The sequence below is a fragment of the Balaenoptera ricei genome, chromosome 17 (assembly GCF_028023285.1).
Source record: "Balaenoptera ricei isolate mBalRic1 chromosome 17, mBalRic1.hap2, whole genome shotgun sequence".
Taxonomy (NCBI): domain Eukaryota; kingdom Metazoa; phylum Chordata; class Mammalia; order Artiodactyla; family Balaenopteridae; genus Balaenoptera; species Balaenoptera ricei.
In genome coordinates, this window is record NC_082655.1 from 42275828 (window position 1) to 42342948 (window position 67121).

The 67121-nt window shown below is 42.4% G+C and overlaps 1 protein-coding gene across 1 annotated transcript; it reads left to right on the forward strand.

Moving 5' to 3' along the window:
• The first annotated feature begins 40253 nt into the window (after nucleotides 1-40253).
• On the forward strand, nucleotides 40254-52290 carry GEM (GTP binding protein overexpressed in skeletal muscle). Its single transcript, XM_059901994.1, has 5 exons — nucleotides 40254-40392; nucleotides 41807-42146; nucleotides 48394-48470; nucleotides 49258-49462; nucleotides 50960-52290. The coding sequence occupies exons 2-5, from the start codon at nucleotides 41816-41818 to the stop codon at nucleotides 51235-51237; spliced, it is 891 nt and encodes a 296-aa protein (XP_059757977.1). The 5' UTR covers nucleotides 40254-40392; nucleotides 41807-41815; the 3' UTR covers nucleotides 51238-52290.
• The last annotated feature ends 14831 nt before the right edge of the window (nucleotides 52291-67121 follow it).

The window sequence follows — 67121 nt, forward strand, 5'->3', positions numbered from 1 at the left end:
GACACCGAGGTAAATTTCCAGCTGTCTCTGTTGCCCTCACCACCTAGATCAAAGCAGTGACGAGAATACTAACATGCAGTGCTGTTGTTGGATGAGGAATGCGTTAGAATTTTAAGGAAGGGAAAGATTTTGCATAGTTTCTGGAAGCCACTTGTCCAGCACAGTCTTGGCACAGAGCAGGTTCTGAATAAATATTTGTTGATAGATTCAAGTGGGATTGTAACAAGTAGTCACACTCCAGCGTATAAAGGCAACCTTGAAAGGTGTGTGCAAAATTACCAGGCTGTCACTTCTGCCTTTGGTTTGCAGGTCTCAATGGGTACAGCTCCGGGCATGAATGTCACTCTTCCTTCTCCTGTCCCTTGTACTAGTCTTTGAAGCTTCCCACTAGTGAAGAGACTAAAAATGTCCACCTGCAACAAATCCAGTTGAACTCAATTCCACAATCATGACATTCTGAGAGCTCCCTTCTTATTCTTTCCTGGAGAATGGAAGTCAAAGGGAATAGAAAGGATAGACAGGGAACACTACATCCTGTAGGTCTGATGTCTAGTTTTTGTTTAGCCACAGCAACTAGTAGTAACAGTACTTTACAGCTTGAGGAACAATCTCACATACATTTTCTCATTCAGTTACCTCAATAACCCTGTCAAACCTGGGCTCCTCAGAACAAACATCAGACTGCCCATGCCCAGGTCCATGCCTGGTTTTCTGCTGGCTCTTGAGTTCTTTCAACCCTGGCCACCCAGTGAGGTTTCCATGGCACCCTGCACGATTTATCGCAGCATCTCTGACAGGGCCTTTCCTGGGTGCTTCTTCTGGGTCAGCGCACCCTTGGGCAGAGCTTCCCTTAGGGCGTGGGGGCCCCACAGCCCTCACTTTCCTAGGGAGATGTTCTGTGCCCAGAGACCATGACTCACAAGTGACAGGAAGTTCTTGGCATGCTCCCTGCATGCTGAAAGGAAATTAATGGCTCAGGAGTTGCGTTTGGGGAAGGAGAAGGGCACGGGCAATGACAGTAGAGTTAGTGGCTGGAAAACACCTGCTGGTGCCTGGAGAGGTTGGGCGCTGGTTTGGAAGAACTGGTGAGTCCTATACCGTGCCGTGGACCAGGCAGAGTCTGCATGGGCTTTTCAGATGCTCCTCCACCTCATGTGCTTGCATCTCTCCATCGGAGGCAGGTGCTCTGGACTTTTCTACATCCACTGAGCTTCTCGCCTCAGCCAGCCCTCCTCAAAACGCTATTGTGGATTTGTTTCCTTTCTTCCTCATCATATCATTAACAGCCCTCTTTCCTCCATGAGCCTTGATTCAGCAGCATTGAGGAGGAAAGTAGCTGCTTACACTGAGTCTCATGTAAACTTACAAAGGCCGTTCTCTTAGGAGGTGGTTTCCATCCATTCATTCATTCATTTTCTCAAATGATGAATATTTATTAAGAGCCCTCGTGTGCTAGATCCTGGGATACAATGGCAAGCTTTTTACCCTGATGGAGCTTTCAAGAGGGTCTATCTAGAGGGCAGGACAGGCAATTAAATAAACAATAACAATACAGCATGAAAGGGGAGGGAGAGTGTGCCTTAGAGCATATGGCAGGAATGTCTAATCGCTTATATGCGGATTCAGGGCTTATTAATTCAGAAGAGGAAATTCTGATGGTGGAATCTCAGGCAGTACAACAGACACCGGGGGAAAGGTTAGTGCTCTGAGCTCTGGGTCCCAGTCCCAGCCTTGTTCCCCACTAGCTGAGTGGCATTAGCAAGTCAGTGTACTTCTTGACTTTGTTTTCCTTCAGAGTGCAAGGGCATTGGTCCTGATGGCCTCTAAGGTCCTTTTGAATGGTAAAAAATTTGGTGGGGCCTGGCTGATATTTCTTTAGGAGGCTGATTTTTTAAAAAAAATTTTATCTCATTTTTTAACTTTAATGAGGAATAATTGACAAATATCATTGCATATATTTAAAGTGTGCAACATGATGATTTGATATATATGTTCACTGTGGAATGATTACTAACATCAAGAAAATGGACACATCCATCACCTCATATAGTTAACATTTTTTTGTGGTGAGAATGCTTAAGCTCTACTCTCAGCAACTTTCAAGTATATAATACTGTATTATATTACCTATAGTCACTGTGCTGTATATTAGATCCTCAGAACTTATTCTTTTTATAACTGAAAAGTTGTACCCTTTGACCTGCATCACCCAGTTTCCCCTATACCCCAGCCCCTGGCTATACCACATATTCTCTGTATCTATGAAATTAGTTGGATTTTGTTTCCTTTACATTCCACATGTAAGTGATACCATAAAGTATTTCTTTTCCTGTCTGACTTATTTCACTTAGAATAATACCCTCTAGGCTCATCCCTATTGTAGAAAATGGCAGGAGTTCCTTCTTTTTTATGGCTGAATAATATTCTATCACATACGTATATCACATTTTCTTTATGCATTCATTTGTCCAAGGACATTTAGGTTGTTTCCATATCTTGGCTATTGTGAGTAACGCTGCAATAAACACGGGCGAGAGGAGGCAGATCCTTAACCTTTTTTGTGTCACAGATCTCTTTGAAAACTGTTGAGTTTCTCCAACGAAAACGTCCTTAAGCCACACAACATTTTGCATATGATTTTAGGAAACTCTCTCAGCTTTGGGCAAACCCTGACAAATTTCCAGGGACTTTGACCCAAGGGCAGTGAAAGTCAGTAAATTTGACTGTGTTTATGGAACGTTGACACCAACCCTTAAAGCAGAGAGGGGAATAGAAGCCTCTCTGGGCTGGTTATCGGAGCTGGATGGGATTAACCATGACCTGGTCTCCTCCATCCACCTTCTCAGGGGTCCTTGGACATTGGCTTGTTTGTGAGCCTGTCTTTTCGGGGTCAGAAAATGGCTGCCGCTGCCTTAGGCTCCTAGCGTGGAGGGTCACCTGGCTGAAGAAGAGGACATTTCCTCCCATGGATCTCATTTTATTTGGAAGGAAACACCCTCCCCTGAAGCCCCTCGACTGCTGCTTCCCCCAGCAGACTTCCCCACAGGGTCCTCTGGCCAGAACTGTGTCATGGGCCAGTGCTTGATCTCCAAGGAAGGTAGCGATGGTATCTGGAAACCTCAGCTGCGGCCCTGGGGTCGGAGCAGGGTTGTTTGGGGGCCCTCTGCACCATCTGCCTTACAAACATCAGGTGACCCCGGCCCAGACTTCTCTCACATCAGCATCCCAGCCCCATCCCTCCATGACTCTTCCACAACAAGTCTTTCTTTATAGAGTAACATGTATTAAATTAATACTATGCAGTGAAATTGACGCTTCGGGGACACATGCCTGGTGTAGCCTGTAGCCTTCATGTCAGTAGGTCCAGCTGCCCCAGTTTGAGAGACCCAGAGATAATAAATACATTGCAGCATTCACTGAAAAGCTTTTTGAGAAACAGAGGGGCTCCAACAAAAAACTGTGAACCCCCAGATTTTCGGGTTCCAAGCTCCTTGGATGGAGATGGTGGTGGAAAACGTGGAATGGCGGCAGGCAGGACTTTATCAGGATGGAGAGAGTGATGCGCTTGGTCAGTCCTTGACTGGGATGGGATTTGCAGTGAACCACCATCCCCTGCCCCTGCTCCCTGCCCCAGGTGATGAACAGAGATGATTCCTCTCACATAATCTCTGCGGAAGAAGACTCTGTACTCTGAAGCCAACTGGGTAGCCATCTGGTGATAGTCAGCTGAGGCAGATTTAAAAATCAGTCTCTCACTGAGCCCATACCGTTCCCCAAGCTCTGTACCGACCACTCCTCGTGCACTTGAGCCTCACAACAGCCTTGTAAGATAATATTAATATACTTTCCTCATTTCACATAAGGAGGAAATTTGAAACTAACTGAGGTAAGCAACCTGACCCAGGCCATTCAGCTCATGAGTGGAGAGCTAGATCTGGACCCCAGGTCTGACTTGAGGGCCCTCTGAGACAGAGTGAGGTGTCTCCTCATTAGCTGTGTGAAGTGGGGCCCACACTCCCACCCTCACAGCCTCCCACCTCTTCCTCAGCTTCCCACCGTGGGGTCGTGGTCTCCATGTTGGAATGGCCACCACGTGCTCTCTCCTGATTTGGTTGTCTTTTGCTTCTGTTCCCACCACACCCAACACATACACACTAGGACAGCCTGTGGTATTACTCTGGTTTCACAAAGCAGGCAAGAGGCCTTGTACGAGGTCTTTCCCATTCGGGAGTGTGGGAGGCAGGTGGCATGCCCCTGCTTCCCTGCCCCTACTCCTGCTATGGTGGCCGCCAGTGTGTGTCTCACCCGGCTTTCCCTCTCACTGAACCTCAGTAGAGAAGGGAGGAGAGTGAATGCTCCAAATTTGCAGCTCTTCATGCACAAAACCACAGGCTAGGTCCGCTTCCCATCAAGACATTTTGTAGTATCTAATACTACTGGTTTTGAGACTTCTCTGGTGGTCCAGTGGTGAAGAATACACCTTGCAATGCAAGGGACGCTGGTTTGATCCCTGGTCGGGGAACTAAGATCCCACATGCTGCGGGGCAACTAAGCCCGTGCGCCACAACTACTGAGGTCGTGCGCCTCAATGAGAGAGCCCGCGTTGCCGCAAACTACAGAGCCCACGTGCTCTGGAGCCCTTGCGACCTGGAGCCCGCGTGCCACAACTAGAGAGAGAAAACCCCCACGCCACAACTAGAGAGAAGCCCACAGGCAGCAACGAAGAACCCGCGCACCACAAGGAAAGATCCAGCGTGCCACAACTGAGACCCGATGCAGCCAAAAATAAACAAATGAACAAATAAATAAATAAATAAAATAATACTACTGGTTTTCAGCACCTTGACTTTTAAAAGAAAGGGTGCTTTCCAGGTAGGTGAGAGGTGAAGATTTGTCAGAGTTTTGCAGTAAGCCAGCTTTTCTCCCAAGTGGCCATGGTTAGGTGTGGGCAGGATGAGAGCTGGGATGCAGCCCCCAGATCCTGCCAGAGCTTCAGGGTGACTGCTCAGAGGCCGGCCCTGGGGGAAGAGGCGGGCATGGCTGGGAAAGTCTGTTTGTTCTTTGCTGACCAGAGAAGGCTGCAGTGCACATCTGGATTTAATCAGCTGTCAGGAGGTTACTAAATACGAAAATGCCCACAGAAGATGCTGTTGGTTTGCCAGTTCAGAGCCAGGTTAGAGGTGTGCGTGTTTTGCCACCCTGGGGCATAGCATTTAATCAGAGGGGGTTTGTTTTTCATTCCAGAGGTTGGCTGGAAGTTGGCTTTCCAGGGGATAACATGTTTTGGACTTCGAATCAACTGGCTCTTTTCAAACAAGTTCCTCCTTGTGGCCAGGATTTCTCTCCCAATGCCAAGGGAACAACTCCTCCCAGGGGTCCTGACAGGTCCCTCCTGTAAGTGCTGGATGAGTCACGCAGAGGGAGAGTCTGGCTCCAGCGCTGAGAGTTGGGGGCTGTGGTGCCAGAGCTGGGCTGGCAGCTCTCAGGCAACAGGCCAGGCTTTGCCCTCCATTCTGCCAAGAAGGGCCTCTACTTGTTTTTCTCAACTACACTTTTGTGTAGCAAGAGGGGTCTAATTGCCCAAGAATGTGATATTTTTCAGTTGCCTCGAGCTAGATAACCTTCCTGTCAATGCTTTCTGGAGTGTGTACCAGGTATAATGCTGCCTGCTGTGGGGATACTGAGAGGTAGACTACAGAATCCCTGCCTTCTAGAATGGAATACTCCAGCTGGGAAGACAAGACTTAGACATCTTCAGTGAAAGATAAGACTTAAACAACAGAGCAAGAGTCATCCCTGGTTGGGACACAGCTAACTGAGGAGAGGCCAGCGACTTTAGAAGGAGGTTGAGCTTTCTGTGGTTGGTGAGAAGTAGGAAGGTGGGATGGGGGGGGAGGGGCAGGAGAGCTTCCACAAAGGGATCAACCATGCTGGGCTTTAAAGACTTATGGATTTTGGACAGCTAGTCATAAAAATGATTCCAGCCACTTAGTGAGCTCTGATCAGGTATAAGCACTCTAGTGCTAAGCATTATGCAGATATTATTAATTCAATCTAAACAACTTTATGGTGGATGCTACTATATCTATTTTACAGATGAGAAAACTAGTTCAGAGAAATTAAGAAACATGTCCAAAGTCACACAGCTAGTAAGAAGGGGATCTAGAATTTGAACAGAAGTGAGTCTAGTTCCAAAGTCTCTATTCTGGTGGCTCTTGGGAGACAACTCTCCATGGGCCTCTTGTGTTTCTGTTTGTCTTGTGAGTGAACTGGCTGCTCTTTGTTTGGTATTATCTTTCCCAAGATGTTTTTATAGCGAACTATCTTGGAGGATAGCAATGATGTCTCCTTTCAGAACAAGGGGTAGGCATGCTCACTGCTCATTATAAAAAATTCAGGCTCCCTAAGCCCTGATTCCTCTCCTGTAGTGAAATCCACTGTGTGAGCAAGTGTTCACTGGCCCTATTCATGCTGCTCTGTGGGGGCTGGAGCTTGGGAAACCAGCACCGAATGTGCTGATGCTCAGGCTGCTTGCTGCACCATGAGTGGTAAATCCTTTGTCTTTGACCCAGGAGTCTCATAGCTTCTGTGAGTGACATCCATGAAATTGTGAGTGACTCAGTTGTTAGCTTGCAAGTGGGGCAAAATCTCAGACACTTTATAGTTCTTGACAGGGGTGTGTGTGTGTGTGTGTGTGTGTGTGTGTTCTCCCTGACATGCGGGGAGAGGGAAGGCTCTGGGTGAGGGGTGGAACTTTGAAGGTCAAGCTGCGGAGGCAGGAAATGGAAGCCTTTTGTTGAGGATCGGTGTGTACATGGGTTTGCCCAGTGTAGAGGGTTTGTGTGAAGGAGGAGAGGGAGACAAAGCTGAAGGAATAAATTATAGATACCTTCTGAACTTTCTACAAACTGAAAACACAGGGATTATGAGGAAAGACCACCAGAAATCTGGTTGGCGCCTGGGAATGTTTCTTCAGTATCACCTGGGAATACATTTTAATGTGGCCCAACAGCAGTCGCTGACAGCATACTCAGAGCGCTTAGCTACAAGGACGCCCGTGGTCCACACCCAGTCCTGCCATGTTCCCCTGCCTCATGGTTTATGGACCAGCTGTGACCCTGATTTTCCACCTCCTTTCCCATTTCTCTGTTCCCAGGCAGATCTGGGTTCAGTGGAAAGCACTTGAAGCAGCCTCAGCCCTCCAGTGTCTGGCGCAGAGCTGGTGTTTGAAGTACAGTACTTGGCTCTGTCTGGACTGGTTGGTTTGCCTGAACTGTGGCTGAGGATGGTGGCCAGCCTGGCACCCTTTCCTTTGTCAGCCAGACTGCACCCTGCCCATCTGACTCCAGCTTTTAGCCTTCTCCACCGTCGTTCACAGGCCCAATCAGGCCCCAGCTGTTCTCTTTTCCTGCCCAGTTTGGGCTGTAACCTGCCAAGTTCCACTGACCAATACTGGGATGGATGGTGACAAGGATGGCGGATGGCCATCCTTACACCTAGGACTATGTCTTCTCTTTCCCTTTTTTCCTGGTTTTGTGGAAGCATTCCTTCCTGCCCCTGCCCCTGCCCGCAGCATAATTCTTTCCCTGGGTGTGGAGTTACACGTAAAATCTCAATTGATGGTGAAGTTGGTTCACAAGCCATGTTGGGACCTGAGCCTATGGAAGGGCCAGGTTGAGACCAGAGCAGCTGTTGGTGCTCTGCCTGCATCTTCTTGGACCTCAGCATTTCCATTCATGCCTGTCCTACTTCCAAATGCCAACACTGAATCTCTTTACACGAGGACTTGCTTTGCTGCCAAGACCCTCTTTTTCCATGTGCCAGGCAGGCTAGAAATGCCAGGGCATGAACGTCTTCAGGAAACAGAGAGAAAAGAATGAAAAAATAAACTGAGTCTCAGTGAGTTATTGTACAACTCAAATGGTCTGTAATATACGTGTAATTGGAGTCCCTGAAAGAAGACAGGGCAGAAGAATATTTGAAGAAATTGTTGCATCCTATTTCATTGTATTAGTGACTATACTTTATTTAATCATTCCTTAATGTTGGCATTTAGGTTATTTCCAATTTTATACCATTAGAAATAATATTCTAATGAACATTCTTGTTCATAAATCTTTTTGTGTCTTTCAGTTTCCTTGGGATAAATGCCTACGAGTGTGTATGTTGGTCCAAAGGATATAAACATTTTAAAGACTTTTGATAATTTTTTCAAATGGTTCTTCAGAAACATTGACCCGTTTACCCTCCCACAAGCAGCCTGGAAGGTGCCTGTTACCCTATACCCACACACACATTAGCTGAACTGTGCCCGTTTGATAGGCAGAGTGGTGTTTTTATTGTTGCGAGGTTGCATTTCTTTGGTTATTACTGAAGTTGAACAGTGCTTTTATTTTCCATTTACAGAGCTATCTGCTCATGTCCATTTCCCTCTTGAACATTGTGTTATCCATCTTTTTCTCACTGATATATGAATTTTTCTTTATAGATTAACTTTCATCTGTCATCTTTCAATTTTTCATATTTGTCTTCAGCATTTTGGATCAATTCCCATCATATTTCATTGCTAGTCATCTTTTTGACTGATAGTACCAAAATATATTGATGTTTTCCAGCCCACAGTTCACCTATCTGTTGTCATATGCTATTGCTAGTGTTAAGGGTAATGAGGATAAAAGACCTTTATTCACTAATGACTTGGGCAAGAAGCATGCATACATGGCTGCTGTGTATAGTTGTGCAAGGTGTGCTTGCCCAAGGATGCCAGGAGTCCTCTCTCCCTCCCTCAGTGGGGGTCAGTATCAACCTTGGAATACCTTGTAATTCTCAGAAAGACATATTAGTCAGTGTTCTACAGAGAATATATATATATTGGCATGCATATACATAGCCAAGCATACACATATAGGAGATATATATATTAGGGCCCTCTGTATCTGCTGGTTCTGAATCGGTGCACATGAAGGGTCAACTGTACTACACCATTTTATATAAGGGTATATAAAGGACTTGAGCATCTGTAGTATCCCCAGGGATCTTGGAACCAATCCCCTGCCAATACTGAGGGATGATTGTATATGTGTGTGTGTGTGTGTGTGTGTGTGTGTGTGTGTGTGTATTTATATTTTCTTTCTTTTCTTTTCTTTTTTTTTTCTGTAAAGAATTGGTTTGTGCGATCATGGAGGCTGACAAGTCCAGCCTTCAGGGTGGGCTAGCAGGGTGGACACCCAGGGAGAGCTGATGTTCCAGTTTGAAGACCAGCAGAAAGAGCTGCAAAGAAAGTCTGAAGGTAGTCTGCTGGAAAATTCTCTCTTAGGGGAGGTTTGGTCTTTTGTTTATTCAACTGCCTTCAACTGATTGAATGAGGCCCATTCACATTATGGAGGGCAATCTGCTTTACCCTAGTGATTAAAATTGTAATCTAATCTACTGTTGAAGTTTACCCATCTAAATGTTAATCTCATCCATAAAACACTCTCACAGAAACACCCAAAATAATGTTTTTTCTAAAATATCTGTTTATTTATTTATTTATTTTTAGCTCTGTCGGGTCTTAGTTGCGGCACGTGGGATCTTTTTGTTGCAGTGCACAGCCTCTTTGTCGCAGTGCATGGGCTCTTTGTTGTGGTGCGTGGACTTCTCTCTAGTTGTGGTGTGTGGGCTCCAGAGCACACGGGCTCAGTAGTTGCAGAATGCGGGCTCTGTAGTGGTGGCATGCGGGCTCTCTAGTTGTGGTGTGTGTGCTCCGTAGTTGCGGCGTGTGGGCTTAGTAGCCCTGTGGCATGTGGGATCTTAGTTCCCTGACCGGGGATCGAACCTGTGTCCCCTGCATTGTAAGGCGGATTCTTAACCACTGGACCACCAGGGAAGTCCCCGGAATAGTATTTGACTAAATATCTGGGGAATGCTGCCATCTATATCTCTAATAACTATATCTATCTGATATAGAGATAACCGCTTTTATTCATCTCTATATTTCCAGTACTTAGCATGGTTGGTGAGCAACAGATATTGAATGAATGAATGAATAAATGAATGAAAACTAACTGAAATGCTCAGACACTGTGAGTGCCAGAATTAGGATCAGAATTTACATCCTCTGAAATTCAAGTCCTATGTGTTCTCTTCCCGATTCATCAACATCTGGGTTTCCAGAGGCAATCGTAAAGGTCAGTTCTTCCGGAAGACTCTCCAGCCCTAGGGCTGATTCCTTGCTGAACTGGCTTCTGGTACCAGCCAGACTCTGCATCTACTGTCTCAGGGCTCTTTACAAAGCCAAGCAGAATTATCCCTTAAACAATCGCTTCCTTAAAATCCGCTGAATTATTAACAATGGAGAGGCTACTGCTGGGGAAGAACAAAAATCCCCGCGGGCTGTGCTTTGACTTGCCTGTCCTGAAACCTCATGGAGTAGAGGATGCCAGAAGAATATTGCCAAGACCTGAGACCAAAATCAAGGTAATTAAATAAAATCTCAGACTCTTCCTATGGAACAAACAAAACTTTTCATAAGGACAAATTTTTAGGAAATTTGTAGGTACTTTGCAAGTCCTAGAGGCTGGTTCATATTAGCTGACGCTATTCTCCTTAATTGCTTCCCTTTAAACATATTGACTGTTTTTGCTTTGGTCTCCCCTGCCTCCTACATTTTTCTTCTCTATGGAAGCTACAGTTGATTCAACTCACTAAGGTTTTACCAAGAACAAATACTAGGCCTTTGTGGGAACATGAAATGTAAGTTGTGGCCTCACCCTCAATGTAATGAGGCTAATAGCAGATAACTTGAAATGTTCCAGGCAACATGTTAAGCATTTTACATGCATTTAATTTCCTTCTCACAATGACCCTAGGAAGTAGTAGTCTTATTATTTATTGTTTCCACTTTACAGATGGGGAAACTGGGAACAGAGTTCTAATATCTCGCCTTGGTCAAACAGCCAGGATTCAAACCCACATTCACCTGACCTCAAAGCCTGAGGTCTTAGCTGTTGCATTGTATTTCCTCTCATGATCTACTTGGTGATTTACACAATGGAACTCTTAGCTATGAAATCTTAAGACACAGAGAAACCATATAAAAATTGTTAAAATAAATTAATACTTCAATGTAAAACCATTAATAATGGATAAATCTTTATAATCATGCATAGATATAGGTATAGAAGATTTTCATTTTTATTGTCAATTGTTAGTATTTTTGGAGTAGTTCAGGCCCATTATAACTTTTTCTTTTCAAATAGCCTAGAAGGGTACAAGATGAAAAAGGAAAGTCTTCCATGTATATTGTGTATTTGCTCTATTATTTGAGAATATTCAATTCTGCTATAGAAGAAAAGAAAACAAATAGAATGGATGAAACTTAGAGGGAAGGTTAAGTATGGATAGTGAGTAAACAAGTAGCTTGTGAGATCCCCAGAACTTATTCCTCTTACAACTGGAAATTTGTCCCCTTTAACCAACATCTCTATCTCTCCCAGTTTTCAATCTTTGATCTACCTGGAATTTATTTTATTGTAGGGGGAAAAAAAGGTTCCAGCTTTGTTTTCTCCCAAATGTTTAACCAGTGTTCCCTTTATTGAATAATCTAACTTCCTCTACTGTTTTGAAATGCTAACTTTATCATATATAACAATTCCATATGTATTTGAATCTCTTTTTTTTTTAAAGATTTTTTTTTGATGTGGACCATTTTTAAATTTATTTACTTATTTATTTATGGCTGTGTTGGGTCTTTGTTTCTGTGCGAGGGCTTTCTCTAGTTGTGGCAAGCGGGGGCCACTCTTCATTGTGGCGCGCGGGCCTTTCACTATCGCGGCCTCTCTTGTTGCGGAGCACAGGCTCCAGACACGCAGGCTCAGTAATTGTGGCTCACGGGCCCAGTTGCTCCGCGGCATGTGGGATCTTCCCAGACCAGGGCTCGAACCCCTGTCCCCTGCATTGGCAGGCAGATTCTCAACCACTGTGCCACCAGGGAAGCCCTTGAATCTCTTTTGCACTGATATATCTCTCTGTTCTTGTGCTGGTCCCAAACTCTCAATTACTGTAGGTTTATGTTATTTAAAAATACATGGTAGGGCAATCCTTCCCACTCTACAGCAGTTATTCTTTTTAAAATATTTTTTCATGGAGTATCCTGCATGTTTATAGTCCATATGAAACCCATACTTTTTTCCTTTAGAATCGATTTGTCTAGTCCCACTAATAATCATGTTAGTTTTTAAAACATTGAGATCAGATTAAATTTAGAGATAATTGAACAATTTTGTGATAATTTAAAGTTTAGAGATAATTGAGTTGATATTTTATTACTATTGTCTTGCCTTGTTTAATATTAAAGTATATAATTCTATTTATTTGAGTCTTATTTTGTGTGTCTTCATAGAAATTTAAAGGTTTTTTTCAGGTAGGTCTGCACATTTCTTATATGATTCTCAAACATTTTGTCTATTTTTTGCTTTGATTAACAAGATATTCTCTTTGTTATAGTTTTGAATTGGTGCTGGTTTCTTTCTGAAGCAGTGGTATAATAGCATAGCAACAAAAGCATAGGCTTTGGTGCCTTATTGCCTAATTTAAATATGATCTTTGGCTTTGTGAATTAGGGCAAGTTATTGAATCTCTCTAAGTGCCACAGTTTCCTTTTCTGTAGAATGAGGATAATAATAGTTCCTACCTCAGGGAATTGTTTAGAAGATTAAGCAAATTATTTTTGAAGAGTTCTTTGAAAAGTGCCTGCCACATAGGAAGCACTTGAGATGTTAATTATGTTGCAGAGCTATTGATTTCTATCAGCTAATTTCACAATTAACCACTTTACTGAATTTTCTTATTTTTTTCTAACAGTTCTTCAGAGAATCCTCTGGGTAATCAAGGTGTATTGTCATTTTATGCACCAACTTTAGAAAGTATCTCTTAGTTCCCTCACTGAGTAAGATGAGGAAATTAGTGCTCAATTCACTTCCCTCCATACCTCCTTCCTCTCCCTTTCTCAGCTGCACCCGGCATACTATTATTTTTCGTCATTATACTATGTTCTATAAATGGAATGAAAATGATTTGGTACATTCTTTGGTACATACATATAAATGATTCTTAACCTGGGGCCTTGGAGAAGATGGCAGTGGCAAGGGAAGTAGCCATGAAATAGTATTTCATTTTCTCTGAATTCTCACATAAAAGCAGACAGAACAACTAGATAATAAAGTAAACAACCTATGGACAACATTTATGACACAACTAGGTTGTAAGGAATCTCCAGGAACCCCAAAACACAAGCAGGAGAAGACAAACCACTACTAACCTCAGAAACTGTATTGTATCAGTATCTGCAAAGAATAAACCACAGGGAAGTAACAGACCATCTTACAGGCCTGAGAGCAGGAGAAGCCCAATAGATATTCACTGACAAGCATGGAAAACCGATTTGGGAAAAGAACCAAAAGTGAGAAGTCTTTTACCCTCCACTATTGAATGAATACAAGGAGTTCATGGTAAGATCTGAAGGGGTTGGATCAGCCAGAGCTCCCATCCAGCAGTTTGAGGGCAAACTGTTGGGAGTAGAATAAAAAATGACTGTGATGATAGGGAATATAGAGAGGAAGGAAAGGTAAGGTCCAGGAAAAAATGAGAGAAGAGAATAGACAGAAAGTCTTAGAAATCAAGGCATTATATTTTTGAACAATCTCCACCTTTCAAAAAAAAAAAAGAAAGAGAAAACCCACCATCACCAGCACCCATAACAAAACAACCGTTACTGATGTCTACACTGAATGGAAACTCTATGAGGTTAGAAAAGCTATGTTAATTTTTCTTTCAGGAAAATAAACTTCACATAAAAATAAAGAACAGAAAATTATTGAAGTCAAATTGCATACAAAACTATTATAAGAAAAAAAGAATGAGGAGCAGAATGATATCCCTATAAACAATGAATGCATGCCAGGAAGACCTGCCTACAGATTAAAATGGTACACTTCTATTTCAAAATGAGCTAAAGCATATTAGTAAGATAATACCAGACATGAAAGAACAACATAAATCAGAAATAGAAAATTCAGAAGTGAGGTGACACAGAGAATTAGGCAAAATGAGGAGTCAGAAGAATATGTTTCAAAGATGGAACAAGACAAAACCCTAGAAGGACTAGCAAAGTGGAGATAGTCTACTCAATAAAGAGTTCGAAGTAATGATCATAAAGATGCTCAAAAAACTCAGAAGAATGGATAAACATAGTGATAAGTTTAACAAAGAGTTAGAAAATATAAAGAAGAACCAATCAGAGTGGAAGAATACAATAACTGAAATAAAAAGCACACTAGAAGGAATCAACAGTATATTAAATGATACAGAGGAATGGATAAGTGAACTGGAAGACAGAGTAGTGAAATCACCCTCTCTGAACACAAAAAAGAAAAAAGAATTTTTAAAAATGAGGATAGTTTAAGAGACCTCTGAGACAACATCAAGCATACTAACAATCACATTATAGGGTTTCAGAAGGAAAAGAGAGAGAGGAAAGGGCAGACAACTTATTTGAAGAAATAATGGCTGACAACTGTCCTAACCTAGGGAATGAAACAGACATCCAGATCCAGGAAGCACAAAAAGTCCCAAATAAAATAAACCCAAAGAAGTCCATACCAAGACATACTATAATTAAAATGGCAAAAATTAAAGATAAGAGAGACTATTAAAAGCAGCAAGGGAAAAGCAACTAGTTATGTACAAGGGAACTCCCATAAGACAATCAACTGACTTTTCAGCAGAAATTTTGCAGGCCAGAAGGGACTGGCACAATACATTAAAAGTAATGAAAAGAAAAGACCTAAAGCCAAGAATACTCAACCTAGCAAGGCTCTCATTCAGGTTTGAAGGAGATATAAACAGTTTTACAGATAAGCAAAAGCTAAAAGAATTCAGCATCACCAAAACAGCTTTACAAGAAATGTTAATGGGACTTCTGTAAACAGGAAAGAAAAGACCACAAATAGAAATATGAAAATTACAAAGGGAAAAGTCTCATTGGTAAAGGCAAACTTACAGTAAAGGTGGTAGATAAACCACGTACAAATCTAGTAGGAAAGTTAAAAGACAAAAGTAGTAAAATCATCTATATCACAATAAATAGTTAAGGGATGCACAAAATAAAAAGATGTAAAATGTGAGGTCAAAAAATAAATGTGGGTGCAGGGTGAATATTAGAACACATTTAAACTTAAGAGATCATCAATTTAACATAATTTTACATCTATCTATCTATCTATCTATCTATCTATCATCTATCTATCTATATATGCACACACACACACATATACATATCTACAAACCAAAAACCTATAATAGATACACACACACAAAAAAGAAAGGAATCCAAACATAATACTAAAGATAGTCATCAAATCACAAGGGAAGAGAGCAAAAGAAGATAGGAACAAAAAAAGAAATATAAAAACAACCAGAAAACAATGAACAAAATGGCAATATGTATATACCTATCAATAATTACTTTAAATGCAAATGGACTAAATGCTCCAAACAAAATCATATAGTGGCTGCCTACAGGAGACTTACTTCATATCTAAAGACACACAGACTAAAGCATGGGGATAGAAAAAGGTATTCTATGCAAACTGAAACAAAAAGAAAGCTGGGGTAGTAATACTTATATGACAAAATAGACTTTCAAACAAAGACTGTCACAAGTGAGAAAGAAGAACATTATATTATGATCAAAGGATCAATCCAACAAGAAGATATAACAATGTAAATATATATGCACCCAATATAGGAGCATCTAAATACATAAAACAAATATAATATTTGTTTGTTAAGGGAGGGACTTCCCTGGTGGTCCAGTGGCTAAGAATCTGCCTTCCAACGCAGGGGATGTGGGTTCGATCCCTGGTCAAGGAACTAAGATCCCACAAGCTGTGGGGCAACTAAGCCTACGTACCACAACTACTGAGCCTGCATGACACAACTAGAGAGCCTGTACACTGCAACCAGAGAGAAGCCTGCTTGCCACAGCAAAGAGCCCGTGCACTCTGGAGCCCATGCACCACAACTAGACAGAAGCCTGAACGCTGCAATGAAGAGCCTGCGCCACAACAAAAGACCCTGCATGCCACAACAAAGATCCTGTGTGCCGCAATAAGACCTGATGCAGCCAAAAATAAAATAAAATAAAAAAATAAATAAATGAAAAAAAAATAAAGGGAGAAATTGACAGTAATGCAATAATAGTAGGGGACTTTAACACCCCACTTACATCAATGAACAGATCATTCAAGCAGGAAATCAATAAGGAAATATTAGCCCTAAGTGACACATTATATCAGACAAACTTAATATATATATAGAACATTCTATCTAAAAGCAGAAGAATATACATTCTTTTCAAGTGCACATGGAACATTCTCCAGGACAGGTCACATGCTAGGTTACAAAACAAGTCTCAATAAGTTTTGAGAAGATTAAAATCATCAAGCATCTTTTTTGACCACAATGATATATATGAGACCAGAAGTCAACTATAAGAAAAAACTGCAAAAAACACAAATATGTGAAGGCTAAACAATATGCTAGTAAAGAACCAATGGGTCACTGAAGAGGGAGGAGGAAGGGAGGAAGGAAGGAAGGACACATCGCCACCTATAGTCTTGTTAGAACCTGAGTCTGATCCAGTCTCTGGATCCAGATGCCCATTTGCAGGCAGCACTGCAGCATGAGTATGCATTCAGCAAAGTCCAGACTACATGTTCTTCAGTAGATAAAGTTCAAGAAAAAGAAAGGGATGGAGGGGAAATTTTAAAAAGGCTTAAAATTTTGAAGAATTATCAAGATTAAACCAGAATGTTTAAGGATGCACATTTGGGTGATAAAATGGTTAGCTAAGGAAATGATTACTTATAATCACCAGGAGGGTTGAAATTGGAATATTGAAAATGGAGGAGTTTCTGGGGTGGGCGGCAAAGTTCTATTCCTTGAGCTGAGTGAAGATTAAATGGATATTCTCCACACAGTAATTCACTAAGTTATACTTTTGTTTTGTGGTTTTCCTGAATCTTTATTTTTCAGTAAGAATGGGGCACTAGCAAAGGTGTTTACAATTTTTTGATTCACGTAAATATTATTTCATGTAGAACATTGATGTGCAGTTGGAAAGAAATGTAGTCATATGTCACAAAAACTGAGCTTCATGAAGCAGACTTTTCCAAACATCAAGATCATATGGATTGCCATCTCACATTCACAATGACTCAAAATCATTCTGCATTTTAGTTAGCTTCATATTTGGGTTCTGATTTTCTTATTTTCACCTCCCTCCACTCCTGAATTTCTGTTTGCCTTTTTTCTTGCGGACAAAAGAAGTATATAACTTCACGTTATCACCAAGTCCACCCAGCTGCTTAATCAGACTATCAATGTGAATCCATTCCTTCTTGAAGAGTTGTTCTCAGAGCTCTCCAATTTTTTGTTTTAACTGGACTAATTACTTCCTAAGCTGTTGCATGGCAATTATCCTAGGCTTTTCAAAAAAATTGGGTTACTGGTTTAGGTCCCCTGTTTACTAGGTCTCATGTTTTCCTTTTTCTTGGATTCCTTCATTTTCTTTTTGATTTGCTGGTTACTTTTAAAAGAATTTATTTTCCAAAAAGATTGTGTGAGAGGTCATTTTTTAAATTCTTGTATGGGAGACAATGTCATTATTTTTTCCTCACACTTCATTGAGAGCTTGACTATGTACAGAATATTAGGTTTGAAATAATTTTTCCCTTAGAACTTTGAGAACTATTTTCTAACATATTATTGTTGCTGATGCATGTGACACTGATCTAATTCTTGTCCTTTATAGTTAACTTATTTTTTTTTTTTTTTGGTCTCAGGACAAAAGGATCTTTCCTTTGTCCTTGATGTTCAGAAACTTCACAACGATGTATGCTAGTGTGGGTCTTTTTTATTTCTCTGCTCTGTACTTGCTGAACACTTATAATCTCAAGCTATCTATTTTTCTTTAGCTCTGAGAAATTTTCTTCTGTTATTTATTTCCTATTTTCATCTCCTGTATTTTCACTATTTTCTCTTTCTGAAACTCATATGGGGGATAATTCCTGGATAAGTCCTCTATATGACTCAACATTTTACTTATACTTTCTATTTCTTGGACTTTTGCTCTATATTCCAGGAGATCTCTGTGACTTTGTCTTGTAGCCTCTCTAATAACCTAAAAATATTTATTTATTTAATTTTTTATTGTTCCTTTTTTACAGAAGCCTGTTTTCTAAGCACTGTTTTCTTAAATCTCTCTAGGTATACTGACTAAAATTAGTTTTTAGTTTTTAGTTTTGAGGTCAGATGTTTGGTCATCTAGATCCTTCTAATTTGTACCATTGTTTTTTCATGTTGTATAGGTCTGCAGATCCTTGCAAGGAAGTTGTCATTGTCAGCCTGGAACTAGTGTGTGTGGACTGGTAACCTTTGCTATAGGGTAGATACAAGAGGAGACAAATGCTAACTGAGAAGGGCTTGACTCTGGGTTTATATAATAGTCATGGTTCTTTGGATGTGAAGGAAACTTACAGAAAAGATACGGGGTAGTGTATAAAGTTTAGGGTAAAATAGGTCAGGGTAAGACAGGAGTGGGGACCAACAGTAACCAGAATATCACTGGGGATTTACCTCTAGGCAATAACCAAGGTTTAGGAACCAACAGTTTCTTCAGGGTGGAAGAAAGATCTTGAGCTCTATTTGGTCTTTGTGTTGGTCTGTTAGATGATCTGATTGGCCTCATTTGGGTCAGGTGTTCACCCCTTGGTCAAGAGGTGAAACTTCGGTCTGCAAGTTTCTTGACTGACCAGACTGTAGGCAATGCAAGATGAGTGGTTCCCCAAAGAAAAATTGGGGTTCTAAAAGAAAGGGGGAATGCATGCAGGTCAGGCAAAAGGAGAGGTGCCCACTGCAGTTTTTAGCACATGAACCAGCAATCCTGGTCCTCCCTGAAAAGATCATTCACTCCCTTTAGTAGTTTCTTGGTTTTTTCCAAGGAGAATTCCTTCAGCTGACAGTTGTTCTCAAAATGTAAAGGTGTAGCCAACCCTTCCAGGCACAGGCCTTCAGTTTATGATGAGGATTTCTCGTCTCCTTCCCACTCCCACTCTCTATTTCTGCTGACCTTGATCTCAGAGACCCCCAAAACGGCTTCACCCTTAGTTACAGCTTTCTCTGCTGTACTAAACAGGGATTTTACTCCTTCCTCTCTGCTTTCTAAAATTGAAGTAGAGTTGATTTACAGTATTTTGTTAGTTTCAGGTATCTAGCAAAGTGATTCAGATACATATATATATTCAGATTATTTCCCATTATAGATTATCACAAGATATTGAATATAGTTCCCTGTGCTATACAGTAAATCCTTGTTGCTTATCTGTTCTATGTGTAGAAGTTTGTATTTGTTAATCCCATACTGCTAATTTATCTCTCCACCTCCCTTTCCCCTTTGGTAACCATAAGTTTGTTTTCTTTGTCTGTGAGTCTGTTTCTGTTTTGCATATAAATTTATTTGTATTATTTTTTAGATTCCACATATAAGTGATACCATGTAATACTCATCTCTCTCTGTCTGACTTATTTCACTAAGTATAATACTCTCTGGGTCCAGCCATGTTGCTGCAAATGGCAATATTTTATCCTTCTTTATGGCCAAGTGATATTCCATTCTGTGTGTGTGTGTGTGTGTGTGTGTATCACATCTTCTTAATATAATTGTCTTGATGGGCACTTGGGTTGTTTCCATGTCTTGGCTATTGCAAATAGTGCTGCTATGAGCACTGAGGTGAATGTGTCTCTTAGAATTAGAGTTTTTGTTTTTTCTGGATATATACCCAGGAGTGGGATTGCTGAATCATATGGTAGTTCTGTTTTTAGTTTTTAAAGAAACCTCCGTATTATTTTCCATAGTGGCTGCACCAGTTTACATTTCCACCAACAGTGAATGAGTGTTCCTTTTTCTCCATTCCCTCTCCAGCATTTGTTTTTTGTAGACTTCTTGATGATAGCCGTACTGGCCAGTGTGAGATGATATCTCATTGTGGTTTTGATTTGCATTTCTCTAATAATTAGCATCTTTTCATGTGCCTGTTGGCCATCTGTTTGTCTTCTTTGGAGAAATGTCTGTTTAGTTCTTCTGCCCATTTTTTGATTGGGTTGTTTGCTTTTTCAATATAGAGTTGTATGAGCTGTTTGTACATTTTGGATATTAACCTCTTGTCAGTCACATCATTTGCAAATATTTTCTCCCATTCTGTAGCTTGTCTTTTCATTTTGTTTATGGTTTCCTTTGCTGTGCAAAAGCTTTTAAGTTTGATTAGGTCCCATTTTTGTTTCTATTTCTTTTGCCTTGGGAGACTGATCTAAGAAAATATTGCTATGAATTGTGTCAGAGAATATTTTGCCTATGTTCTCTTCTAGGAGTTTTATGATGTTACGTCTTATATTTAGGTCTTTAAACCATTTTGAGTTTATTTTTGTGTATGGTGTGAGGGAGTGTTCTAACTTCATTGATTTACATGTGACTATCCATTTTGTTCACTACTGTATAAATGAAAGCTATTGTTCAGAAGGGTCAGCACTGCTGAAGCAACACTTAAAATTACCTTAAGCCCATGAGCGCTAGAGAAAGTGTGATTCTGGTACAGAAACTAGATTTTAATGATAAGATATGAACTGTACTATAGGGAGTGTTGACTGTGAGGGTGTATTTATTTCTTCAACAAATGTTCACTGAGCACCTTCTTTGTGTCTGGCAGAGTGTAAGACACTGGGGATACAATGGTGAATAAGTCAGTGTGGTGCCTGCCTGCACTGAGGTTGTAGACTAGAGGGGGAGATGGACATTATCCAAATAACCACCAAACTTAATATAGTAGAATGTATACTGTATGAGAGCAGAAACTGCTTTGTTACTGCTGTGTCCACAGTGCCTAGAATGCTCAATAAGTCCTTAATAAATATTTTTTGGACTTGTGGTAATCCCTGGGAAGGAAAAGTCGAGAAAAGTCTGAGTAAACATCAGGAGATCTAGTGTAGACTTGGGGGTTAAGGGCTTCTCTGAGCAAATGATGTTTGAGCCAAGATCTTAAGGATAAACAAGTTCTTTCCTCCTTCAATCCCTGGGTAGGAAAGGAGTGTTTCAAGCCCAGGGGTTGAGGGAGGAAAGAACTTGGCATGTTCTGGCAAATGAAAAGAGGTAAGAATATTGAAATAGTCTAGAAAGGGGGGCGGCAGGAATATGGTGGGATCCAGGAGTGGAGTGGGAGGTAGGGACTGTTTCTCACAGAGACAAAATTTTAAAAAGATTGTGGAGCCAGTGAAGGGATTTGAGCAGAGGAAGGTCAAGTTGAGATTTGTGTTTTAAAGCAATAACTCAGCAGTCTGTGAATTCAGAGAAACCCATTGGGTGGCAGTTGCTGAAATTTGGACAAGAGAGGACAGTAGTTTGGACTAGCGCCATTATGGGAGAAATGGAGAGAAGTGGATGAAATCAAGAACTATTTTGAAGGTATATCAACAGGACTTTGGGATGGATTGGATGGGAGGAAAGAGAGAGATGAAATAGTCAAGCTTGACTCCTGAATTCCTGTTTGTAGCTGAATAGATTGGGGTACACCCACTGAAAGAGGGAACTCAGTGAAGTGTTTACTAAGGGTAAAAAGTACCTTCTGAAAGCATGAGCCCTTGGATGCCCATAACTGAAGAATTCTGCCTAATTCTCACAAGCTAGTTGTTGGCTCATTGTCTATGTTTAACATCTCCACTAAATTTAACTTAAACTCATTACTTACATTTTGTGAGTTTCAACCTCCACTTATTTCTATTGTCTTTTCTAGCAGAGATAAATATTCTCAATAATAAAACACACATTAATACTCTATTAAAAGTCTTTTGAGTTCTTTAAAACACCTAGCACAGAGTCTAGTACCTTATAGGCATCCAAAAATAAAGAGTAACTATGTAACATGTTCATATCTTATATGTAGGTATGTCCTACTTTAGTCAAAAAAAATATGTAAAAATCTGGGTTGAAAATGTATATTAGGTAATGCTTATTCACTATACAAAGTGTTGTTTCACTTTATAAATGATTCTGCATAGTAAGTTCTCCTGGTATATTTAAAATACGATTCAATTTACAACAATCATAATTATATATATAATCTCGGGTAACTCTTACATAAAGTGAGGTACATTTAGATTACATAGGACGTTGTTTGTTATCTCTACTTCTCAGTGGACTGTTATCTCGTCCTGCCTTATAAACAGCACTTGAAAAAGGCAGGAAATTTAACCACTCAAAACCTTGAAACTGGACAGGAGGATTATATCATTTGGGATGCCAATTTGGTTTTTATTGCAAAGGACAAAATAATAGTGACTTAGACAAGATAGAAGTTTCTTTCTGTGGTAGGCAGAATAATGGCCTCCTCAAAATATCTATGTCCTAATCTCTAGAAACTGTGAATGTTACCTTACGTGAAAACGGGGACTTTGTAGATGTGATTAAGGTTAGAGACCTTGAGACTGGGATATTTTCCTGTATTATCTGGATGAGCTCTTAAAAGCAGAGAACTGTTCCTGGCTATGGTCAGAGAGGGATGTGATGATGAAGGAGGGTCAGAGAGGTTGACATGAAAAGGACTCAATCTGCCATTTCTGGCTTTAAAGATGGAGGAAGGGAAGAAACCACAAGCCAAGGAATGTGGTGGCCCCTAGAAACCGGTAAAGGCAAGAAAACAAATTCTCCCCACAAACATGCAGGAAGGAACCTAGCCTTGCCAACACATCTGTATTAGTTTGCCCTGTGAGACCTTGTCCCACTTCTGACCCACTTCTGAATTGTAAAATAATAAATGTGTGTTACCTTAAACCACTTAATTTGTGTTAATATATTATAGCAGCAGTAGAAAACTAATAAAGATTTTGGTACCTGAAAGTTGGGTGCTGCTGTAACCAATACTTAAAAATGTTGAAATAGGTTTGGAATTGAGCAGTGGGCAGAGGCTGGAAAAATTTTGAGGAAGCTAAATTGCCTTAGACTGATGGTGGAAATATAGATGTTAAAGTCTCTGCTGATGAAGGCTCAGAAGAATCATCATAGAGAATATCTAAACGGTTGTAAACAGACTATTAATAGAAATCTGGCCCTTGAAGACACTTCTGATGAGGAAGCAGAAGGAAATGAGGAACATGTTATTAGAAACTGGAGGAAGGTGGATCCTTGTTATATAATGGAAAGGTTAGCAGAATTGTGACTTGCATTTATGTAGAAAGCAGAGCCTGTAAATGATGAACTTGGATATTTAGCTGAGGAGATTTCCATGCAAAGTGTTGAAGGTGCACCCTGGTTTCTGCTTGTTGCTTAGAGTAAAATGCAAGAGGACAGAGATCATGGTTCAACAAAAAAGACCCAAGACTTGATGCTTTAGGAAACTCTCAGCCTATCCAGATTGCAAAAGATTCTAAAATTGAGAGATTTATTGTTAGGAAAGCATATGCTCTAAAGAAAAAGCTGAGGGTGTGGCTGTACCACGTTTTGCTAATACCTCAGAAAGATCAAACGTAAGAGTATCCAGTCACACAAAAGGCTTTTTGAAGGGTGTGGCTCACAGATCTCCTCAATCAAACCAGAGAGCATAGGGAAAGCTTAAAAGCATTGTCCCTCATCCATTTCAGTATAAGCAAAAACACAGATGGGATTATCTTGCAGAGATCTGGGGACAAGCCTCTTGCCTAATGGAGTGAATCCTTGTGACACACACAGGAGACCCACAATGTTCTTGATAATCTTATACCAGCAGAAGCACTGTCAGTTTGGACTGAAAGGGACAGAAGGAAATGAGAAAATGCTGTTGGACCTCCAAAGTTCTAGAGGTGAGAAGCAGTCTGACAAAACTACTCAGTTGCAAATATGTATCACATTTCATGAAAAGGGACGGGCATGCAGATGCAAAAGGAAGAAGGAAGAATTTAAAAGGAAGGTATTTCTGGGTTCCCTTCTTAGACAGAATATGTAAAATGGTCCCCCAGTTTGTTTATGATGAGCTACAAGTAAGCCTGCCTTCTTTTTGGTAAAGGACTGTGGTTGTGTTTCCAGATGTTGTGGAGCAGAACATCAGAGTTATATTTATAAGCAGTTTACACAATTATATCTAGAATGATCCATGTTATTTTGATACTAGAAGCTAGTATGGAGAACTAGCCCAATTTTTCAAGGAGGTGTCAAAATTAGCCTCAGCCAAGCTTAGTTATTTGGAGAAAATAAATTTTCATACCAATAGATGTATAAAAAAAGGAAATATGGTGACATAAGAGTAGAGTTGAGCAAGATATTAACACCATAGTTTTAAAAAGTGCTGGCAGTTTAATTTTGAAATTCATCTTTCACCTAGGTGGCAACTGATTGGCTATATTTCCAAAGACTCGTATATTCATTTAACAACAGACTTGAAATATCCTCTATGTATGCCTAGCTTTATACTAGGTTCTAGGGAGAATAGAGCTCATTAAAATGTATCCCTGCTTGTGCAGACTGAAATAAATGGCTCCAAATTCCTCCCATCTCTGTGTCCTGTTTCTCTAACAGTGTGACTCTGCCTCTCCTTCCATCAGTTGGTGAAGTCTTTTTTCCACCATCTTGAATATGGGCTGATCTTGTGACTTGCTGTCTTCAATAGAATGTGGCAAGAGAGATATTTGTGGGAGTTCTCAACTATGGGAGTTCCAGGGCTTGCAGCCTCCAGTCTTACTTCCTTGGAATTCTGCTGCTGCTATGGGAAGAAGGCAGCCTCCTTGGTAGTGAGAAACCACATGGAGAGAGAGAAGTCCAGCTCAGAGCCAGCACTAATTTTCAGTCACATGAGTGAGGCCATTTTGGATCATCCAGCCCCTGATGAATTGCTAGGTGATAATTATGACAAGAGTAAGCCCAGGTGAGACCAGGGGAAAGAAAACATCCATCTGAGTCTAGCCCAAACCAATGACCCATAGTCATGAGCTAATAAATTATAGTTGTTTTAAGCCACTAAGGTTTGGGGTAGTTTGTGACACCACAGTATGTTACTGCTACTGAGGGTTTCACTGTCTAATGAGTGTATTTCCATGGGTTTTTCATTCTAAAAGACTTACCTAGGAATTCTGTATTTAAGTTTTCAGTAATTCAATTCACTGGATTTCCCACATGCACATATGTATTCTATTTTGCCTTTTACTCCAGATTTTCTGGATATCATGTGCTACTTTTGGACTTTGCTAATAAGGATTTATTCAATTTTAAATCCAGTGTCTCAAAAGAAATTACCCTGGAGTTTATGTTGAACTCCTACTTGGTAAAAGCTGTTTTATACCACAAGATGGGAGGGAGAGACCTGTGGCTGAGAGGGGCTCTAAACGGGATTTGGGTTCATTGTGAGAAGTGGGGCTATAGTTCTTCTTGGACAGGTTATGTCTCCTGACTTCTGATTCTCAGTGTCTGTCTTTTTCTAAAACTCCCATTGGATCTCAGTGATATATTCTTTTGTTCTCAGTGATATATTCTTTCCTCTTACTTCGTGTTTGTGTGTTATATTTCTCCCTAATTTATGGTGAGAGCTGAGGCACTGTAACATTTAATATTAATTAGCTCATATTACTCAGTGCAGAACAGGAGAGGGAGTATACTGCTTGTCTCTACTTATTTAAATAAGCAATCTACAGAGGATTTTACAGGAAAAATCACAATCTTATCTCCAATATTGTAAGGCCTCAGTCACGAAGAAGTTATGTAGCAGTTTTAATGATTTTGTGATATGTGAGTTTTTCTTTTAATCTATCAATTACTTGCCCTATTTGACTTTAAGATTCTCAGAAGTAGGTACAGTTGACCCTTGAACAACATGGTGGTTAGGGGCGCCCACCAGAGTCAAAAATATGCATATAACTTATAGCTGGCCTTCTGTATCCTTGGTTCCTCTGTATCCACAGTTCTGCATTCACACCAACTGTGGGTTTCGGATCTTGTAGTATCGTAGTATTTACTATTGATAAAAATCTGTGTGTAAGTGGACCTGCACAGTTCAAACCTGTGTTGTTAAAAGTCAACTGTATCTGAAAAGAATAAGGCTTATTAAAATACCAATTGGGGGTACACTGAATAGCACAGTAGTAATTTTATTAAATGTATATGAAACGCTAAACTGGTTATTGTTTGAAAAATTTAAATGCCCATAGAGATTCCTGAGGAGCTCACTTTATGTCTAGAGAGGATCTGGAGGTAGGACAGGTCTTTCATGATCTGTGTGCTAAAAGCTCATAGTACTTTTGAGGAAAACTGGCAGGCCCATAGTTCTTTTCTGGGAAAAGCAAGATTATTCTTTATTCTTGGTTTCTATTCTGTAGCCTTGTAACCCCACTATACTGACCACAGCTGATGGGACCAGGGATTGATGGACTGCCGAGTTGATGACTGGCCCAGAGACAGCTACAGGTCAGTTGAGGTTGGAAAGCCAATCCAATCCAATCTACTTTGAGGGAGAGTGAATTCCATTCACTCCGAGAGATGCTGGCAGTATAGTGGCACAGAAGCCAAGAAACATGGAGAAAGGAAGTAAATAGAAAGCATGAAACAATAGTAGTTACAAGTAAAAAGAAGCCACAAGCTATAAAATAAGAGAGGGGAGAAACTTAAAGATGACAAAATACTGAAGATTAGTTACACCTCTTGGGGTGGTGCTCCGTTCACACCTTTCATCGATAATGCCCTTCCTTCATCCTCTTAAGCCTCCTCTGTGGCAACCATGTTTGTGCTACATAGCCCCACCTTTCAGGCTTCAGTTGATTGGATCAAGAGTGGCAGTGTCATCCTTCCTGAGCCAATCAGGTGCTCCCTCTTGGGGCTTTGGAACTGGGACTGAAAGATAGTCTGTCTCTCTGTGTGGCTGGAGCAACAGGATGTGGAGCTATGGGGTGAGAAGATGACAAAGCTGGTGTGTGGAGAGAAAAGAAAGAAACAGATGTGCAGTGAGAAGCAGACTTGGAGAAGCCATGTGGAGAGAAGGAGGGAGACAGTGTGAGAGTCTTGGCTTCTGCTAGCTTTCCATTTCCTGGCTCGGATCCCCACAGAACATCCCTTAGAGCCTCAAGGTGCCTGTACTTTTATAATATCCACCACCATTTAAAAAATTAACATGGCTCAAGGTAGTGTTCAGATTTTGCAAAGAGGAGTCTCAATGAAAACATAGAGCTAGTGTGGTAACCTGCACAAAATTTGTGTTCTCCTTGAAGCTTAGTAGGGCAGCTGTCAAGACGGCGTCTTGCCTCTCTTACAATAAGTTCCCAGCTGGGTATGTCTCATTTTCTTGAAACCCAGAAGGGACTAACAACCATAGCTGGAGAATCTGATGTAATGGAACTAATGGAGTTAGACCTTCAAATATCAAATACCAATTTCTATATGAGGATACTTCTGCTGTTTTCTCTTCTCATTGCCCTTTGTATGTCTGTGTTCTTGGAGGGCAGAGGCTGTCTCAGTGCAGTAGGAATGGGGGGCCCCATGCCCATATTCTCAGGTACAGTGTTCCCCTTTCCCTATTTGAAGTCTCACTGTGGTCCTGCCCCTGTGTGCTGACAGGGCTTGGCCTTCTTGGTGAACAGACACTTTAGTACTAAATGTGGGTTCAATGATTGTGACTTTATTGAGGGCGAAGGTTGTGTTGCTTTCATTTGTGTACCTTGAACCACCTGGCCCAATACCTAATAGGCGCTCCATCAAAACTTATTGAGTGAAAGACAGAATAAATTATTTTTCTCAGTGGCAGTTTGAAGGTACCAAAAACAGGATCCAAAACCTGAAACCAAACCACACAGTAAACTATATAATCTATCTCGAATAAACAACCTAACCTTGCACCTAAAGCAATTAGAGAAAGAAGAACAAAAAAACCCCAAAGCCAGCAGAAGGAAAGAAATTATAAAGATCAGGTCAGAAATAAATGAAAAAGAAATGAAGGAAACAATAGCAAAAATCAATGAAACTAAAAGCTGGTTCTTTGAGAAGATAAACAAAATTGATAAACCATTAGCCAGACTCATCAAGAAAAAAAGGGAGAAGACTCAAATCAATAGAATTAGAAATGAAAAAGGAGAAGTAACCACTGACACTGCAGAAATACAAAAGATCATGAGAGATTACTACAAGCAACTCTATGCCAATAAAATGGACAACCTGGAAGAAATGGACAGATTCTTAGAAATGCACAAACTGCTGAGACTGAACCAGGAAGAAATAGAAAATATGAACAGACCAATCACAAGCACTGAAATTGAAACTGTGATTAAAAACCTTCCAACAAACAGAAGCCCAGGACCCGATGGCTTCACAGGTGAATTCTATCAAACATTTAGAGAAGAGCTAACACCTATCCTTCTCAAACTCTTCCTAAATATTGCAGAGGGAGGAACACTCCCAAACTCATTCTACGAGGCCACCATCACCCTGATACCAAAACCAGACAAAGATGTCACAAAGAAAGAAAACTACAGGCCAATATCACTGATGAACATAGATGCAAAAATCCTCAACAAAATACTAGCAAACAGAATCCAACAGCACATTAAAAGGATCATACACCATGATCAAGTGGGGTTTATCCCAGGAATGCAAGGATTCTTCAATATATGTAAATCAATCAATGTGATACACCATATTAACAAATTGAAGGAGAAAAACCATATGATCATCTCAATAGATGCAGAGAAAGCTTTCGACAAAATTCAACACCCATTTATGATAAAAGCCCTGCAGAAAGTAGGCATAGAGGGAACTTTCCTCAACATAATAAAGGCCATATATGACAAACCCACAGCCAACATTGTCCTCAATGGTGAAAAACTGAAACCATTTCCACTAAGATCAGGAACAAGACAAGGTTGCCCACTCTCACCACTATTATTCAACATAGTTTTGGAAGTGTTAGCCACAGCAATCAGATAAGACAAAGAAATAAAAGGAATCCAAATCGGAAAAGAAGAAGTAAAGCTGTCACTGTTTGCAGATGACATGATACTGTACATAGAGAATCCTAAAGATGCTACCAGAAAACTCCTAGAGCTAATCAATGAATTTGGTAAAGTAGCAGGATACAAAATTAATGCACAGAAATCTCTTGCATTTCTATACACTAATGACGAAAAATCTGAAAGTGAAATTAAGAAAACACTCCCGTTTACCATTGCAACAAAAAGAATAAAATATCTAGGAATAAACCTACCTAAGGAGACAAAAGACCTGTATGCAGAAAATTATAAGACACTGATGAAAGAAATTAAAGATGATACAAATAGATGGCAAGATATACCATGTTCCTGGATTGGAAGAATCAACATTGTGAAAATGACTCTACTACCCAAAGCAATCTACAGATTCAATGCAATCCCTATCAAACTACCACTGGCATTTTTCACAGAACTAGAACAAAAAATTTCACAATTTGTATGGAAACACAAAAGACCCCGAATAGCCAAAGCAATCTTGAGAACGAGAAATGGAGCTGGGGGAATCAGGCTCCCTGACTTCAGACTATATTACAAATCTACAGTAATCAAGACAGTTTGGTACTGGCACAAAAACAGAAATATAGATCAATGGAACAGGATAGAAAGCCCAGAGATAAACCCACGCACATATGGTCACCTTATCTTTGATAAAGGAGGCAAGCATATACAGTGGAGAAAAGACAGCCTCTTCAATAAGTGGTGCTGGGAAAATTGGACAGATACATGTAAAAGAATGAAATTAGAACACTCCCTGACACCATACACAAAAATAAACTCAAAATGGATTAAAGACCTAAGTGTAAGGCCAGACACTATCAAACTCTTAGAGGAAAACATAGGCAGAACACTCTATGACATACATCACAGCAAGATTCTTTTTGACCCAGCTCCCAGAGAAATGGAAATAAGAACACAAATAAACAAATGGGACCTAATGAAACTTAAAAGCTTTTGCACAACAAAGGAAACCATAAACAAGACCAAAAGACAACCCTCAGAATGGGAGAAACTATTTGCAAATGAAGCAACTGACAAAGGATTAATCGCCAAGATTTACAAGCAGCTCATGCAGCTCAATAACAAAAAAACGAACAACCCAATCCAAAAATGGGCAGAAGACCTAAATAGACATTTCTCCAAAGAAGATATACAGATGGCCTACAGACACATGACAGAATGCTCAACATTATTAATCATTAGAGAAATGCAAATCAAAACTACAATGAGATATCATCTCACACCGATCAGAATGGCCATCATCAAAAAATCTAGAAACAATAAATGCTGGAGAAGGTGTGGAGGAAAGGGAACACTCTTGCACTGTTGGTGGGAATGTAAATTGATACAGCCACTATGGAGAACAGTATGGAGGTTCCTTAAAAAACTACAAATAGAACTACCATACGACCCAGCAATCCCACTACTGGGCATATACCCTGAGGAAACCATAGTTCAAAAAGAGTCATGTACCAAAATGTTCATTGCAGCTCTATTTACAATAGCCAGGACATGGAAGCAACCTAAATGTCCATCGACAGATGAATGGATAAAGAAGATGTGGCACATATATACAATGGAATATTACTCAGCCATAAAAAGAAATGAAATGGAGGTATTTGTAATGAGGTGGATGGAGTTAGAGTCTGTCATACAGAGTGAAGTAAGTCAGAAAGAGAAAAACAAATACAGTATGCTAACACATATATATGGAATCTAAGGAAAAAAAAAAAAAAAAAGGCCATGAAGAACCTAGTGGCAAGACAGGAATAAAGACACAGACCTACTAGAGAATGGACTTGAGGATATGGGGAGGGGGTGGGGTGAGATGTGACAGGGTAAGAGAGTGTCGTGGACATATACACTACCAAATGTAAAATAGATAGCTAGTGGGAAGCAGCCGCATAGCACAGGGAGATCAGCTCGGTGCTTTGTGACCACCTAGAGGGGTGGGATGGGGAGGGTGGGAGGGAGGGAGATGCAAGAGGGAAGAGATATGGGAACATATTGTATGTGTATAACTGATTCACTTTGTTATAAAGCAGAAGCTAACACACCATTGTAAGGCAATTATACTTCAATAAAGATGTTTAAAAAAAATAATAAAGTCTATTAATTAACCAAAAAAAAAATTATATAATCTGAGCGTGCAAATGGATAGATGCCCAGTATAATTCATTAAGGTATTAATTATGATGATGGTACCTATGCTATGCAAGTTCTTAACCCTCAAGTGTGAATGCCCTAGTGTGGGATACAGATAAGAATATTGGGTCTGGGCTTCCTTGGTGGCGCAGTGGTTAAGAATCTGCCTGCCAATGCAGGGGACATGGGTTCGAGCCCTGGTCCAGGAAGATCCCACATGCCGTGGAGCAACTAAGCCCGTGCGCCACCACTACTAAGCCTGCGCTCTAGAGCCCGCGAGCCACAACTACTGAGCCCGCATGCCACAACTACTGAAGCCCACGTGCCTAGAGCCTGTGCTCTGCAACAAGAGAAGCCACCGCAATGAGAAGCCCGTGCACCGCAACGGAGAGTAGCCCCCGCTCGCCGCAACTAGAGAAAGCCCACGCCCAGCAACGAAGACCCAACACAGCCAAAAATAAATAAATAAAATAAATAAATTAAAAAAAAAAAAGAATATTGGATCTACATGTCATTTTCAGGGATCTTGCTTTTTTCTACTTCAGATTGTGCTTTAATGTTGAGAGAAAAATGATAATCCCACTTGCCATTGGGTTGTGCATCACTCCTGCTGAATTCTCCTGGAGTGATGACTTCACAGTTTCTTGGAGGCTTCCACTTATTTCACCCATCAGAGGAATGTTTATAGTTTTCATGTAAATTTTAATGGGCAGAAACATCTGTTCCCCATCCAGCCGTGATGTCTCATGTATACATGAGAATCCCTGGCTGAGCACAAACCATGTGTGCTGCGTATTGGATGCTCAGGAAAATAATATAGACCAAGGACAAAGAAGAGAGGCATCGAGAGGGAGTGAGGAGGAGAAAGGGGAAGTGGTGAATGGGTGAGTGGGCAGGAAAACTCTCCCTGCGCCAGCTGGTGGCACTATGTGCGGCCTGTCCCTCCTTGGTGGTCTGGCTGGTCCTGGTGGATCCCAGGCCTACCCCCTTCCTCTGGAGCAGAGCCCGTGGGTCTGGTGAGCCACTTAGCTCCATTTAATGGAGCTGCTCCCTCATAACAATTGTGGGCACCTCTTGCTCCTTGTATGGGACAGGGCAAATAGGCACTGGCACGGCACTGTCCTGCAACCACTTGGCCTTCAAGGCTGGCAGAGCTGGCTTCTCCTTGTTTGCTCCTGTACCTCTAGAGGTTCTTCCCCACCTCCCATCACCTGAGCTCCTGCTGGAACTTTGAGATCGTGGGTAGGACTAAACAGAACATTGGGACTGTCCTCCCATAGTTTGGAATTTGCAGAGGACTCCTGACCACTTTTTTGGCCCTACTTCTCATTCCCCCCAACATGTTCTCCAGCCACCTGAAATTACTTGTAATCCCCCAAATGCCCATACTTCTGAGTCTTTTCTATTTTTTTTAACCTTGGAATGCTTCCTCTTTCCCAGCCCCTGTCCACATGGTGGTGTGAGAACATGCACAGAACACATGCACACACCACCCTGCCAATTGCTCTCTGTACTTCAAAACTCAAACTGAAGTTTTCTCTGTGAGATTCTCTCTGACCCACTCGAGCATAGTTCATCACCCCCTCTTGCTGTCCCACCCTTCTGCACACATACTCTGTGACACTGTCTGTCATGTCACTTTGCAGTGATGGTTTTTGGATATGAGGGCTCTGTCCCTGAAGTCAAGTTGCTTGGCTACAAATTACAGCTCCATCACTGGGCTGCGTGATCCTGGGCAGATTACTTAATATCTCCATGCCTCAGTTTCCTAATTTGTAGAATGGGGATACTGTTAATAATAACCATAAACGTTTGTTGAGAAAATTAAATGAGATGATACAGGTAAATCACTTAGCAAAATACCCGGCTCAATAAAGGGCAGCTATTACTATCAACTCCTCAGTTTTTCTTCCCAACCATCTTGTACGGGGACTGTTATGCACCCTGTATTCCTAGAGAGTGGTGTATAATAACTCTTTCACATTTGTTTGTTGAGTGGCATTGTTGAACCGATGGCTCCCAGTGGCCTACTCAATCGGGTTCATGTTCTCTGGAATCAGCAGTTGGGGTTCAAATCTTAACTTTACCAGTTTATAGCTATGGGACCTTAGGCAAGTTAATTAAACTTTCTATATTTTAGTTTAATCATCTGTAAAATTTTAATTATGATAGTACCTAGCTCACAGGTAGAGATAATCTACATTCAGAGTGCCTAGAATATGGAAAGATCTCAAAAAAGTTAGTTAATGTTATTCTCATTAATGTTATGAGTATTATTACATTTAATACTCATCTTAAATATCACTACTATAAAGTCTTTCTCAATCACTCTCTCTGGAAGGAATCTCATTCTTTAGCCAATCATCCAACATAATTATTAAATGCCAGCTATAATCCTGGCACTGTGCTAGACACCTGCTGTGCAGTGGTAAATAAATCATATATGATCTCTACCTTCATATAAGTTGGGGTTTGAGAGAGTGCTAAATCTCAATGTGTTTTCAAAGTTCTCAACCCAGTGAGATATAGATTAATGAGACATAGATAGAGATCAAAATGTGAGCTTACTTACAACCATGTAGGAAAGGTGTTAACTGCCTATGTCCTCAACCCAACTACTGTTCATTCTTTTGGCCTTTCTAGATTTATCATTGAAGAATTCTTGGGTCACTACAATTGGCTAAATCAAGGCTTTAGCCTTAGGCTGGTTTTGACTCCGTGTGTTAAATAGTGTCATTGATTTTTCTGTTGCTGAAGGAAGGAACCTCAGGGAAAACATCATGTTGGTTGGGAAACCAAATATACATTTGGCCAAAGCTTTTAATGCAGCTCTTGGATGATCTTCTCATGGATTTGGTAATTTCTGGGGAAAGGAACACCAGACTTTATGCTCCTTGAGCATATGCTTCTGGTCTTATATAACTCTGTGTCTCTGGGGCTTAGGATGTTGCTTAGTAATAACAAGTGCTCAGAAAATATTTGTTTAACTCACATTGTTGAACAACAGTTTAGTTGAACATAAAATTCCAGTTTATTATTTTCCCTAAACACTTTGGTCTTATTATGTGACTGTCTACTTGCTTCTTGGCTATTTTTGAGAAGCCTGGTGTCCATCTACTTAGTTGTCATTCCCCTATTCCCTGAGGTAATCTCTATTTTGAAGTTGGTGTGTATTTTTCTCATCCATGTTCTTATACTTTTACTAGATATATTTAACTATAAAATATTAGTGTGGGGTTTTAGAAAATTAAATAAATTATTACTCTTGTAGATATCCTGCAATTTGCTTTTTAAAGTCACCATTATGGTCTCAATATTTAACCAGGTTGATACAAGTAGGTCTAGTTCATTCATTTTCACTGCTGCATATTTCATTGCAAAAATATAGCACCGTGCATTTATTCATTGATGATCATTAGGTGTTTTCTGATTGTTGCTATTACAAACAGTGCTTTAACGAGCATCCTTGTGTCTGTCTCCTGTGTGATATAGAAGATGCACACTGAGAAGCAGAATTGCTGGGTCACCAAGGATGTACATATCTTGGATGTTGATGGTTGATCTCCAAAGTGGCCTCCCAATTCACACTCCCACCAGCAGGGCACAAGTACTCTCCTTCTTCACATTTTCATCAACCTTGCTGTTGTCAGACTTCTGAATGGGTGTGTACTTGACCCCTACTTTATACATTGTCTCCAGTGTTATCATTCTCTTTTTACATACGAGAAAACTGAGGTTAAAGAGTGGCGGGCTTCCCTGGTGGCGCAGTGGTTGAGAATCCGCCTGCCAATGCAGGGGACACGGGTTCGAGCCCTGGTCTGGGAAGATCCCACATGCCACGGAGCAACTAGGCCCGTGAGCCACAACTACTGAGCCTGTGCGTCTGGAGCCTGTGCTCCGCAACAAGAGACGCCGCAACAGTGAGAGGCCCACGCACCGCGATGAAGAGTGGCCCCCGCTTGCCACAACTGGAGAAAGCCCACGCACAGAAACGAAGACCCAACACAGCCATAAATAAATAAATGCATAAATAAAAATTAAAAAAAAAAAAAGTGGCAAGCTCAGAGAAAGAACGAGTGAATGAGTGAATGAATGAATGAATATGGTGATTCTATATTTATTTGTTATTTATTATTTCTTTAACCAGAATATAAGTTCCATGAACCTAAGTACCTTACCCCTAGCCTTGAGAACAGGTTCTAGTAACAGGTAAATGCTCAGTAGTTATTGTAATGAATGGAGGAACCTGGGCAGTGAATGTCCATTTACTTCAGGAGCCTCCCCTCGGCCTTCTGAGCTACATTCTGCACTTACCCTGCAGGAGTTTTGAAGGAGCAAGAAAGGCCTGCAGCAGCCTGGGCTAATGGAGCGGAGGAAGTGTGACAGCTAAAAATTTTTTCAGTGGAAAATTAAATCTGCCCAGCAGGGGTCTGATGAGAAGCTGGGGCCAGCCTGAAGGAGGATGCAGCTGGAGGGAGTGTCCATCTGGATCCCACAGGCCTCTGGATGTTGAGAGGTTATTCTTAGCCATCTTTTCTTCAGTCCTTATTTTCTCTTAATCAGGGCTCTCTTGATTTTGCAACTGGAATCTTTTTTTCCCCTTCTGTAAAGCAATGATTTTCCATATAGTAATTCTTTCCTTCTTTAGACTTCCCAGAGGGGGTAGGAGGTTCTTTTTGTGCTCAGACACTTTGCACATTGCCTCCCACCCACCTCCTCCCAGTGCTTTTGTGGCTGGTGTAGACCTATTCTGTGTGCTGGATTTGACCCCAGATCCTTGTTTGGTTACAAAGGACTTAACCATACCACTCTCCTTACTAATTATTTTTTCCTAGTAACATCAGTAGGAGTACATTTCCCACCCCCCTGCCTCCCTCTGCCTCATGTGTCCTGATTTCTGCTGGATTCATTTAACGTGAGCCTTAAGGGGCAGCCAAACCGATGGCAGGTGGCCAAGCTCCAAGCCTCGGCTCCTGCGTCATCATTATAATCACTCGCATTGACATGGTGTTCTGTGGTTAACAAAGCGCTCCATGCTCAGAAGCTCTTTAGTCCCCACAGCAGCAGAAGCCAAGGCCTCTGGGGTTTGGTGACATCCCCAGGATCACCAAAGAGGAAAGGCCGAGGTTTGAACTTGCTTTTCTAATGCTGAATCCCCTATTTTTTCTTTCAGTCCTTGCAGGGGTCACAAAGGCAAGTGCCTTTGGGGGCCAGGTAGATAATCTAAATGAGAGAAGCTGGCTGGAGTAGAAGACATCAGGGAGTAGTGAGGACTGTGGGGGAATTAGAGAACATGCTTTGCCCAAAGGCATCAAAATGCAAAGCATTTAAAAAGCAATAAAAACCAAACCCATTTATTTTACCACCTCTTCAGTGTCCAGTCTATAACTTCTCTTTGTTGGTGTTGAAGATGGATGGTGTCACTTTATCACTGAGTAGCACTGACTTGGTGGGATGAGTAAGCATGACCTTGGTTGCAGTAAGTCTCTGGTATAGATGAGGAAGTATATGTTAAAGATTGAGTGAGGGCATCCCTGGTGGCGCAGTGGTTGAGAATCTGCCTGCCAATGCAAGGGACAAGGGTTTGAGCCCTGGTCTGGGAAGATCCCACATGCCGCGGAGCAACTGGACCCGTGAGCCACAATTACTGAGCCTGCGCGTCTGGAGCCTGTGCTCTGCAACAAGAGAGGCCGCGGTAGTGAGAGGCGCGGCGCGCGTGCCGCGATGAAGAGTGGCCCCCGCTTGCCACAACTAGAGGAAGCCCTCGCAGAGAAACAAAGACCCAACACAGCCATAAATAAAAAAAAAAAAGAAAAGAAAAGAAAAAAAGATTGAGTGATTTTATGGCTTTTAGGATAGTATTACAGACCCAAGGATGTACATATCCTGGGCCTACCCATCATCTTGTCTTCCCTAGAATTTTCAAGGGATGAGATTCAAAGTAATATGACATTTCTGGTTGTGCAAGTCCCTTATGCCTCAGTCCCAGCCCTGGTCAAAAGTTCTCCCCCTCCTTCCCCACCTCTTCCTCCCTCTTTCATCCCTTTTTGAAATCATGGGGTAGCTGCACAGGTCTCTATGCTGAGACAAAGAGTGATAGTGACAAAGACAAGAGAGGTAGTCAGGCCCCCAAAAGAACCCCAAGTTTACCTTCTCACCCAGGCATAGGACCCAGAGAAAAGACAGAGAACAGCGTGGTTCATGCCTTTAAGGAGAGAGAGATCTTCCCCATTAATATGGGGCCCAATGAAGGTCATGGGCTTTGGCCAATCAAATAAAAACTCCTTCTCTTTTGAGGGGGGTTAGGAAGGGGCTGGGCTGAGGTGGGGCTATCATGAGAATAGGGCTGAAGTGTATCCCTTACTCTAAACATCAGTGGTTAATACTGTGGATGCAGAGTGTGCAGCTCTGCTACCTATTGGCTCTGTGACCTTGAACAAGTTATTTGACCTCATTCCTCAGCATCTTCATCCATGAAACATGGGTAGATGCAGTGGTGATGAGGATGAACTGAGATAAGGTATGTGCATTGGTCAGTAAATATAAGTTCTTTTTGTTTGGAGTTCTGTGTCCTAGCCCCACTCTTTTCTCTGTTAGCTAAAACCTGAGGAAGCCTTCAAATGCCCGCAGAAGGAATACAGATGGAATAATTCATAGAACAAGAAACTACAATATTCTGCCAATTTTTCTTCTTTGGAACTTGCTATTTGCCCAAATTCCCTGATTCCACCTTTTTTTCTCCATCTCTATAACCTCAGATGGTCTCAGTGAGCTGGAATCTTGAACGAGGTAGCTGGGGCTCTGCCGGATAAGGCTTGGCTGTCAAATGTGCTTTGCGAGGTATAACTGTGACTTTTGTCTAAATATTCACTCCAACTTAACTGCCATTCAGTTGAAACTTTTCCTAAGTAGTTGTTTTCTCATCTGGCTTCTTGTGGGACAGAAAATTTAAGAAGGCAGATTCTATTATTCAAACACAACATTGCTGTACTTACCGAATCAACAGTGGACTGAAAGTCCCCCTCCCCCATCTTTAGAGTTGTTTTTCTTTCGCATGCCTCACATATACCAATGAAAAATAGCTCAGAGTGGATATTGCCTAGACATAGAATTAGGTTCTTATTAATGGGAAGAATTAAGTTCTTATCAATGGGCAAAAGTAGAATTGAGAGGTAGATGATATGCTTATATACTCTGATTTATTCTTAGTTTTTACTGCACGTAATGTTTCTGTTGAGACCAGTTGACAGAGTCGGAGGCTCAGCATGGAAAAAGCATGGATAATTCTGAAGTACAAATGATTCAAGTGTTACATGTATTTTAGCATGGAGCCAGCGGAAGACTTTTGGATGGTGTCCTTCCCACCTTCTCTCTCTCTCTGTCCCTCCCTGACCCCCCACTCTTCTCCTTTCCCCACATCTGTAGCCATCCCCTCCTGGTTAAGCCCAGAAGGAAAACTCGATGGAAATGATGGAAACCATCCAGGAAATTATGACACCCAGGCTCTGGTTCCAGCTCTGCTAATTACTAACTGAGTGGTAGTCACCCCTCCGGGTATCAGCTTCCTCACATATAAAATAAGTAGGAGGTTGCGGGGGGTGGGCAGGGCATGTAGGACTGAGAGATCGCTAAGTTTTCATTCCTCTGTGGATTTCACCTTTGCCAGCTTGGGGCCTGGCATGTCTCAGCAGCTGGTCACTTGGATAATCCCCAGAGCAGATAAGTGCTGCAGGATAACGGAGAATGGGCCCTATTCACGGCAGAGTCCAGCCACTCGAATAGATGCTGGTGCCTCTGGCTGTTTTCCGGAGCCACCAGCCAACCTAGAGAAGAAGCTGGCTGGAAAAGTGGATGGATGGATGTATTAGAAAGGCCGGTGTCATCTCCAAACACAGTGTCTGAGAAATGCCCATGTGCCCAGAAAGAAGTCACTGAATCCCTTCAGCTGATGCAAAGAGCCGGGCAAGCCAGGCTTTGAATCTTGACGCTGCCACTTAACCGAGCTGTGTGACCTTGAGCAAGCTCTCTGGCTGTTTTGTCATTTTTCTCCTCCATAGAATGGGAGTGGCAGTATATCCACCTTGCCAAATTGTAGTAAAGTTCGAGGTCCTGCAGAGGCCTAACAGTACCTACTGAGTATAGGGACTCAGAGGTACTCAGTAAATGGTAGTAGAAGTGGCTGTTGGATTACTGCCCTGTGCCCTTTACTCACAGGACTCATTCGGGGGACTTGGGCCCCAGTTCTGGCTCAGGGCTCCTCCCATGGCTGGAGAACTGGCTCCAAGACCAGGCCCAGCCATGCCAGGGAGCCGGGCACAGAGATGCTGCCGAACGCGCCGCTGATTAAATTCCCTGATTGAGGAGCCTCAGCATCCCGGTCCAGAGCGGGAGCGCCGGCAACATTTAGCACAGTCTGCTTGGATCCTTAATTAGGTTATTTTTCAAGACCTTTTCAAGGTCTTGTCCCCTTTCCTCAACTTCCTCTGGCCCCTTCTCTCTGGGTCCCAGTCAGAGAAGGGAAACAGAGCAGTGTGGGGCTCCCCTCCATCCCTCTTCCAGGGAGAAAGTAAAAGGAGCAGGAAGAGGCTGTTTTCCTTGCAGAAGATGCGGCGAACACAAGCCCTGACCGCTCAAGGTGGCTGCAGCCCCATCCGAAGGGCTACATCTCCACGCGCGCCCGGCTGAGCCCTGTTTTGTTTTCTGGCGAAACTGGGTTTCCAATTCAAACCTGCCTCTTCCTCCATCCTTTATCGGGACAGCTCGCAAGTGTTTTCCTGGGAAGCGCGATTATGTGGCACTTAGCATATTTTCTCACCTTCCCGTGTCCACCTGGTAAAAATAAAATAAAATAAAACAAAACAAAATAAAGGAGCCCGGGATTGAACTGTCGTTATTTTTTAAAAGGGGAGAGTGGGGTCACATGATGGCGAGTAACTGATTTAGTGAAGTGGCTGCAAGTCCGGGTTTGCTGCAGAGCCGGCCCCTCCCGGCGGGGGCGCTGACGTCACGGAAAAGCCCCGGCGCGGGTCGGCCGGGCCGGTATAAACCGCGGGGCCGCGGCGGCTGCGGGCGGCGGGCTCGGGCGGAGGCACAGACGGCGGCAACGCGCGAGCACCCTGCGCTTGGCGGCCCCAGCAGCACAGCGCTCACCGACCCTCGGACGCCCAAGTAAGCCAGGAGCCCCGCGGGGGCCCTCCCGACTTTGGAGAGGGGTGGGGGGGCTGGTTGGGGAAGGGGTGGGCGTTCCCAGCCCGCAGAACTTTCTAAGTTGAGAAAAGAGCCTTCGGAACGTGCTCTCCGCGCTGTGTTTTTCCAGGTCGGGGGCAAAGTTTAAGGTGCAAAGGATGCCATCTGTCATCAGCAGGTTCCTTGCTTCAGTTCAGGAAGAGGGCCACCTCTTCCTACAGGCTGTGGTCAGAGGGCAGCCGTCAGGCTCTGGTTGTTTGAATTCAAGTCGGCCAACGGGGGCGCTGCTTGTGAGATTAAAAAACCCGGCTGATCATCGCGGTCAGGGTCGTGCTTAGGGTCATCGACGGGTTGGGGTGTGGAGCGTGGGGGTGAGCGTGGGAAGGGGAGGGTCTGTGCATTTCTCGCTATCCCAAGTGGATCTTGCTGATTCAAATAAGAATGCTTCTACTTTATCTCAAGGAGCCTGGGAGTACAGACTTCCGTGCAAGGGGGGCGGGAGGGGAGGGGAGTCTTGAGAAAGGGAAAGTTGTAGCAAAGTTGTTGAATGTCTTTGGGGAGAGTCTTTGACCTGATTTGCTTCAAAAAGGTGGAAATCTGAGTTGAATTAAAGAACTCTTGAAGCGGACATGGTTTAATCAGAGTGAAGCATTTTCTCTGCGAATTTGACGGGTCTGAACCTGAGGGGGTCAATTTCCCTGCCAGAACGACAAGGCATGGGGCTGGGATGTTTTAAATGTGATATCCGTGGGCAGGAGGGCAGAGCTGAGGCATAAACCTCAAACAAATTCTTTCCCCCCCCTCAAATAATAGCTAATTCAGGCAGTTGGGGAACATCAGGGCAACTTTACTAAACATGGAAGTTCCAATAATCGCTTGTCCAGTCCAGCCAGGGGGAGTGATGTCATTGTCACGTGTTTCCCACTGAGGCCCACTGGATGCTGGTGCAATTAAGAGCCATGTTTAGACAAGAGCAGCTAACCTGGCCAGCTGGTCCCCAGCTGCATTAACTTGTTGCTTTTCAAGCCATCTCTGGAGGCTGTTGGTTCCTTCTGGCTGCCTCTGTGCCAGCTCTGAGTGGGGAATCCCAAGGCTTCTTTGAAGATGGAGGAAGCCCCAGGGCAGTGGGCGATATTAATGGTATTTTTTCCTCTTTGCAAATGACAATCTGCCCGAGGAGCTGGTAACAGTGTGTGTGTGCGTGTGTGTGTGCGTGTGTGTGTGTGTGTGTGTTCGTTCGGTTGAAAGCCTGTTGACTGCTTCATTGGTGTTCCTTGTGTTAGGGTTACTTGGGTCTCACCGCATTTAATAAAACATCACTGATGCCTGTGTTTAAGCCCCCTGAGCTCTCACTCGTGCTTCCTAATGCTAACACCTGGGCTGCTTTGCTCTCTAGGACCCAACGATGACTCTGAATAATGTCACCATGCGCCAGGGCACTGTGGGCATGCAGCCACAGCAGCAGCGCTGGAGCGTCCCAGCCGATGGCAGGCATCTGATGGTCCAGAAAGAGCCCCACCAGTACAGCCAGCGCAACCGTCACTCTGCTACCCCCGAGGACCACTGCCGCCGGAGCTGGTCCTCCGACTCCACGGACTCAGTCATCTCCTCCGAGTCGGGGAACACCTACTACCGGGTGGTCCTCATAGGGGAGCAGGGGGTGGGCAAGTCCACGCTGGCCAGCATCTTTGCGGGCGTGCACGACAGCATGGATAGTGACTGCGAAATGCTGGGAGGTAGGTGGACCAGCCCCGCGGGCTCCTGTGGTCAGCAGTGGTCCAGCAGAAAGAGCAAGTAGGTGGGTCATTTACCTGCAGAGTCGGGAACTGCGAGTATGCATTCTTGGCTCTGGCTCGGGAGCTGAGTCCCCACAGAAGCGCTGGCATAAGCTCCTGGGACAAGAACATGAAAATGCTCGTAGATAGAACCTGGGCCAGAAAGGCAATATCTTAGATTCCAGCTCTAAAGGGACTGGGGAGATGGATTATAGAGGGCAGAGCCGGAGGGTCAGGATCCCACCTCTGGCTTTTGCCATTTCTGACCTGGACCTTTCAAGAACTGAGTGTAGACGCAGCCTTTTTCCATGGTGGTACCTAAAACCAAACCGATTTGAAAAACTGTTAGGATGAATTCGTTAGTTTGTTTATTGCAATATTAGAGGCTTTTGAGGGTATAAAGTCATTTAAGATCTGTATTTTAAATAGCACATTTAAAAAAAATATTGAAATACAACAAGGATGATACATATACTTGTACAGAGCCTGACAGGTTTTCAAGACAACTTTCCCTGTACAACCTCATTTAAAATATTTATTATTTAAGCCTTGATTTCCAAAACTCATTTGAGGTGACACAATGTCAGAAATTCACGTAGTCCTCAAATACGTGTAAAGCATAGCACTACGTTCTGGGAAGTGAGATGAGGATCCTAATAGTCGATGGTTTTCATACAGCGTCTTTCAGCCGTGGCTCCCGTCTTAGACAAAGCCAGGGTCGCTGTGTGTCCCTGTTTGCAGCTGTGGAAATGAAAGAAGAACCCTCCAGTGCTTGTCCCAGTGGCGTGGTCTGTCTGTACGCTCAGTTGCAACTCACAGCTGAATCACAGACTTCCGGAGTAGGAAGATGTCTTAGTGATGACTCGGTTCTGCCCTCTACTTCATGCATAGAAATCCTACTCCTTCCTCACTCCTGTCAGCCGATTTCTACTAAACGTTTATTCTTCCATTGTCCGGGAGTTCACTGCTTCATGAGGCAGCTCCGAACTGGCTTTAAATGATGACTCATTGATGGAACATTGATTTCTCTCCTCACTCCTGAAATCTCAGGGATGATAGCTAAACCCCATTTCAACGGAGAAAGAGGGTCAGTATCTCTTTTTATGTAAAGGCCTGTGGGTGAGTGTCACTATAGGAGAAAGGGAGGAGGAACTACTATCTAGAATGTGCATTTGCAGTGGGACACGCACTTTATTGGGAGCCTTATATTTGCTACTGTTTATTTTGGTCCTGACATTATTCCTGTACTCATAGGAGTAAACTGAGTCTTAGGGACTTTCCTAGAATCACCCACTGGGACAGCTGGAATTAGAACTCAGGATTTTATAATGTTAGTTTGGTGGTGTTCTCCTTCTGTCATTGATAAGGAACTTGCTATGTGCCAGGCACTGTGCTAAGTACTTCCCACAAGTATTTTGATAATACTTAGGAAAATTGAACCAATTTGGTATTAATATCCCTATTTTACAGGTGAAGAAATGGAAGCTTATGAAGTCAAGTGACTTTCCCAGGGTGAAAAAGCTAGTCCATGGTCTGGACAGGATTCAAAAGTAGTTGTGGTTGAACCTAAATCCTGTGTTCTTTCGCTGTATTCAGCAGCCCCTGGATTTAGCATCCAAATGCTGTTACGTACTGTAGCACATTGGGCTGGGTACCGACCACGTGCCTGGTTCCATGCTAGGCTCTGGGGCACCCAGTGATGAACGAGGTACACCATACATACCCTCTTAGGAAGGAGCTAAGTGTCAGTGGCTATAATTCAGAGCAGGATAAAATTATATGAATACCTGAAGAAGTAACAATAAAGTGCTTTGGAGACTGATATAAAGAAGAGACCAACCAAGAGTTTTGGTTTGTTTCTTTAGGAGGGAGGAATTGAAACAGTTAGTGGATAGCAGACTTTCAAAAATGTTTGTCCATTAGAGTGCAGTGGTATCTATCCAGAGGGCGGTATCCCCATAGGCATAGAGTATTAAGAAGATTGACCCATCCCTGAAACTTGGGAAGGCAGGCTTCTGTATCTGGGAAGCTTCTTTGTTTAATAGGGAGAGGGGGCAGTTGGTAGAGAGAATCCTTTCCATACCTCCTCAAAGAGGGAATCTTGGGCAACAAGAAGCTTCTCAGCTGACTCATCCTACCTAACGTGTCCTATTTGAGTAACTAAATTTATACTGTCTAGGGTTACAGCCCTTACGTATAGGTGGCTGTTGGAATCACTAGTTGGCTTTATGTTTCCCAAGGAGAGGGTTTTCCATGGCATTTCACTGCATTGTTCTTTTTTCAGCATTAACCATAAGAAAAAAACTACACAATACTCTCATCATCATTTCTCCAAATAAAGATGGATGTTGTTAAGATTATATTGCAATAATCTTATGACTCTCTGTGCTCGCTTAATGCCATTCATTCATTCATCCATCCATCCATTCATCCCTAAACACTTACTGAACCTATACCGTGGAGCTTGATGTGACACTATGAGGACATACAAAGAGTCATGGGGCTTCTTCCTTAAAGATGCTTACAGTATATGCAGTAGAGATCAGATATAAATCGATAGGATGCGATAAGTGTCTTCAAAGAGGTACAAGGGCAGTGCTGTGGGAATTCAGAGGAGAAAATAAATATTACTTCCGGCTGTGAAAATCAGAAAAGGGTTCATGGAAGTGATGGTCTCTGAGCTGGACCCTAAGGACCACTAAGATCTGGAAGCCCTGAGGTAGGTGGAAGGCATTGCACGTGTGCGCAGGGCGTACAGGAGAGAGCACTGGACTCGCAGCCTGATGATGTGAGTTTGGACCCCAGTTTTGACACTGACTTAGCTAGGTGCTCTGGAGACAAGAAACTTACCCTCCTTAAGCTTCCTTCTTAGTAAAATAGGAACAATAACTACTTCAAAGTGTATTAAGAGGATAACAGGTGATAGCATAGTGCCTGGCACATAGTAAGTACTGAGTGAACATTCGTTAGAGCTGATTCTGAATCTGTTGTTTCCTTTCCTTGGGCTTATCTTCCACAACTGGACCTTTCATTGCTTGAAGTCCTCATCCACTTTGGTCCCTCTTGGCTGGGGCCCTGTGATATGTGCAGAGGAGACGTGAGCCACTAGAGGAGAGGCCAGTATTCCTAAGCAGGAGTTCCTTTAGGGTTCCTTGGGATCCTCTGTGCTCTGAAAGCAGTTGAGATTTTTTTGAGGGGAGAGGGATGCTGGATCCTCAGAACTTTCGAGGGGCTGCCTTAGCCGGTTCCAGCGGGTAAGAGAACTCTGGGGCAGGTTCACACACAGCACTTGAGCCAGTCTTGAGCAGGATGGTCCTCCAAGCACAGTGGGGGTCAAATGCAGACAGACAAATCGAGGTGCGCTACTCCAGGGAAAATGGCCGCAGACGACAAACTCCAACCCGCACCTCTGGATGATCTCTCTTGCTACACAGGGTGTGAGTACACACCCGTGGCTTTCATGGAGAGGACTGGAAAAATGAGGACTCCCCAGACCAGATTACTGAAAAGCCTTATAAGCCAATAGGCCTTAACCCTTTCTCCATACACCTTAGCCCAGGGCAAATTTCAAAGGACTCGTCTAGAATTTTATATTCTTTTATTTCCCCTCTTCTCACCCAGTTAACCCTTGAAAAGGCTGAAAGGTGGGGACTAAGGGAGGAAGAGAAAATAGAGCTTCGGTTGCAAGCAGGTCCTCTCCTGGTTGCAGAAGGCTCTCAAGCAGGATGCTTTGAGTGAGAAATCCTTGGGGCATGTGGCCAGAGGTGATACATAAGCCCAGGTGCAGGGCATATGCACCAAGCAGGGCGGAGGTGTATCGCTTTAGGCTTTTGGGTTTCCAGCACAATGACTTTCAGGCAGAGGTAAGTCCAGTCAGAATGATCCTGTCAGGAACTTTCCAGAACAGCAAAGCAGTTTGGCCTTACTTTTGCGGCTGGAATCTTTAGTCCACTTTTTCTCTAGACTTCTTCTGGTACCTCGTAAACCAAGAGAAAGTTTGAGTTTGCTTTTCCCCTTAGCTATTGGGATACAGTATGTTTCTGTCTGAACTACTAAGGATTCACATGAATCTCTTGTGCCTACTGTTGCGTGGTGAGTGTTGAGCTGAGGGCAGAGAAAGTGCTTTTTTGAGTTTTCTGAGTGCAGGGAGGTCTTTCCGAGAAAAGAGAAAAACTCTGAGGTGGTAAGGGGTAGTCAGCTCCCCCGCCCCTCTACTCCCATCTGTGCTGCTCAAGCTTTGATGCTTTGCACCTGCTTGTATAAATTTGCCTGTTGAGGTCATGAGGCCCTACTCTCCAGTAAGCCAAATTAGACATTCCACTGCGATCCCATTCATGATACATATTGTGGATGGCAAACATGATGGGAATAATAGATTTAAAATCCCCCAGTGGGAAACTGTTAACATCATTTAGAAGAATGACACCTAAAGAGATGGGAAAACTGACAGAAAGACAGAGCCATTCCTGGCTAATTTTATTCTCATTTGTCCATATTTTCTTTTCTTTGCCTCTCCTGATTCTAATTCCTAGAGGAAGAAACATTGAACCAGGAGCATTGCTTTTTATAAACCCCTCACTATTATGAAACAGGAAATGTCCTGGTTCCTACAATGCAGGGCTCTTAAGCTAGGATTTACCTATAGTAGGGAACGGCAAGTATGGCAAGAGCCAACTTCCTCCATCTGAAGAAATGATGATAACAGCTAACATTTATTGCATTTCTACTTTGTGCCCAGGCTTAATATATGTAATTGTCACAGCCCTGAGGTGTGGATACTGTTATCAATCCCATTTCACATATGAAGAAACTGAGGCTCAGAGAACTTAAGTAAGCAGTCCTGAGCCAAATAGTTAATAAGAGATGGCACCCAGATTTGAATTCAGGTTTGCTTGTGCTCACAAGCCACAATGCTATATTTATCATTTATTCATTCATTTGATAAGTATTTACTGAGCACCTGCAATCTACCAGGTGCTGTCCTGGGTGCTGGGGGAAATAGCAGTAAGCAGCATAGATGCAAGTCTCTGCCTTAACATTCTGGAAGGCGAGAGGGACAGAAAATAATAAAATAAGTAAGTTAAATGGATTCATGTTAGATGGCAATCAGCACAATGAAGAAAAATGAAACAAGGACAGGAGTAAGGATTATTGGTAGCAGAGAGGCGATGGAATTTTAAATAGATGGTCAGGGAGCACATCCCTCAGAAAGAGATAAGGGAACAAGCTTTTTCGATATTTGAGAGAACAGATTCCAGGCAAAAGGAACAGCAAGAAAAATGTCCAAAAATCATTATGAAGATCATAATTCTCAAATGATAAAATTCAAAACAGGAAACCTCATTGTGAAAATAGAGTGGGTATGGGTTCAATTGTGTGGAATTGATGGGAATCTCTCTTGCAAAAATCCCAGCTAACTCAGTTAATCCCCCCTCTGCCCTCTCCCACTGATTTTTCTGGGCTGGAGCTGCTCTGGCCCTTTGTACTGCATTCACCCTTCGCTTGCACTCAATCTGGGCTCAAGTGCAGGGAGGAAAGTTTCCATTACTAAGTAGAGCTGGAGACTGCACTTCTGTTCTACTTAAGATGGAAAAACAAGCCTGTTTATTCCTAGGGAACTGTCTTTTTTTTTTAACGAAGAAAACTTCACCAAAGCAGGGATAGTTTCAAGATTTTTTTCTTGCACATCTCAAAAGAGGAGAAATGTCTCTGAGCTGAAAGCTCCTGAAATGGCCAGTGAATGTTCAGTAATCACCCCACTGGAAGGTGCAGTGGGTTTCCATGGAAGGCTTATGAGCTGGGTTTACAGTTCTGCTGGGCAGTTAGTGTTTCTCATGGCACCATCCATGGATTCTGAGTCAAAAGCAGTAAAGTGAGTTTATTCTCCTAAATGGTTTTACTATATAAAAGGTATAGGAATGATGAAAACAAATGCCTTTCATTTCAAGCATTTAGTGATACATGTTCAGAAGATATAGGTGTTCTGCTTATTACTAAGCAGAATACTGGAGGAATATACGTAGAATGTTGTTGAAGGTGATTAAAAAAATAATTTGCCTGTGTGAATATTTACACAGTTTACTCTGTATATTTACATAATTAATTGCATATTTAGTAAGTTTATTTTCTGGCATAATTTTCTACACCCCTTTACAGAAAAGTGTTGCCTATTTGCCTGCCTCCAGGATCACTGTTCTTTCTTTTCCAGAAGATACATATGAGCGAACACTGATTGTTGATGGGGAAAGTGCAACAATTATACTCCTGGACATGTGGGAAAATAAGGTATGCAGAGCCTGTAGCTCTCTGTAAATTCCTTCAGGGCCTGCCTTCCAACAGGCTGTTTAGGGCAAGGGTGACATTGCCCTTTTTGATGTTCCAGATGAGGTGGACTCATTTTCTTGATTAAAAGCATTTGCTTCTGAAGAATGAAACTGTTCTAAGGAACAAGTCGTTCATAAATGAGCTTTGAATAACAAGCAAGTTGCAGTGATTTGCCCTTAGTTCTATTCAAGAATACAAAAAAGTGTATTTGTTTTAGGGAAAGTGCCAGTAAGTATGGATGATAATTTTAAACTACATAAAACCATATTATATGAAGCTGACACTCTCACTACTAGTTTTCAACATTTGCTTTTTAAAGGTTTGGGGTTTCTGAGCCTATTTGCTAGACCTTCTGTTTATTAAGAACCCTCCTATGCTAACAAAAGGATTCTTAATTTTATCACTTAGGGGCAAAAGAGTTTTATGGGAGCCAGGAAAGACTCATATTTGGTAGCTTAAATAAAATTGGAAATATTGTTTGGCAGACTCTTTGTACAATTTATCAACTCAAGCTGTAGGAGGAATCATAAAGTAAAACTTTTTGGCATCAGTGCTGTCTGAGCTAGGAGTCTTTACAGCCACAGACATCTTGTAGGCATGGAAGACTGAAGCCTTTTGGAGAGTTGGAATAAGTTTTCTTCCTTTCTCATATCAGCAAGGGTACTTTAGGATAAACACATTGTCTCTTTCAAACTAACACCTCATTTACCAGGCAAATCTGAGCTCATGGGAGATCTCATTTCATCAGGGGGAGAATGAGTGGCTCCAGGACCACTGCATGCAAGTCGGGGATGCCTACCTGATTGTCTACTCCATCACGGACCGAGCCAGCTTTGAGAAGGCATCTGAGCTTCGAATCCAGCTCCGCAGGGCCCGGCAGACAGAGGACATTCCTATAATTCTGGTTGGCAATAAAAGTGACCTGGTGCGGTGCCGGGAAGTGTCTGTATCAGGTGAGAGGAGTGGTGCCAATACCATAGAAACTGTCTCTGGGTCACCTGCATTTTCCTTCCAACAGTTGTTCTTTCCTTCCTCTTTCATGAAGCTGGAACCAGGGACTTATTAAAATGCCACATGGAGTTTTATGCATACTCTCTAAGGTGCCCATGTTCCCAGCAGATCATCTGTTCTACCTGCAGGATTCCAGTCTCCCTATCCCCAAGGCTTTCCCTGGAATTCCTTTAGGGAAGAGGTCATGCTCAGGGGTTTACTGGCAGTCCCCAGCCTTTTCTCCTCATCCTTTCTATTCTCCAGGGAGATCTCAAGAGTCCTGGGAAGTGAAAGTAGCATCTTCAAGCAAGAAGGACGGGAACTTTGATTTAGGGGCACTGTGAGAGTCTCACTGAGATTAAGAATTCTACTCTGGTTGCCTCTAGTTCCTGTAGACCCTAGAAACACCCTCCCAGCCCTTACCCTTTGCTTCCTAAGTTTCAGTTAAGGCATCAGTCTGATGGTGTCACGTATCCTTTGTTGTACTTGGTTCAGCGATAATTCCTATTTGTTGAGTTGGCGCCCAAATGCCTTTGGGGGCCCTTAAAATTTTATTGGCCTAATACAGATTTGGTACAATGGTAGGAAAATAAAATACTGCATTGCCAGGCTCCACCCAGGAGAAAAGAACCCTGTTGAATACTTAACAGACCCAACCAGCTTGGGAATGTCTTACTCTTAGGAAATGACTGTCTACAGTAGTCATTTTTTTCCAAACCAAAACTTGGACACCTGGTCATTGAACACAGTAGAACATTCGAGAATGAGACTTTCAGAAAAGCTTGTTTGGATAGTTTGCTGTAATTGTATTGCACTGTGCGAAATTCTCCAATTTTTTTCAAAATATCTCATCAAAGCTTAAAAAATTTTTTTTCAGAGAGGAAAGTCAAATGGTCAGATTCTTATTTTCAATTCAGGAAACTGACTCAGGAGAAAGAGTAAAGAACATGAACTTGAGAGTGAAGCAGGCCTGGATTCACACCTGCCACTTACAGGCTATGTGAACTGCCTCAAGTTTTTAAAGGACCACCTCTCTCCCCTCCAGTCTCATCACCTATCTGAAAGGGATAATGTATTCTTAAAGATTGTTGTAAACATTAAAAAAATGTTTATAAAGTATTCAACCCAGTTCCTTATGGGAATAAATTAAGGCTAAGGCTTTGACTAATTAATATTACGATATTTGATGAAATTGGACTTTCACACAGTGAATTTGGTGGGCCAGATCTAAAGCCCATCTCTCCTGTTTCCAGGAATCTTCGTGTGAGAGTCTTTCCTTCTATTTAAGCCCTGGGAGGACAGGTATCCCAGTGGCCTCCTGTATCCGTCGCATATATGACTGACTTAGAGTTCCCTCGAGGACCATTTAAAATTAGCACTCATCCAGCTTGGCTTTCTGTGTGTGTAGGGTCATATTCTGCAGCCCCCCTGATTTTCTTCTCCCCTCCTTTCCCCACCAGAAGGGAGAGCGTGTGCCGTGGTGTTCGACTGCAAGTTCATCGAGACCTCTGCAGCTGTCCAGCACAACGTCAAGGAGCTGTTTGAAGGCATTGTGAGGCAGGTCCGCCTCCGGCGGGACAGCAAGGAAAAGAATGAGCGGCGGCTGGCCTACCAGAAGAGGAGGGAGAGCATCCCCAGGAAAGCCAGGCGCTTCTGGGGCAAGATCGTGGCCAAAAACAACAAGAACATGGCCTTCAAGCTCAAGTCCAAATCCTGCCATGACCTCTCTGTGCTCTAGGCACCCGGAGTCAGCCAATGTCCCCCACTGGACATCACTGAAGGCCATTGGGACCCATAATCTATATTAGATTGGATTCTTAAGTATTGTTAGATGTGGCTTCCCCTATTGGTAGCTGGGAACTAACGTGCTAGGCTGATGGGCAACAAAATGCATGAGAAATGAAAGAGCTTTGTGAAGACTCAGTATTTATTTACAGGAAAAGCCTGACCTTTGCTACTTGAACACCCAAGACTCATTAGGGGACATGGTTGGTATTCACATGTGTTTCCTCTCTCCTTTGGCTAGTAGAGAATTGAAGCCTGCAAAATGATGCCTAGACAAGAATTTTTCATTATTCAAATTTTGCCTGGTGTTCTGTTATGTGAATTTGAGGCCAATCAGTGGGTCATAAACAAATATAGGAAAGCCATCAAAGGAATTTTTCAAAGGAGGGAGAACTTCTTTCTCTGTACCTTATATTTGTGGAGCTAGGACTGCAGAACTGGGTTCATCACGATCATCACTGTTATTGCTCCATGAAGCTGTGAAAAGACATGATGGACTTGCTGGAAACTAAAGCTTAGTAAACAATTTTTGTTCAGTGCCCACAGTCAGAGATCCAGAAGTCTATAGAATTGGGAACTGCTACATGTACCACTAATGGGTTCAAAAATTATATCTTTACTACTGTTGTCTTCTAATTTTTTATTTAAAGGAAAATTATTTTAATCAAATTCTATTTAGTCAAACCACGTTTTATGTTGCATTATTTTTAAAATCATAGGGCCATCATAAAAAAATATTTTTAAAATCTAAATTATTGAGAAACTGGAGTGCAAAATACCAAATTTTTAAATATAATCGAAGGTCTGAAGTTTTATAAAACACAAAACATAAATACTTCCAGCATTTTGGGTTGACCCTTTTATGCCACAGCTCTGCTCTATTTATTATTATTTTGCAAAATAACAACCATTTTAACATTTGATAAAGCATATTTATGAACATGTTTCTTAATAAGAAAAATGTCCATTTTATTACCATTTTCTATCTTTTTCAGAATATTCAAGTTTTTACCTATATGTCTTATAATAAAATAAATAAAATCTTTGAAAAGAAAGGCATTCCTAAATGTTTTTCCTCCCGACTCAAGATGATTATGATCATTTTGATGTAGCTTCTAGAGCAAGCACATTATAAAGAAACATACGTATTATTTTATTTCTTCTCTTCATTGGCAAGAGCCCAGTCATTATCTGTTTTAAAGAGTATCCCTGACATCTCTCCTTTGACATGTGATTCACAATAATGTAAAGTGATTTTTGGCTGATACAGTTAGGAAGTATTTGAGGTCATGTAAATGCCAAGTTACAGTAAAAGCGAGATTGACCTTTACTTTGGTCTGGCAAATTCCTGACTCAACAGATGGGCTTTGCTTTGCTCCCCAAAGGCTCATGGTCCTAAGCTTGAGTAAAGCATTAGAGGAAATTATAAAGGATTAAGGGGGAGAAAAAGGAAACTGCTGATTTTCAGCCTGAGCTCTAGCCAGACAAGGCTTTTACCCCAAATCTCCTCCCTGACATTTTTACAGCTGGACATTAACACGTGGCTGCTTTCCAGTGGTGCTGTGTAGCCCTTCTGCTTCAAGGGTGGGACTTCCTGCTGTTCCCCATTCACACCTCTGGCCACCCCCAGCACGCTCTTGCTCTCTCAACTCCCTATCTTTCTGAGTTTGTAATCAGACATACACTAGTAGTGACAATCAAGGGATCTTGCATATTGCCCAAAGTGACACAGTTTTACAAGGTGTCTCTGCTCTGTTTTGTTGGCCCTTTCTCCTCCTTTTTCCAAGTTGGGAGCAAAGGTTCCCATCTCTGCACTTTGCATCTTTGAATTGGTCAAGGAAACAGTACAGGGAGGTGATAAGAGTAAAGATTCAGGTTATACGGGCCTGGGATGAATCTTGGCTGTGCCATTTAACACGTGTGTCTTTGGAATAGTTAAAGTTTAAAGCTTCTTAACTATTAGTTTCTCATCTGCAAATGAGGTTGCTAATAATACCTACCTTGTAAGGTTGTGAGATGGATGTCTTTCAGTCTGCCATACCGTAAAGAGCTCGAGAGATGGCAGTTTTCATTGTCACACATCTTCCATTCTGCATCAGTTAGTTAGTTTTATATGTCTGGAAACTCAAAATCAGGGGCCACTATGTCTTTTCCTTTTCATTTCTTTACTCTCTGCAATACAGTGCTTTGCACATATTGAAGCTTCTTATAGTGTTTCTTCTTGAATTGTTCCTCTCAGTGGCCCCATGAGGTTGACAGAACATTTTATAGCAAACAAGTCCAGGGGGATATTAGTTCAGATGTGAAATGTCTGGGCTAGGACTGGGGTCCAGATGTAACTCATTTGCATCTTCTAGTATCCAAAACCATTTCCTATACACACAGCTCTTTTCATCCTCATGGACCATCCCCACACACACACCACACACACACCCCTCCACACAGCACACACATATAACATACACATACAGCAAACACAGTACACATATATCCCACAGTGCACACACCACATACGTACCTCACACACACCAACACACACACATTCTTTATACTCTTCTCTGTTCTGCCAGATTCAGCTGTCCTCCTCACTTGTCTCAGATCTTCCCAGACAAATGGCCGACAGCTCCCAAGCCTCCTAAACTCCAGGGCCTGTTGAGGATTGTCACCCCGGAGCTGCCCCAGCTTGAGCCAGGCACACGGTTCTGGCTGCAGTCCAGTCTGAGAGGTGTTTTGGTTCAGAGCTATGGCTCGAGTCAGACAGATCTGGGTTTCAATCTGGTTTCATCACTGTGGATGTGTGACCAGGAGGAACTTGCTTATTCTCTCAACCTCAGTTTTCCCATCTGTGAAGTGGGGATGACAGCATCACCTACTTCACAGTGTTGTGGTGAGAATAACATGAGACCGACAAAAGTTCTCGCCCCAAGAGAACTCCCACTACTTCTCCAACGCAGCATTCTCACCTTCATTCGCCCACACCTCCTTCAGATGTTACTGGGCACCCAGGCACCATCAAGTGCCGGGAATATAATGATGATTAAGACATTATCCTGGTCCTCAGAGTCCTCGAGAATAGTAAATTTGACCGTCCCATACAGCCAAAGAAGGTGGCATTAGAGATAGGAAGAAAATGAACTGTGGGAGGATTATACCTGGAAGGCGTTAGATTTGCTGCCATTAGATAAAATTCAAATGAAAGAAAAATATTATTAAAATGATTGGATTCAGTGTGGAAAAGTAAATTGGGCTATTTTTTAAAATTCCATTTTGGGGAATTAGGAGCATTGGAGAAAAGTTGGATTTTAAGCATCGTACATTTTCGCTCAGTACATGAACTACTCAATACAGGGAACAAGGCAAATAAAATCACTTGGCAAAGTCCATGGAGTGCCTGCTTGTGCAAAGGTGCTGTGGAGAATACACGGTGGGAGAAGGCAGTCTCGCCTTTAAGAAGCTTATGATATAGTTATGACATATTGGTGGGAGGGGGGCATGGTGTGAATGAGGACAACTGCACAAATACCTAGAATATGACATAGAAGATAAGAAGGGGCCGTGGAGGCATGTGAAGTAAGGTGGTTGGAGCTTGGACGGGAAAAAGAATTCCTTGCTTGGCTGGTGCAATCCTGGAATGCTTCTTGGAGGAAGTGGCATCGAGCTTCATCTTGAAGACTACTCAAGATTTCCACGGGTAAGATTGGTTAAAAGAAAGAAAAATGGAGAAGTTGGCCTATGTAAAGAAAATAACATGAACAAGGGCAGAGAGGCAGGAAAGAGAAAAATCTGTTGAGAAAAATAAGTCCAATTTGACCAGGAGCTTCCTGGAAGGTGGTTATGTAAATGGTTAAATATGTGAGGCTCGGAGTCAGAAAAATGTAGCTTCACATTCTTACTTGTTAGGTGTAGTGGGTTGAATTGTGCTCCCCCAAAATCAATGTCTGCCTCAAAATGTGACCTTATTTGGAAATAGAGTCTTTGTAGGTGTACTTAGTTAAGGATCTTGAGATGATATCATTCTGGATTTGTGGTGGGCCCTAAATCCAATGAGTGATGCCTTTATAAGAGAAAAGAGAGGGAGACAGATTTGGACACAGAAGAGACACGTAGGGAAGAAGGCCACATGAAGACGAAGGCAGAGATTGGAGTGATGCAATTGCAAGCAAGCAACGCCAAGGAATGTCTGGCACAACCAGAAGCTGCAGGAGGAAGGAAGGATTCTCCCCTAAAGCATTCTGAGGAAGTATGGCTCTACTGACATCATGATTTTAGATTTTTAGCCTCCAGAAATGCAAGAGAATACATTTCTGTTGTTTTAAGCCACCAAGTTTATGGTAACATCCGTAACCCTAGGAAATGAAATACACTGGGTTATTTAGGGCAACTTAGCCTCTATAAGCCTCAATTTCTTCATCTGAGAAACAAGGATAATACCCATCTCAAAGGATTATCACAAGGATTAAATGTAAAGCGCGAGAGTGACTAACCAGGAAGATAAGAGGGGAGCAGTCATAGACTACGTCACTTTTCAGGCTGAGAAGTTTGGACTTGGTTCAGAAGGCAATGCAGTTTTTGAATATCGTCAAATAGGGTGCGACAGATGAGTGGCGCCGCTTCAGTACGTGCCTCAGGAGAGCTGACCTGGCAGGAACCAAGAGGCACAAGACCATCCCCTCCCCGCAAGGAGACCGTTGAGGAAACCTCGAGAACACCTGGCCTAGTGTACCGAGTACTGTGCCCTGGGCAGAGGGAAGGAAGCCGTCCAGCAGGAGAAGCATCGATGTGTCCCTTGGATTTACGAGTACACATATCTGTCAGGGTTCAAGGTTTTGTACAAGGGGTGCTCCCAACGCAGTCAGGCCTGATACCTAAATAGCCAGACAGCAATGCAAATGAGAGAGAGAGAAAGATAGCAGAATGGGGCAGGCCCAGGTGTCAGCTGAGGCCCTGGGTTACAAGATTATACTGGAGTAAGGGTGAGGATTCCGACTTTGTGACTGCGAGGAAACAGCCACAATACAAGACACCAGAAACCATCAGTAATGGTCCAGTTTAACTCCTGAAGCTCTGAGGAAGTAAATATTAGACACCTGCTTGCCCTGTCATGTGACTAGGGAAAAGGATGGAAATCAAGGACTTGAGGAGCGCCGTTGCACATGCACGTGACTCTGCATGAGTGTGCGTGTGTGTGCATGTACGTGTGCCAGTGCATAAGTGTATGTGTGTATGTGTGTGTGTTGAGGGGCAGAGGTGGGAAGGAGAGGGCTCACAGCTAAGGGAGTAGAGCCCTGCAAGTAGAATAACTTCAAAAGTCAACTAGACTCTCATCTTGCTCCACTTTCCAGTATATTCCCAAAATGCTGCTGCTGTCAGTGGTCTTACTTACTTCAGCATCTATCAAGGAACTGAGTTTTTTTTTTTTTTTTTTGCTTTTTTTGTGATTCTATTTTCTTTGCTGATTAGCTTCTTTTGCTTCCCCATCCCCATGTCAGGTGGGAGGTGGGCCCCCCATCACTCCAGAGTCCAGGCAGCTCTAGCCAAGGGTCAAGGCCACAGAGTCTATATTAGTTCCCTAGGGCGGCCATAACAAAGTACCAAAATTGGGTGGATTAAAACAACAGAAATGTGTTGTTTCCCAGTTCTGGAGCCTGGAAGTCCAAAATCAGCGTGTTGATTTCTGTCTGAAGTCTTTTTTTTTTTTTTTTTAACATCTTTATTGGAGTATAATTGCTTTACAATAGTGTGTTAGTTTCTGCTTTATAACAAAGTGAATCAGTTATACATATACATATGTTCCCATATCTCTTCCCTCTTGCATCTCCCTCCCTCCCACCCTCCCTATCCCACCCCTCTAGGTGGTCACAAAGCACAGAGCTGATCTCCCTGTGCTATGCGGTTGCTAAGGAAACTGAGTATTCATGAGGTGTGTGCCCTTTCAGAAACTCAAGATGATTTGTAACTTAAGTTTGCTGAGATCGTGGTCAAATAAGTGGAAACAAAAGTGAGCCTGCATCTTCTGTGCTGCTGATGTTTTTAACCACTTGATCCGAAGTAGAGAAGCGACCTCGTACTGTCGGGCTTTAGGAAACATGGAAATTCAGGCGGCCTGAGATGTACTCGATCTAGCATCACCCAGAGGCCTCACGGTCGTTGTTTGACTTGCAGAAATCTGGCTGCCTTGTGGGTAATTTGAAACAGTTTTGAAGGGCACTTTCTTGTAGGGTATTTGTAATTTTAGCTACACACACATACACATATACATACCTTCCTACCTATATATGCATGTATATGTACACACACGCACACATTTACAGCAGCCTCATTTGAAGAGAAACCATAATTGTAATACCGATGGCAGATGTTCTAAAATAAATATCTGATGAGGGAACTATAGCCCTCACGTGAATATTGGCAAAAGGTACCTTATCAGGACTACCACAGACACAAAGACACAAAGCATGCTGTGAATATCAGAAAATGGGCAAGGCAAAGAGCTGTGAGGAGTGCAATTCGATAGTCGGTTAGCTTTTATTTGATTAAAAAACACAGTCAGATATGCTTGAAAGCAGTACTTTCTTTTTTTGTAAGCATCAGGCTGGACAAGGCAATGAAGTAGAAGTGGAAATCCTATTAAAAAAAAATCCAAAGGAAATTGCCTGTGATTCATCTATTTGATTGTAAGATAGAGCCGGCGGCTGGCCATAATGTGTTTCAATATTTGGAAACAGCATTGTGAGGAACTTGGATTATTTGGGGAATGATTGGGCAAAAGGAATTCTGAGCTGAGGTGGAAAAAATAAGTGAAAACAGGACCTCCAGAGGTCTTTCAGACAAGACCTGCCACACTGTGAATGTGCCACCTGGGGAAGCAGGCCGGCGGCTGGGTGGTCTCCCCACGTGCACTTTCACCCAGCATTGCAGGAGGGCACATTTTAACTGTCCTGCATGCATTATTGGAGACATGGCCAAGACGATGTTGTCCATAAGGATGGTGGTAGCTAATTGTTATGACTTTGCTAACAACATTTGTTAATGCAGCACAGAGTGCTGGATGGTGAACCCCAGTCAACAACGGACCACAAGACGAAGTGAAATAGAGAAGTTTATTACTCACAGGTCCTGGAGGAAGAACAGCATGCCTTGAGGGGCCACACAGGGAGGTCCAGGCAAGGTGCAGACAGAGTGGCAGGACCTGCACACACGCCTTTATTAAGATCCCAGGATGGAGGGCTTTGGGGTTCTTGGGGCAAGGCTGGATGGGTCAATTCAAACAAAAGAGCGGGGGTTTTGGTAAGCTCCGCGGAGGTCTTATCTAAGGGGTGCGGGGAGACTGTGCTCACAGGGCTACTGGGAAAGCCACATCAGGGACTTACATTTGCTTATGACTCCGTGGGCTATTATCTAGGGCACGCACTTGCATGAGGGGGTTCGTGTCCGTTTAAGGCCTCCCACAGGTCACTTGGTCAAATAAAATGGATGCAGAGGCAGCAATACCCTGGAGTAGAGTAGCTTAGCCAAACTCTGGACACGAATGTTTACCGAGCTCTCTTGATCCCACGGCAGTACACGCAGACCTTTTGTCTCCAAAAGATGACTCCAGGTTAGAGCTTGAGATGGCCTCAGATGGCAGAGGGCCTCCTTTTTGCACAGAGAGAAATTGAGACCCCGACAAGTGTGATTTGCTCAGTGACCCAGTTGGGCCAGAACTCAGGGTTCCTGATGCCAATTCAATGCTCTTTCCACAAGAGTAACTGCGCTGCCACCTTAGTTAAAAGACTGAGATACAGGTCTTGGCTTTGCTAATTATTAGGGAGCCTCAAAATCCTCATACATAAAATAAGAAAAATGATACCAACCTCAGTGTTTTTAAGATGATGGAATGAGATAAGTAAAAGTGCTTTGCAATCTCTAAAAGGTCTTAAAATCTCGACAGGCTTATTAAAGTGCTTCGCACGTATGAGGTGGCCTTAGGGCTTGTTTGCCCATCAATGGCTTCAACAGTGTTTGAAGGAGAATCACTGGTGTCAGTCTGACTGGCACATGGAGAAGATCTTCCAGAGTAGGTGGGTCTCTCAGTGCCCACCCGCAGCGGATTGCTCCCCCCCGGGTGTAGACACTCACCTACTTTGCTGACATATTGGACTGGCCTTGATCACTCCCTTGGAATGTCTCAAGCCAGTTAAAAAACATTAGCAGTTGGGGAAATGCCAAGGCTGTCTCTTCTGGCAGCAAAAGGAGAGAACTTGTAATTTGATTTTCTTTATTGTGTCTTTGAGAGTCTCTGTACAGACTGGGCAATGAGAAATGCTATTTTAGGTGTGGAAGATGAGGACGATTGACTCGTAAAAAAAGTCAGATTGATAGTGACCTTGTCCATTTACCCGCTTTTAGGTGGAACAGTGTTCCACCCAACGGATAATTGAGACCCTCGGGTTTCATAGGTGCTTCGGGTTATAACTGTGAGTATAGGAAAGAAGACAGAAGTGGACACATGGAATCCACCCCCTTTATGACTGAGAAGGAAGATGCAGACCGTGCAGCCGTGTGAGCGGGTGGCTGAAAAGATGAGATGAACCGAGAGGAGGCTGGGCTCTGAGTCCATCTGCCTGGGTTTGAATCCTGGCTCCACCTGTTCCCAGCTCAGTAACTTGGGCAAGTAACAATCTTTCTCAGGTGCAGTTTTGTCATCTGAAGGAAGAAATTGAGTAAATGAATTAAGATGATCTACTTCTTAGGTTTTTGCAGGGAATAGTGGGAAAGCGCATAAAAAGTGCAGCCCCTGGCCCATGATGAAAGCTTTTCGCGATGTTTAATTATTTTCTTTATTCAAACAAAAACCAAGAGCCTTCAGAGACTAGTCTTAGGAGGGAAGCCTGGAAGAAGGGAGGGGCTGTCTAACAAGAGACTGTCCTACTCTGTTATTGTAAATTCTCATTTTCCCATTGGGCAGTCAATACCATTCTGATGGGTAATCCAGCCTGAATGCCCTGGCCAAAAGGTGGACAAAACTCTCTGCCAAAAGAGTTCCCCTTAGCAGCTGAGAACAGGCTAAAAATTTCAAAAAGCCTTTAGTAAGTTCTGAGGTTGCTAAGTAGCCTGTGTTCTGCATGTAAACAGAGGCGGAGGGAATCAACTCCCAATCCCTGAGGATGTATGTTGGGGGCATATTGTCTCAGCCCTCTTGCCTGGATTTCTTGTTTCCAAGCTTCCAAGCCTGCCTCCAAAAGAGGATTCCCTAAGTTCCCCCACTCAGGAACTACCGCCTAGATATCTTGACATCAAGCTCCAGAGAAGCAGATGCCTGCTCTGCTCCCTGCTGTTTAGTGTTTTCCCTCTTAATCCTAGTTTACTGAGTGAGATACAGGCATCTTCCCTCCCTAGATGCCTGGCCCGATGTGTCTCTTCCTCATGTTAGGTGAGATCCTTGCCCTACTGCAATGTGGGGTTTTATCCTTGAAGGTCCAGCCTCCACGCCACATGCCAACGTTTCCCATAGTGTGATCTCTGGTCCCTTGCACTCTGGTATTCAAGTGAGTTATGGTGAAAAGGGAGAATTCCACGGTCAAATATATTCAGGGAAAATTAAGCTATAGAAAGTAAAATAGGCTTCTTTTAAAAAAATTGTAGTAAAATATACAGAACATACATTTACCATTCTATCCATTTTTAAGTGTAGATTTCAGTAGCATTAAGCACATTCACATTATTGTATAACCATCACTGCTATTCATCTCCAGAACTTTTTTATCTTTCCCAACTATCCATTAAACACTTACATCCATTCCCCTTCCCCCAAGCCCCTGGCAACCACCATTCTGCTTTCTGTCTCTATGAATTTGATTATTCCAGGTGCCTCAGATAAGTGGAATCATACAGTATTTGTCCTTTTGTGACTGGCTTGTTTCACTTAGCATAAGGTTTTCAGGATTCATTCACACTGTAGCATGTGTCAGACTCACATTCCTTTTTAAGGCTGAATAATATTCCATTGAATGTATCCACAAATGTATTCCACATTTTTTTTATCTGTTCATCTATCAAGAGACACTTGGATTGCTTGTACCTTTTGATTATTATGAAAAATACCGTCATGAACATGGGTGTACAAATATCTGTTAGAGTCTCTGTTTTCAATTCTTTTGAGAATATACCCAGAAATGGAATTGCTCGATCTTTTAGGATTTCTATTTTTAATTTTTTGAGAAATCTCTATACCATTTTCCACAGTGGCTGCGCCATTTTACATTCCCACCAGCAATGAATGTACAAGGGTTCTGATTTCTCCACATTCTTCCCAACGCTTCTTATATTCTGTTTTGGTTTTTTTTTTGATAACAGTCATCCTACTGGATATGAAGCAATATCTCAATGTGGTTTTGATTTGCATTTCCCTAATGATTAGTGATGTTGAGTGTCTTTTCATGTGCTTATTGGCCACTTATATGCTGTCTTTGGAGGAATGTCTATTCAAGTCCTTTGCTGATTTTTTAATCGGGTTTTTTTGTTGTTGTTGAGCTGTGGGAGTTCTTTATATATTCTGGATATTAATCCCTTGTTAGACATATGATTTGCAAATATTTTCTGCCATTCCGTGGGTTGTCTTTTTACTTTGCTTATAGTGTCCTTTGATGCACAAACATTTTAAATTTTGATGAAGTCCAATTTACCTGTTTTTTCTTTTGTTGCCTGTGCTTTTGTTGTCATATCCAAGAAATTGTTACCAAGCCAGTTTCATTTGCCTGACATGCAGCAAGCCAAATGCTGAAATAGAGAGGTTTGCAGCAGAGAAAGGGTTTATTCACAAGGCAGCCAAGTGAGGAGATGGGAGAACAAGTCTCAAATCCACCTCCCCAAAGGTGAGGGCCTTGGGATATTTATGGGGTAAGGAAGTGAGGTGGTCTGAGGAGTGGGGAAAGATGATTGGAGGCAAGAAAAAGGTAAAGTAACTGGTGTTCTGTGGCGTATCTGAGTTACATGCTTCTTCATGGGATGCACGTTCAGGAAATGGCAGCATTAGCATGATCTAAGGGTAGAGTTTGGGGCCCTCTAACATCAAAAGTCATCCATCAAACACTCGCGCAGTCCCAGCTGGATGGTTGGTCATCAAAATCGGTTTGATCTGGGCAAGACTAGCTCCATGTTCCTGAAAAACAACTTCAACAACTGTTACTGTTGAGAACCATACATCAGAGGTGTCATCTATAGGGGACAGTTAAAGGAGTCTTGTGATATATTGTCTAAGCTCCATGAAGCTTGGAGGGTATGCAATATGCAAGAACAATTAAGGTGAGCTTGATCAGTGAAGGCAGGTTACAGGATATTATTTATTAAGCAAGTTATGGTTTAAGAGATCTAACTGATGACTGCCTTTGTTTTCAAAATCCTTGCGGAATCCAATGTTATGAAACTTTTCTTTGTTTTCTTCTAAGAGTTTTATAGTTTTAACTCTTATGTTTGGGTCTTTGATCTATTTTGAGTTAATTTTTGTATGTGGTGTAAGGTAAGGGTACAACTTCATTATATATATATTTTTTGCATGTGGGAAATAGGCTTCTTGCATCATCTAGAATTCATTCGTTACAAGCAACTGAAACTGAGATAGGCTGATTATTGGTATAATTCTAGATTGTTCATAGGAATTAAGGGAAGCTCTGAATGGTAAAATCTCTGGAAGTACAGAATATGGCAATGATTTAGGAATCTTAGTAACAGGAACTCACGGACTGTTTCTAATGATGCTGTGATCTGAGAGACTTAGCTCCAAAAATCTTGTGTGTATCGTATTTGGCTGGGAGGCCTGTAAGTGGAAGTGTGTGTGTGTGTGTGTGTGTGTGTGTGTGTGTACGTCTGTATATTGAGGATGAGGCAGCATTGTTACTGAATTATCTCAACGAACAAGCCCAGATGAAATGCAGGGTTTGGGTGGGTGGAAGGGAGGGAGGGAGTGATTCCCCAAAGGAAAACCAGAATGTGGTTACAAAAGGACGCGGGAAGGGGTACTGGCTAGGCCAAACAATAAATACTTGCTACTTTTCCTCACTGAAAACTTTCTCAGAAGTTGACTGATAATGAATACATTGTGAATCTCAAGTAGGCAGGAATAGGATAGGGAATGTTTCCCATATCTATTTGTCTAAGATACTCTTAAGTGCATCTTACAGGATTGATGTTCCATAGAACATGCTTTGGGAAATGCTCTCATATGCTAGTAAAAAGAGCTCTGTACTTGTACAATAACAAGTTCAATCCAGGTTGACTCTTTTCTTCAGTGTGTAAATTAGACACAGCTTACATAAAGAGCAAGGACACATTCATGTTACATACATCCAAGCACTGAGCTGAAGTGGGTCTGGACTTCCCAAGTTCATGCTGGGAAGCTAGGGGTCAGATTCAAGTAACCCTCTTTCATAAACTCACAGATTTAATGATGACTTCACATAAGCCAAGCAGAAAAACAGTTCACAAAATTTTTTGGTGTACATATTATCTATGTGATGGGAATACGTTTCTCTGTGATACTGAGATGTGAGAAATGATACGTTTCTTTATTTTTTAAAAGAAAATTAAATCTTAGTTCAGCACTTTCTCAGCAGGGCTGGTCTTTTTTGGGAGACCACCACTCCTTTGGCTTATTCATGATACTATGGGACTTATTCAAGGCCCAAACAACTGGTCTCTAGGGAATGGTTATCTTAATCACTGTTCTGCTTTCTGATACACAGTACCTCCACTACGTGTTGATCCCCCATGTATGGGGCACTGACGCTCTAGGTGGGCTTCTGAGATGCCCCGCCCGCCACAGTGCTCTTCACCCCTGACCTCATACTCGGCATGGGGCTCTCAGTGTGGCTTCTCAAATCTCTTAGCATTGGCTTCTGCAGGCGCCCATGAAGCCAAACCCAAACTCGAGTCCTCTTGTGTGTGGAGTGGCACAGTGGAATGCTGGGGTAGACCTTCAGAAGACCCCTCCCTTCCCCAGGATCTGGGATTCCAATCCCATTTGACATTGAGTCTTTTCTCTTTCTTACTTCAAAGCGTCAACACCTCCATCTCCTCTTCCTCTGGCACTTAGTGATCCAGCACTTGGGGTAAGGGGAGTGCAGCCCAGTAATCAAACTTCAGTCTCCTGGGACTTTTGAAGATCCCAGGGCTCTGTTCCCAGAAGTTCTGATTCAGTTCCAGAGGAGTGGGACCCAGAATAAGCTCCCGGGAGAGTCTGATTCAGCAGGTCTTCTGACCATACTTTATGGGCACTGGCCTAGATCTGGGGACAAAAGCCTGACAAGACTCCTGGCGGTGGAAAGAGCTCAGTCTTTTGAGATGCCATAGCTAGTCTCCTAGCTTCCAAAAATGGACAGCATGCTTCTAAAGTAGCAACATATAACAAATATGGTTCAATTTCCATATCCTCATTAAATTTGCCATGACTCACCTCTGTAGAGCTGTATTTTGGAAATCCCTGTGAACAGAGAGAAGAGAGTCTCGCTATTGTGGCCTGCAAGGTCCTGGTAGGACCTTGGCCAGGTGCCTGGTTTGCTAACTCTTGGTGTCTGAGAGGCTGTGGGCTTGAAGTGATAGGAAGCAGATCAATGTGGGGGATGGACAGGGGCCTGTGTTCACGGGCATGGCTTGTCTTCCCCAGGGCACAGTTGTGAATCCGTCATTGATTTGGGGATCTTTTGTGACTTTCAGAATGGTCAGAATGGGTGCCTTTTTATTGTTGCCAGTGCCCCTTCTTCCTGCTTCTCCAAATTCCATGCAGGCATCCGTATTTCTATTGTTTCACAAATCCTGGTGTTTGAGAAATGAATGGCTGTCCACCAGGACTGCAGCAACCCCCTCAGCTCAGGGAAGGAGGGAATGATGGTTTTTTTTGGTGTTGTTTGTTTTTTGTTTTTTGCATTAGTAGTTCTGTATTTGTTTTCTTTTTTTAAAATTAGTTATCTATTTTATACATATTAGAGTATACATGTCAATCCCAATCTCCCAATTCATCCCACCACCACCCCCCACTTACTTCCCTTGGTGTCCATACATTTGTTCTCTACATCTGTGTCTCTATTTCTGCCTTGCAAATCAGTTCATCTGTACCATCTTTGTAGATTCCACATATATGTGTTAATATACGATATTTGTTTTTCTCTTTCTGACTTACTTCACTCTGTGTGACAGTCTGTAGGTCCATCCACATCTCTACAAATGACCCAACTTCATTCCTTTTTATGGCTGAGTAATATTCCATTGTATATATGTACCACATCTTCTTTATCCATTCGTCTGTCAATGGACATTTAGGTTGCTTCCATGACCTGGCTATTGTAAACAGTGCTGCAGTGAACATTGGGGTGCATGTGTCTTTTTGAGTTATGGTTTTCTCTGGGTATATGTCCAGTAGTGGGATTGCTGGGTCATATAGTAATTCTATTTTTAGTTTTTAAAGGAACCTCTATACTGTTCTCCATAGTGGCTGTATCAATTTACATTCCCACCAACAGTGCAAGAGGGTTCCCTTTTCTCCACACCCTCTCCAGCATTCGTTGTTTGTAGATTTTCTGATGATGCCCATTCTAACTGGTGTGAGGTGATACCTCATTGTAGTTTTGATTTACATTTCTCTAATAATTAGCGATCTTTTCATGTGCCTCTTGGCCATCTGTATGTCTTCTTTGGAGAAATGTCTATTTAGGTCTTCTGCCCATTTTTGGATTGGGTTTTTCATTTTTGTAATATTGAGCTGCATGAGCTGTTTATATATTTTGGAGATTAATCCTTTGTCTGTTGATTCTTTTGCAAATTTTTCTCGCATTCTGAGGGTTGTCTTTTCGTCTTGTTTATGGTTTCCTTTGCTGTGCAAAAGTTTTGAAGTTTCATGAGGTCCCATTTGTTTATTTTTGTTGTTATTTCCATTACTCTAGGAGGTGGATCAAAAAAGATCTTGCTGTGATTTATGTCAAAGAGTGTTCTTCCTATGTTTTCCTCTAAGAGTTACATAGTGTCTGGTCTTACATTATGTGTTTAATCCATTTTGAGTTTATTTTTGTGTATGGTGTTAGGGAGTGTTCTAATATCATTCTTTTACAAGTAATTTCATTCCTTTTACATGACCAGGAATGATGTTTGTTAATTCCAAAACTTAAGGCCAAGTGGTGGGTGATTCCGGACCCTCCGAGGACGGGTTTCAGAAGGCAGCAATCAGGGCTTTGCTGGGAGCCTCTCAAGGCTTGGATCAGCATTGCTTCTCAGAGGGTCAGGTTTGAGGATGAATGACCCGCATGCCGTGTGCAGTAAGCTGGGATCAATGAGAATGGGCAGTGGGAATATTCCTGGTAATGAGGATGGTGTTTTCTAGAATGTGAACCAGGAGGCAGGACACTGGAGACCTGGGACAAGCCTCAGCTCTTCCACAAATGTCTCGTCACCTCTATGCAGGATATTTTCCTCTAGAAAGTAAGGAGGGTTGGACTAAATCTATTATTTCAAAAGTAAACGTTTACTGAGCTTTGATGATGCACCAGGCTGTGTGCTAGAGGGATGTGACATTAAATAAAGCCTGACGCATGCTCTTGTGATGATGCTTTCCAAGGTCTCCTGACGCCCATGCATTCTATGAGTCTATAAACGATGCCTACTCATGGCAGCCCTTGAACACTGTGTTTTCACACACATTATCACGACTGCACTGTGAGATGTGTCATCCTTCCCACTGCATGGGGGTCAAGTATCTTGTCTAAGGAGACACAGCTATGAAGCAGCAGAACTGGATTTGAATCCTGATTTTCCAGTGTGTCCCATTGTCCCCTCTCCCCTTACTGCCACCCTGTGATTTTCCTGACTTTAGGG

Bases quoted from the DNA above. Each gene is read 5' to 3' on its own strand.
- GEM (XM_059901994.1), top strand. From the start codon at position 41,816: ATGACTCTGAATAATGTCACCATGCGCCAGGGCACTGTGGGCATGCAG. The intron at 48,471-49,257 runs GTATGCAGAGCC...TCATTTCATCAG, and splicing joins TGGACATGTGGGAAAATAAG to GGGGAGAATGAGTGGCTCCA. The intron at 49,463-50,959 runs GTGAGAGGAGTG...TTTCCCCACCAG, and splicing joins CCGGGAAGTGTCTGTATCAG to AAGGGAGAGCGTGTGCCGTG.